The sequence below is a fragment of the Balaenoptera musculus genome, chromosome 14, assembly GCF_009873245.2.
Source record: "Balaenoptera musculus isolate JJ_BM4_2016_0621 chromosome 14, mBalMus1.pri.v3, whole genome shotgun sequence".
NCBI classification, from domain to species: domain Eukaryota; kingdom Metazoa; phylum Chordata; class Mammalia; order Artiodactyla; family Balaenopteridae; genus Balaenoptera; species Balaenoptera musculus.
Genome location: NC_045798.1, coordinates 47864376 through 47923261, shown reverse-complemented (window position 1 = coordinate 47923261; position 58886 = coordinate 47864376). Strand labels below are relative to the sequence as shown.

General features: G+C 39.5%; 1 protein-coding gene across 1 annotated transcript; it reads right to left on the bottom strand.

The window, feature by feature from the left end:
• Positions 1–16648: 16648 nt before the first annotated feature.
• Positions 16649–42316, bottom strand: MEP1B (meprin A subunit beta). Its single transcript, XM_036823391.1, has 15 exons — positions 42254–42316; positions 40228–40246; positions 39325–39369; positions 39196–39239; positions 36174–36252; positions 30792–30909; positions 29905–30083; positions 27910–28128; positions 27052–27204; positions 25502–25717; positions 23101–23544; positions 21419–21598; positions 20529–20655; positions 19696–19900; positions 16649–16809 (listed from the first exon to the last, which is right to left on the bottom strand). Exons 1-15 carry the CDS (start codon positions 42314–42316, stop codon positions 16795–16797), a joined length of 2106 nt encoding a protein of 701 aa, XP_036679286.1. The 3' UTR covers positions 16649–16794.
• Between the last annotated feature and the right edge of the window lie 16570 nt (positions 42317–58886).

Genomic DNA, 58886 nt, shown 5'->3' with positions numbered 1-58886 from the left:
ATTTAAGCTTATAGGCAACATCCCTTTAGGGATTAACTTGTAATAGAATACAAAGGTTCTTCCCTATTATATTTGGGGTCTTCTGTGGTTTCATATGAATTTTAGGATTTTCTATTTTTATAAAAAATGGGATTGGAATTTTGATAGGGATTGCATTGAATCTATAGACGGCTTTGGGCAATGTGGACGTTTTAACAATATTAAATCTTCTGATCCATGAATACATGACATCTTTCCATTTACTTGTGTCTTCCTCAGTTTCTTTTATCAGTCTTATACTTTTCAGTGTACAAATCTTTCACCTCTTTGGTTAAATTTATTCCCAAATGTTTTATTGTTTGTTTTGTTTTGTTTTATTGGGGTATAGTTGCTTTACAATGTTGCGTTAGTTTCTGCTGTACAACAAAGTGAATCTATTATAAACGGGGCTGTTTTCTTTGTTTCTCTTTCAGATATTTCACTGTTAGTGCATAGAACTCAATTGATTTCTGTATGTTAATTTTATATCCTGCAAGTTTACTGAATTTGTTTATTAGTTCCTTGGTGGTGTCTTTAGGATATTCTTTAAATAGCATCATATCAACTGCAAACATAGACAATTTTACATCTTCCTTTCCAATTTGAATGCCCTTTATTTCTTTCTCTTGCCTGATTGCTCTGGCTGTGACTTCCGGTACTATGTTGAGTAGGAGTGGCTAGAGTGGGTACCCTTGTCTTTTTGCTGATATTAAAGAAAAAGCTTTCAACCTTTCACCATTGAGTATGACCTTAGCTGTGGACTTGTCATATATGGTCTTTATTATGTTGAGGTTACTGTTAACAATAACTTAAGTTTACTGCCCAGGCTAGGGAAACGTATGCTATCCTGTTTTCCTCCAGTCTTTCATATACTTTTTAATGTTTAAGCCTCTAAACAGTTTCAAATTCATTGCAGTATATAAACTAAGTATAAATCTAAATTAATTTTCCCTATCCTGCTATCCAGTTACCACAATAATCTTAGTAATGACTTAGGAAGAATTTATAGTGAGTTTATATTGTATTATAGTCAGGGAAGCAGGAATTCTCAAGTCCACCTCTGTCAGCCATATCCATCCAAGGCTTCCCTCAGGCTCCCCAAAAATTTGCTATAAGAAATAGCAAAGAAGAAAGTATCACTTTGATAGAACTGAGCTAGTGTCTAATACTCCCAGTGTATCCCTGTGATGAAACTGGGCTGGAGCATGCAACTGGGACCTCTCAACTAATGCCTGCACCAAAAGCCTGAGATAATGCCAGATGCAAGGTACAGCAGCATAGCGATCTGTACCCTTAGATGTGTATGTAGAGAAGAGGGAGACCTGGCAGGCCCTGAGTCCAGTTAGCCAAGTACATGGAAGATACTCAGCCCTGGAAACAAGGAGGCAGAGAGGCAAGCTGAGGGCAGAATTACCCTCTGGTTGCCGTATAGCTCCTGTTCTGTCATACATTAATTTTATAATATATGAGCAATGGAATAGAATCCTTTGGGCAATTCTTCTTCTTTTAACTCAGTAGTATAATGTTTTGGTTTTCATTACTTTCTAAAATGTTTCAAATATGATCAATTTTATGTAAATATGTACACATTTATAAATTCATATTGAGTCCTTTTAGTGCTCTTGGTGACAGATTGTCAAGTTCTATTTTCTATTCTGTTATAACTTCCCTTGATAATGCATCAGTGATGCATAAACCTATGTATTATATTTAGTTAGGATTATTGTCTCCTTTATTTAAAATTCTCAACTGGGAATATTATGTATCTGTCCATTTATTCTTGTCCTCTTTTATTTTTCATGTTAAGCTTTTTATGATTTTCTTAAATGTTGTGTGTCCTGAGTTAACTCTCAGTAATTCAATATTTGCACAAAGAAAAAAAAAAAGAATCTTTCATTATCATTGTATATTTTAGCATTATGGCACACACATACAGTAACAAATCTTCAATATTTACGTTATATATACAATTAGGGGAACTTATTACCTCTGGCAATTTTTTCTAGATTCTTTTGAATTTTGCAATAACTGACTAATAATTACAAAATTAAAATGTTTATTTCTTTATTCCCATTATTTACAATTAGTGTGTCCTTTTTAACTATCATCAGAATTTTTAGATGGTAACTAAGGCTTTTTTTTTTGTCTAATAAGACTATCTCTAGTGCTAGACTAAGCAATGTTTTTATTTCTACAAATCTTAACATATGCAATTTTTAAAACCAAATGGAAAGAAACATGATTAAGTATAAGAAATTCAAATGCTAAATAGAGTGGCAGTCTTTCATTCCTTTTAATGAATGAGAAAAAGATCTCTAAAGAATAACTATGTGGGATGTATCTCATAGTCACCAATTTTGGGGGGCCATTAACTACTTTCATTTTCCTTGAAGTCTTCCAGAATAATGCAGCCAGAATAATGCAGGAGGAAGGCAGGACATGGTGGGAAGGGGGTTCTGATACCAGGGTTGATTGTGTCTTGCAGAAGAATATGTAGCAGGATATCACCCCCCAACTCCCTCCCCAGTACCTGTGTTTTTTGTCTTTTTTCTTTTTTTTAAGTGTATAATTTGATATATTTTTAAGGGTTTTTTTTTTTAAGTATAATTGACCTATAATGTTATATTAGTGGTTTGTCAAATAAAGAAGAGGATAATTAATGAGTCTAATTGCACGGTCATCTGGTTAAGGAATCAAACCTGGCCTGTGGCATAACTGTATAAAACACAATCTTATCCTTTTTTTAAATTTTTAAAAATTTTTGTTAAATTTTTTGGTCATTCCAACATCAGTTACCTATAGCGGGCACAAAATAGAGTGGGCATCCAATCCACAGTGATTTCCCAGCATCCGTTCCATCCCGTTCCTTTGCCACAAGTGTGTGCACTGAACCAGACTGGGCTGAACAGGGCACCTTACCCCTGGCCGCAAGAAACTGGCACATAAGCTAAGCCATGGCAGTCAAAACCCTTCCCCAGGATACTGCAGAATGGGGCTGGAGGCAGAAAGCACCACATCCTGTCTGCTGCGGCACAGCCGTTAGGCCCTGAGTCTGGCAGCACAAGCACCCCGTCCCCTACCACAGAGGAGCTGGTTTGGTAGAACAAAGCCAGCACACACAAAGAGGTGGAATTGGGACGGCTGAGAACGAGACTCGACTCGGTAGCACACATGTTCCTGATTCCGTTCATTCCTGGGGCCAGCTCGCACCCAGCCTTCCCAAGGTCAGAATTTGCAAGCCAATACAGTTCCCATTTGCTTAAGCAAACTTATCACTTCTTCACTTATAAGCCAAGGAGTCCTGAATTATACAACCAAAAGTCAAAGTTCAACTCAGCTGTTTCTAGAATTTATCTTTCTTACTTCTCTGGAATTCCACTGGGATGTCTGTGACTAAACAGCAGTTGTGCTTCCTTAAAGACAGCTACACTTTCTTTCTCATTTCTCATAGACTCTGCCAGGGAGCAGTGGTTAAATGCCTGGACTCTTGAGTCAGAAGGTCCTGGTCAAATTGTTACCCAAAAATTGGGTTCACCTCTTGGTGGGTGTCGAGCCAAAAGACGTAACCAAATCAAAGAGCAGGAGAAGGAAGGATTTATTTCTTGCAGCAAGTAGGGAGAACACCAGGGATCTTTCCCAGAGCAGTGCCTCCCCAAACAGCAAAACTGGGGAAATTTCAAGCTAAAGGTATATGCATATTCATGAAGGGGTTTGGGTGGTATATGCATATTCATGAAGGGGCTTGAGCAGAAGAGAATTCAGCATAGAATTGGGGCGAAGTTTACCAGCATCCAAGCTTCAGCTGATTGAAGTCAAGAGGGTCAGAAAAGGTTAAGATCATCATCCCTTAAGTTCCAACCAGTCTGGGGTCTCAGCAGGTCATTACCATCCTCCACCTGGATGGGGGGACCTTAGTTCCTGCAGAACTCAGATATGTATCAGATTGGTATGATATCCCTTGAGGAGGAATCAGGACCTTGTTTTATTGTTGAACTATTGTTTCTTGACTGCTTTTCCCTTGTTCCTGAATTCCCTCACTTCCCTTAAGATCATTAATTACTGAGACCTGTTCAAGGTCAGGCATGAATGTGGCCAGGCTTAGATCACAAAATGCCTTAGGCCAAAAATGGCTTCTCCTATGTCAGGAGAGCCATGCCTGGTTCTCTTTCTCCAGGGACCCCCTACCCTATCTGTTTATAAAATCTCAGCTCGAGGATTTACTAACTGAGAGATCAAAGCCCAGGGGTGACACCTGCAGGAAGTGGTCTGTTTAAATGGGTTCTATTTAATGGGGAGTCTTTTTTGTGGGCTACTTGTCGATTGGCATATCACATAGTTTATGAATGCCACTAGTCAGTGGACTCTGATAGAATTCTCTTGAGAAAACATTCCCATCTGTCACTCAGGGCCATCATTCTTTAGCTTTCCCTTCCTTCCTTGTTCCTTCTTATATTGTTACTATAAATGATCCAAGAAATTATAACCAGAGGCAGCGGCAGCCAAAAGAAGACACAAATTGGAGGCAGATTAAGAGGATTAAGAATAGAAAATAGATAAATTTCTTGGGATTGTTAGAGCTTTCAAGGAGAGAAGTGTATTCAGTTCTTTTCTGATATTAACTACCTTTTTTATAGTTATCTTAATATTAGCTTAGGAGCTTTCAGGCTATGAAAGTTAATTCATGAAATACTGCTGAACTATGGAAGCAGAGAACACCCTTGTGAGTCGGATGAGGGGTCTGGCTAAGGTTTACAGATAAGCAAGGGTTTGTTGTACATTGATGACAGTGCAGTTGCCTTATCAGTTAGTGCATTATCACACCATCCTGACAACCCCACGTGCTCCTTACATGTGATAGTTTTCCAAGGCTCCATCTAAAAGGAAATGTTGCATAATCCTAGCTGCTTTGGAGGATACCAAATCGCTCTCATTAAGGTTTATGAAGACTGAGTCATTCCCCAGAAAGGGGACGCCTTTGATCTAAAGCTACTCATCCAGAAAGGTAGTCCTTAAGGACCTGGGGATAACTTGTTTTTGTTGGTTATACAGTTATCAGAAAATGACGACAAAAACTTAAATCTTTTTATTGTGACCATTAGAGTAAGAACACAAGTCAACCCCAAAAACATGTAATATTTGAAAATACTTGGAAAAGGAAAACAAAAAACAAAAAAACCGGGACTTCCCTGGTGGCGCAATGGTTAAGAATCCGCCTGCCAATTCAGTGGACATGGGTTCAAGTCCTGGTCCTGGAAGATCCCACGTGCCACAGAGCAACTATGCCCCTGCACCACAACTACTGAGCCTGTGCTCTAGATCCCTCGAGCCACAACTACTGAGCCTGCGTGCCACAACTACTGAAGCCTGCACACCTAGAGCCCGTGCTCTGCAACAGGAGAAGCCACCGCAATGAGAAGCCCTCACACCGCAACAAAGAGTAGCCCCCGCTCGCCACAACCAGAGAAAGCCCGTGCACAGCAATGAAGACCCAATGCAGACAAAACTAAATAAATAAATAAATAAATAAATAAATAAATAAATTTATTTTAAAAAACACCCAGATAGCTAACTCAACACATTATCTGAACTATATACACTTGAGGTAGTTATATGAAAGATGTACAAATAAGATTCCTTTTTAAAAAATTCTCCTCACAGTTTAGATGGCCTAATGTAGTGATTGGGAACCTGCAAACAATTTAATCACTTACAAAATTAAAAATATCTAACCTTTTCCCTCTTCCCCCTGCGCCTGCCCGTGTATGACTTTTCCAAGCCTCTGGAAGACCTATTTCTGCGGGGTCCACGTGTGGCTAGACAGGGAGCGGGGAGGGGACCTCAAGATATTCTCGGAACCTGTTCTAGCCTTCTGGAACAGAAGGGCCTACTGAATGGCAGAAACCGGAATCTAGGCCTTACGTCTTCAGGAGGCCAAGAGCAGTTAAAAGCAGAGATGAGGAGAGCCTTAAGTCTGAGGCTTAGTCCTTGGATTGGCAGGTCAAATAATAAATTCCTTGGTAAAGCAAACTCTTCAGTCTGAGCAACTCCTCTGTAGTCTCAGTCACACTGTTAGATTTCTACCTCACATTCCCACACGGATGATTCTGCTCCCACTTCCGATGTCAGGAGTGGGCGTGCGGGCAGGAGGGGCAGGCGTTCCCCACACCGCCAAGGAATTCTCCTTCACCAGCTGGCTGTCCTACAACTCAACTCCGTTCTGACACTATCTACCCGGAAATAGCATCAGACGCCACAAATTAAGGACTTAGTCCTTCCTCAGATGTCAGTTGCAAATCCAGGTCGCCACCCACGCTTCTGATCCAATGACCCCCTCCTTGGGTTGGATTAATTTGCAAGAGGAGCTCACAGAACTCAGAGAAACATTTTTCTTACTAGATTACTGTCTTATTATAAAAGGATATAACTCAGGAATAGCTAGATGAAAGAGATGTGTAGGACAAGGTATGGGGGAAGGGGGTGGATCTTCCATGCTCCCTAAGCAGCCCACTCTCCCCATCCTGCCATGTGTTCACCAACCCGGTTGTCCAAACCACAGTCTTTTGGGGTTCAGTGGAAGCTTCATTATATAGGCATAATTGATTAAGTCATTGGCCATTGGTGATTGATTCCACCTCCAGTCCCACCTTTCCCTGGAAATCAGGGGGTGGGATGAAAGTTCCAACCCTTTAATCTTGGTCAGTTCCCCTGGCAACCAGCCCCCATCCTTAGGTGAGTTCCAAAAGTCACCTCACTAACATAAGACACCTTTACAGTTCTCATGGCTTAGGAAATTCCAAGGTTTTTAGGAGCACTGTGGCAGGAACAGGAAGACCAAATATATATTTCTTACTAGAAATCACATGATCACACATACTTACCAGAAAAATTTCTTTTCTGTTTGTTCCACAAGTAGAGGTTTGGTTTAGTTTGGCTTTGCTTGATAATTTTCTCCTTAAAGATTTCACGTATGTTCTGTATAGGTAGTACTTAAAGGGCAGATCAGATGTATCATCTCCCACCCCTGAGGTATGGCTGGCTTCTCAGTGGAGTGTGTTAAAAAAGAGACAGCAGGCCGCAGATGGAGTCACTTGTGCTAAACTTGCATCAGCAAACCAAGACTCAATACCTAACTTAATTGCAGTTTCAACCCCTCCGCTCCCCTGCCCGCCCCACCCGGCCAGAAAGGTAACCTTTAACCAGTCAACCTGGAATCACCTGGTTAGCATTGGTGAGGTCACCTGCCCCTTCCGTTCCCTTTAGGAAGCTGACCTTGCCTAAAACAATGCATTCTTTGCTAATAATTTTCTTCTTCTGCCCCTTTCACCTTTAAAACCCTTCCCTTTTCTACAGCTTGGTGGAATTCCTTTCAATTTGCCAGATGGGATGCTGTCCAATTCATGAATCGTTTAATAAAGCCAATCTGAGCTTTAAATTTACTCTGTTGAATTTCTATTGTCGAACAGGTGGCACACCCTGCCTACAGCACCACACGTACATAGCAGAGTTGGAAAAAGCACAAGCTGAAGGCCAGATTGACCTAATTCTAAACATAATATTTTTCACCTGCCAAATAAGGATAATATCACAAAGGACTGTTGTGAGAATTAAATATATACAATGCCTCGCAAAGTCTAGAATTGAGTACGGGGCCCTTGGAAAATATTAGTTCCCTTCTCCTGACCAGGAAGAAGGTTAGTTCTCTTCTTCTTCTGATCTTGCTAATCTCCAAAATCTCAAAAGAGATTTATGAACTGTCCACCTCCAGGAGCCTGTTTCCACCTGCTAGGTTGGTTTGAAACTGGTGTTTAACTGGCCAGTGATTGTTTCCATAACAGCGTTTCCCAGCCATCTAAGAGCTCTGATGAAAATTTCCTATAATCGGTAACTCTAATGATGGCAAGCACTTTGTCTCTGATGTAAACTACATCTGAGCACTGGAGTCAATGTTCTAGAAGGTTTCTAGTCTAATGGCTTTAGCAGTCAGACACGACTTCAGTGGTGAACTTTGGATATATGGTAAAATTCTAGACGCCGAAGTATAATTGTTTGTACTTTCTGCAGTCCATGTTCTTATTTAAATATGATATTAAAGATAAACTCAATAAACTTTTTATAAAATAAAAAATTTTTTTTTTAATTTTTAATAATTTTTTTAAGAAAGACAGATTTCCTAGAAGAAAGCAATGCCACAAGCTCATCATGCCAAAGGAGAACATTTGATATAAGTTTATAATTTTCACAGAAATTTCTTGTCCTCAATATAGTCTTTCAGGGGTCAAGGTTGGAGTCTCACTTTTAAAGATCTCAGGTTCTAACTGGTATGTGCCGCAGAGGGCTCTAGAACCCTGATGGGAACGAAGTTTCTATGAGCACAAGCTTGACACATGTGTATGCGTGTGTATGTAAGTGTGTGTTGGGTGGAAACATTTAATAGGAATGTTCTAAAACAAATAATAGGACAGTAGAAAAAACAAAATAAAAATTTATATACAGATGTATGGGCTTTAAAAACTAAAAAAAAAAATTTTAATAAATAAAGATAATCTGAATGGAACCATTCTTTCCAGGCCCTAAGCAGTGGTGTCCATAGAAATAGAGGGATTTTAATGTCATTTTGAGCCCTAAGATTAAATGATGTTCACTCTCTCCTAGGTATTTAAAAGAACTGATTAACTCATCAAAATCCCCAGGTACCAAAAGGCCCAAAAGAGTGAATGAAAGAGCAAATGTGAGTGTTTAACAACATGGGCATGATTTTGCCTATGAAATAAGGTGTAATTAAATTCTATGCAAAATGTGAAATTCTTAATTTGAAATAGCACAGTATTAAATGTCTTAATAAAGAATCTCTGGGGACTTCCCTGGTGGTCCAGCGATTAAGACTCCGTGCTTCCAAGGCAGGGGGTGTGGGTTCCATCCCTGGTCGGGGAGCTAAGATCCCACATGCCATGCTGCATGGCTGAAAAAAAAAAAAAAAGTCTGTCTCTCTCTCTCTCTGTGCAAAATTAAAATAATGTGAAACATCTTAAATTTAAAATTCTTTAAGAATCTCATAATTTTAAAGCTAGTGGCCCACAAGAATTGAAAACTGTGATTATGCTCTAACCATAGGGCAGTGCCACTTTAGCTGGTTTCCAGAAATACCCATCATCCCTTGCCAGTCAAAACTGGTGGAAACAAATGGCATCACAAACTTGCAATCAAAGGCCTCACAAGTCTGACTTGACAACCGTGCTGAATGGTGGGCGTGGAACCACAGAATGATGCTTGCACAGGAAAAGGTCTTTAGATGATCAAATCCAATTCCCTCATTTTATAGGATTACAACATTCCATTAAAGGGACCTACTCTCTGCTTTTTTTTTTTTTTTTTTTTTTGGCTGTGCCTGGTGGCATGTGGGATCTTAGTTCCCCCACCAGGGATCAAACCTGTGCCCCCTGCAGTGGAAGCATGGAGTCTTAACCACTGGACTGCCAGGGAAGTCCCCCTACTCCCTGCCTTGAAACAATGATGAAAATTTTTGAACTCCCCCCACTGGAGAAGTACTTAGTTATTTAATACCTCAGACTATGTATCTTCAATAATCACAGGATACAGGGACGATGGAAAAAGTAGGTAAAGAAAAATATCCTGGTGTGAGAATCATGGCAGGTACTGGATCACAACAGACTGAGATGGCTCCCTTTCCCCTCTTTAAAGAAAACTGGGTGTGGGATGGGAGTTTCTGTATAATTGAAAAAGAAGAAACATTTATGTAGACTGTTATATGCTCCAGTTATAACCTTTGGAAACCACTGTAAAAATAAAAATCCATATACTATTAAAAAGCTTAAAGCCTGAGACTAACAGGTAACTCAAATTTGAACCCGATATGGCTACATGATATTAATAAATGGCATTTTGCTAAAGTGTGTACATACCTACTCACTCCCTTGTCCTCATGATATCTTCATATACTACATGAGTAATATGACTATATTCATATATAAGAAATTGGAGAGGTTTTCATCTATTGCTCCTAGAATTGAAAATACAAACTTCTCTAAAATTTATCTCATTCTCAAGTAGGGAATTCCTGATTATGGAATAATAACAGCTTGCCCATAACTTGGTAGTGTTAATCATCCAAGAACCAAACAACGGGAGACAAATAACGTTTGCAGCACAAATGGTCATGACCCTGCATAGAAAAAAACAATGATGAGATCAACTTTTGAGGGGCCGAATTCTCTTATCCAGGGTTTTAATTGTAAACTGCCATGAACATGTGTTGTGAGGAGAGGCACATATACAATTATTTTAAAAAACTACTTTTAACTAAAAAAAAAAATCACTGAGAATAATCCATTATCATCCAAGATTCTCCCTCCTGCTTTCTTTTTTTTTTTTTTCTTTAAATTTATTTATTTATATTTATTTTTGGCTGTGTTGGGTCTTTGTTTCTACGCGAGGGCTCTTCTCCAGTTGCGGCAAGCGGGGGCCACTCTTCATCGCGGTGCGCGGGCCTCTCACTCTCGCGGCCTCTCTTGTTGCGGAGCACAGGCTCCAGACGCGCAGGCTCAGTAGTTGTGGCTCACGGGCCTAGTTGCTCTGCGGCATGTGGGATCTTCCCAGACCAGGGCTCGAACCCGTGTCCCCTGCATTGGCAGGCAGATTCTCAACCACTGCGCCACCAAGGAAGCCCTCCCTCCTGCTTTCTTACCCTCCCTTTCATCATCCCTTTGTATTTCCTCTTCTAACAATAGCAGTTCTTTCCTACATAGTGGTTGTGATGTGCCAGGCGCTGTTCTAAGCACTTTACATATATTATGTTGTTTATCCTCACAACAACATTATGAGCTAAATAATATTACTACTCAGTATAGAGATGAGGAAATTAAGGCATAGAGAGATTAAATAACTGTCCCAGGTCACACAGCAAGTGTGTAGTGAGATTTTTTTCTTTTTATAGTTTTTTTTTTAATTAATTAATTTATTTTTGGCTGCATTGGGTCTTTGTTGCTGCGCGCGGGCTTTCTCTAGTTGCAGCGAGCGGGGGCTACTCTTCATTGCGGTGCGCGGGCTTCTCATTGCGGTGGCTTCTCTTGTTGTGCAGCACGAGCTCCAGGCACGCAGGCTCAGTAGTTGTGGCTCGCAGGCTCTAGAGCTCAGGCTCAGTAGTTGTGGCGCACAGCTTAGTTGCTCCGCGGCATGTCCGATCCTTCCCCGACCAGGGTTCGAACCTGTGTCCCCTGCATTGGCAGGTGGATTCTTAACCACTGCGAAACCAGGGAAGCCCCATGTTGTGAGATTTGAACCTAAGCAGTCTGGCTTCAGAGTGTACACTCTTAACCACCAGCGTGTGGGCAACAATTTCTCTTTTGTCGCTACAGTGACTTCCTACAACTTCCTTTGATTAATGGTATATTCATACAATGGAATATTATTCATCTGTGAAAAGGAATGATGTACTGATGTATGATACAATGTAGATGAACCTTGAAAATCTTATGCTAAATGAAAGAAACCAGACATAAAAGGTTACATATTATGTGATTCTAGTTATACAAAATGTCCAGAATAGGTGAATCCATAAAGACAGAAAGAAAATTAGTGGTTGCCAGGGGCTTCAAGGTGGGGAGAGGAGTAACTGCTTAAATGGATACAGAATGTTCTTTAGGGTGATGAAAATAATCTAGCACTGGATAGTGCTGGTGATTATATAACATTGTGATGTACTAAATGCCACTTTAAAATGGTTAAAATGGTGAATTTTATAGTTTAAAAAATTTTAACACAATAAAAAAATTGGAAAATAAAAAGTAATGATGGATAGAACTGCTGGTATCTTAGCACAAATCAAGGCAGTGGTACCAAACTGAACTAATAGTCATTGTAATCTTCACTGTTACACACTTGCAGTAAATAAATAAATGAGAAAATAATTGTAAAGCCAATTTTACTTAAGAATATCCTTAATGAAGCAGTAACCGTTATTAACTGTACAAAATCTCAAACCTTGAGCATACATCTTTTTTATATTCTGCGTGATAAAATGGAACGTACTAATAAAGCACTTCTGCCGCATAATGAAGTACAATGATTATCTTAAGGGAAAGCACCTGTAAGATTTTTGAGTTAGATGAATTAGCCACTTTTTTCATAGAATACCATTTTTACTTTAAAAAACACTTAAAGGGTAAATAATGGTCATTCAGACTTAGTTATTTGGCAGATTTTTTTTCAAAATTGAATGAAGACTATGATTTTATATACATATGTAATGTAATATATAACATATATATAGTTTAATACATTATATATGATTTTTAGTGTCCCTTTGCACAGCTTTTATAGTGGTTCTCTAGGTATTACATTAGATATATAATTATAAGTTAAAAACTGTTACATTATATATAAATTATTTATAATTATATATATATATAATGTAATACAATTCAATAGAGGAACTATAGCCTTTTCAACAATGCCTAGAGCAATCGAACATCCATAGCCAAAAAATTAACTTCAACCTAAGCCTCACACCTTTTATAAAAATTAACTCAAAATGTATCACTGAGTTAAATATAAAACAAAAAATATATATAAAACATCTTTTTAAACAGGAGAAAATATTCAGGATCCAGGGCTAGACAAAGAGTTCTGAGACTTGGGAATACCAAAAACACAGTCCACTAAACGGAAAAACTGATAAATTGGACTTTATCAAAATTAAAAACTTTTGCTCTGCAAAATATCCTTTTAGGAAAATGAAAAGACACGCTGCAGAGTGGGAAAATATGTTTCCAAACCATACATTCAACAAAGGGACAGATCTAGAATATATTAAAAAGTCTCAAAACACAATGGTATAAGAGCAAAAAAATCCATTTAGAGCATGAGTAAAAGATGTAAAGAGGGCTTCCCTGGTGGCGCAGTGGTTAAGAATCTGCCTGCCAATGCAGGGGACACGGGTTCGAGCCCTGGTCTGGGAAGATCCCCCTTGCCGCGGAGCGACTAAGCCCGTGAGCCACAACTACTGAGCCTGCGCATCTGGAGCCTGTGCTCCGCAACAAGAGAGGCCGCGATAGTGAGAGGCCCGCGCACCGCGATGAAGAGTGGCCCCCGCTCGCCGCAACTGGAGAAAGCCCTCGCACAGAAACGAAGACCCAACACAGCCAAAAATAAATAAATAAATAATAAATAAATAAATTTATTTAAAAAAAAAAGATGTAAAGAGATAGTCCGCGGAAGATGATATAGAGATGGCAAATAAGTGCATGAAAAGATGTTCAGTATCATGCGTCACTAAGGAAGTGCAGACTAAAACCACAATGAGATATCACTACACACTTAATCAGAATGGCTAAAATAAAAAAATAGTGACAAGGGACTTGCCTGGCGGTCCAGTGGTGCTTTCACTGCTGAGGCCTGGGTTCAATCCCTGGTCAGGGAACTAAAATCTAAGATCCCACAAGCCATGCAGCACGGCCAAAAAAAAAAAAATAGTGACAAGTGAAAGAAGCCGATCTGAAAAGGTGACTTACTGTATGATTCCAACTAAATGATGTTCTGGAAAAGGCAAAACCATGGAGACAGTAAAAAGATTAGTGGTGTGGGGAGGGGCGGGTAGAGAGAGGGATGAATAGGTAGAGCACAGAGGATTTTTTAGGGCAGTGAAACTATTCTACAGGACACTGTTGTAGTGGATACATGTCATTATTCACCTGTCAAAACCCACAGAATGTAGAACACCAAGAGTGAATCCTAATGTAAACTATGGACTTTCAGTGATAATAACGTATCAATGTAGAGTCATCAATTATAACAAATTTATCTGGTGGGGATACTGATGGTGGGAGAAGCTTGTGTGTATGTGGGCACAAGGGGTATAGGGGATATCTCTCTAAGTTCTGCTCAGTTTTGCTGTGACTCTAAAACTACTCTAAATAATAGAGTCTATCAGGGAAAAAAAAAGTGATAACACCCAAGTTGGTAAGGATCAGAGAAACTGCATCACCACTGCTGGTGGGAATGTAAAATGGTATAGGCACAATGCAAATCAGTAGCAGTTTCTTAAAAAACTAAACATGCAACTACCATATGACCCAGCAATGCTCTCCTGGGCATGTATCCCAGAAAACTGCAGAGTTATATCTATATGAAAACCAGTACATGAATATTTAGAGCAGCTTTATTTGTAATAACCAAAATCTGGAAACAACCCAAATGTCCTGCAACAAGTGGATGATTAGACAAACTGTGGTACATCCATAGCATGAAATTCTATTCAGCCATCAGAAAGGAACAAATTATTGTACACACAACAACCTGGATGAATTACAGAGAATTATGCTGAGTTAAAAAAAAAATCAATCCTGAAAAGTTCTATACTGCATGGTTCCATTAATATAACATTTTTAAATGACAAAACTATAAAAATAGAGAACAGATTAATGATTGCCAAGGGCTTTTTTTTTTTTCCCCCCCGCCGCCCCACTCGCTTGGCATGCGGGATCTTAGTTCCCCAACCAGGGATCCAACCCGCACCCCCTGCAGTGGAAGCATGGTCTTAACCACTGGACCGCCAGGGAAGTCCCACATTGCCATGGTTTAAACAGGAGGTGGGAACAAGAGGGAAAGGGACTTGGTTATATGAAGGCAATTTGATTGATTTTTGTGGTAATGAAACTGTTCTGTAGTTTGTATCAATATCAACATCCTGGTTGTGACACTGCACTAAAGTTTTGCAAGTTGTCACCATAGAGGGAAACTAAGTGAAGGGTACACAGGGATCTCTGTATTATTTCTCACAACTGCATGTAAATCTACAATGATCTCAGAATAAGACTTGAATTTTAAAAATTCAATGAAGTCATGTACCTGTCATTACAGGGAGGATAGTACTTATTACCAATGATAAACTTTAAGCTTTCAAGCAAAAATTAGCATTTTGGAAAATTTGTTTTTGACAGCATGAGCATCAACTTCTAAGACTTAAAGACTTTTTTAATGAGACGAGTGGTGACATTAATGTTATGTTTTGATACTGTGTGATGAAATGTACCAAAAGTTGTAAAAGCTACATAAGTCAGTGAACCAATATTTTCTAAATAATCAATGCACGATATGACAAAATCATGCATAGATGAAAGATCCATTCAAAATATGAGATAGGGCTTGCCTGGTGGCGCAGTGGTTGAGAATCTGCCTGCCAATGCAGGGGACACGGGTTCGAGCCCTGGTCTGGGAAGATCCCACATGCCGCGGAGCAACTGGGCCCGTGAGCCACAACTACTGAGCCTGCGCGTCTGGAGCCTGTGCTCCGCAACAAGAGAGGCCACGATAGTGAGTGGCCCGCGCACCGCGATGAAGAGTGGCCCCCGCTTGCCACAACTAGAAGAAAGCCCTCGCACAGTAACGAAGACCCAACACAGCCATAAATAAATAAATTAATTAATTTAAAAAAAAAATATGAGATAGACCAATAGATTTACTGGATGGAGTACCAAAATTCATTGATATGTTTTCAGATTCCAATTGTATCTAACCTTTAATAAATTACCATTTGTCCACTTTTAACAAAGGATATTCAAAAAGAATATCTGCAATGACTTGGAAAGCTATTCAAATATGCCTCCTTTTTCCAACTATATATCTGTGTAAGTTTAGATTTTCTTTATATTCTTCTACAAAAATAATATATTGCAACAGACTGAATGCAGACACTTATGTAAGAATTCAGCTGTTTTCTATTAAGCCAGATATTAGAGATTTGCAAAAAATGTAAAACAACATCCACTCTTTTTGCTAAATTTTCTTTTGTTTTGGAAAATATAGTTATTTTTCAAGAAAATAGTATTTATGTTAACACGTATGGGCTTGTTATTTTTCAAGGATTAATAAAGACATCGTTTTCAATTTTCCTGGTTTGAATGTCTAGTGTGGTAAGAAGTGATAAATGGAATGTTCATATGCAAAAGCTCTTTGGGGCCCTCAATAATTTCTAAAAGTATAAAGGCTCCTGAAACCCAAAACTTTGAGAACTGTTCTAGGAGTTTAAAGTGTTCTTATTGATTGTAGTTGTATGTTCAAACAGATTCTAAACCAGACTCACATACTATGGGGCTTAAGTCAGAAAACAAGAGAAGGAATTCCCTGGTGGTCCAGTGGTTAGGACTCTGCGCTCTCACTGCTGAGGGCCTGGTTTTGATCCCTGGTCGGGAAACTAAAATCCCACAAGCCGCAAACATGGTCAATAATAATAATAATAATAAAGAAAACAAGAGAGTGGCCAGTTTTAGAGCGGCGAGGGGCACATGTCCCCAGGGAGAAAGGAGCTGCCCTTTACCCCTCCCTACACTGGGACAGGACAGCCTGGAAATGCTGAGATTCCACACGGAAGATCATTCCCATTGGGTGTTTCCAGTGGGTTTCTAGGGAATCACCTGTGAGGCCAACACACTTGGCCCCCAAAGAGAAGGCAGTCACTTGGAAAGTTACCCCCAGTTCTTGCTCTCCATCTTATAGATAATATTATGCTTCCAGAACAGCCTGAATTGCTTCTCCACTTTTATCTATTTTTATTTTTTATTTTTTTACTCCCCTCCTTTAAAAACAAAAACACAAGCAACATTTCACCAATGAGACCTTTACCAAAATAATGATTTGTAGTATATCCAGCTATGTACAGAGAAGATCCATTTATAGAAGGTGAAGTGGTTGTAATATATTGTAGGTGAAACCATCATGAAGAATTTTTCATTTCATTTGCTGGCTGTATTGCTGAGTTAATCTTCAAAGTGCATATTGCTAGAAGGGGGAAGAACAATCGATCACTTAATTTCTAAATTTAAAAACTGCCATTGAAATGAATCCAATGAAACAGTCTGATGTTTAAACGAAGTGCCATGAGCAGTCTCCTGGCATCCCTCCCAACTGGCAAGGGGGCCCCCAGGCTCTGTCTCCAGGAACATGCTCTGGCCTATCCCACTTTATTCAGATGCTAAAACATTAGGGTGAGCACACACTTCAGTCTCAGGAAAAAGGTCATTCTGATTTAAGATTGAAACTAGAGCTGGAGTTTCTGCTATCAGTAAATTTACTGTAGAAATGCCTAGACTAAGGAAAATGTAAGTTGACTCCTTGCTCTTGGGCATGCGTTTAAATGACCCAGAGGCAAAACAGTTCTGTTTTTATAATATGGTGGCTGTGTGTGTGGGAGTGTGTTTCCACTTAATGGCCCTACCATGTCCCTGATACTCTAATAGTTCTCTCCTTTATTGAATTAACTTCCTTCTTTCTCTTCTCTTTGTTGTATCATTTTCTTTAATTCCAATGTTAGGTCGATAAATTGGCCTTTATTTATTTATTTATTTTTAAGATTGATTGATTGATTGATTGATTGATTGCTATGTTGGGTCTTCGTTTCTGTGCTAGGGCTTTCTCTAGTTGCGGCAAGCGGGGGACACTCTTCATCGCGGTGCGCGGGCCTCTCACTATCGCGGCCTCTCTTGTTGCGGAGCACAGGCTCCAGACGCGCAGGCTCAGTAGTTGTGGCTCACAGGCCTAGTTGCTGCGCGGCATGTGGGATCTTCCCAGACCAGGGCTCGAACCCGTGTCCCCTGCATTAGCAGGCAGATTCTCAACCACTGCGCCACCAGGGAAGCCCTAAATTGGCCTTTATAATAGCACTTACATCTACCAGTTTCCAGAGGAATATCCTGGCAGTCCCATCCACCAGCTAACTGGTTCTCTCCTCCCTAACCACTCTCCCACCATTCCTACTCCAGCCCCCAAGTACATCCCTACTAGCCCAGAGCACTATGCCGGTGGGCACAGCTTCCACCAGGTTGACCTACTGGGTCATTGGCTGATCTGTCCCTTTTATTTTGAGCCATAAAGTAAGCTGGAAACACCTGGTTTTTTATTAAAAAAAAAAAAACCCTATATATATTTTAAGTCATTTTCTAATAAGCTTGTGAAGTAATTGATCCACTGCCTAGGACTGGCTTTAAACATCTTGCTGAGGCTGAGGAAGCATGGCCGCAGTGTATGAGAGTAAAACTGCTTGCTCTCTGTTCATTATCATTGTCCATCTTTTGAATAACTTCACAAATTTACTGTCTTTAACAAACAAGTGTCTTTAAACAAATAAGTCTGTCTACTTAAAAAAACTGAAAATTTAAAAAACAGCATGTCTTGAATAATCATTTTTTTAAGAAAATATCCTCATGGGCTTCCCTGGTGGCGCAGTGGTTGGGAGTCCGCCTGCCAATGCAGGGGACATGGGTTCGAGCCCTGGTCTGGGAAGATCCCACATGTCGCGGAGCAACTAGGCCCGTGAGCCACAATTGCTGAGCCTGCGCGTCTGGAGCCTGTGCTCCACAACAGGAGAGGCCGCGATAGTGAGAGGCACGCGCACCGCGATGAAGAGTGGCCCCCGCTCACCGCAACTGGAGAAAGCCCTTGCACAGAAACGAAGACTCAACACAGCCAAAAATGAATAATAATAATAAAAAAAAGGAAGAAAATATCCTCATGCTTAAGGTAATTGCAGTATTTTCGGTTTCAGAAATGTGTTAATTGGGCGTGTTTTGTCTTCAGTTTTGCTAGTAATTTTCAGAGACTCTGTTTTGAATGAAATAGAACTGGAAGAATTTTTAAGTTTCACTTTTAAATGATGTTCAGATTCTATTCCGTTAGAAGTGCTCTTTTGTGAGTGAGAATAGGAATCTGCATATGAAACTGTGCTCCCTATGACTGGGGTATGTAGTGGGTGCTGGGGTTCTCTGTTAGTCCTGCCCTTCAGAATGAAAGCTTTCCTGCAGGACATGCCCTACCCCAAAGGGTGCTGCTTTGCTTAATTTTCTGCTCCCTCCCCGGGGACAGCCCCAATCCAATGGCTGTTGATGTGGGGAGTACAATGGCCTGGCCCCCTTGCCTCAATTCAGGGCACTCTAAGGGCCATCCCAGCTCCAGAGCTCCCTGCAGAGGATGCTGAGGCCTCAGCTGCAACCACAGCACAATCCAGCCTTGCCCTCTGCCTGGTCCACCTTCCCTCACTCCATCACTGGTGTTCCCAAGAGCACGCACAGTAAACGTCCTGCGTGCAAATATCCATCTCAAATAGTCAGCTTCCCCAGGGTAATTTCAAGAGTGTATTGCCATTCTAGAGACCTTCTGAGGCAAGACTTTAAAACTTCTACTTGAAAATCTTGCCTTAGACTTAGTTACCACACATGAAGCCAGAATCATTTGGAAACTTCTTTAATGCAAAAGCCCCAAATGTGCCTAGCACCCCCTTCCTACAAGCCTGAGCTCAACCTTTAGAACGATGACACTTACAGGTCACCTCTCCCCTTAACCAGGAAGGTTGAAATGTGTAGGCAAAATCAGTTGTGCCTTTCAGGAGGGTCACAGACTCCCACCCCAGAAAATTGCACAACCATACAAAATTCTGGATACAGTTCCAGAAGGATAATAAAATCCGCCCCCCCCCCAAAACCCTCCATGGATCCCAACTTAAGACCCGTTGCTTTATAGTGAACATAACAAGAACTCATAGTCTCAAAGCTGTTGTCCCCAGCATAGGGAGTAGAGAAATTTTTTTTTTTTAGGATATATAAGAAGTCCTTATTTGTCTTTATGTAATTCCATCAATAGGTTTTGAATAACCAAATATGAGAGTCAACTTACATTTTCCAGAGTCATATTTGCTGTCCTTGAACCTGTCTCTTTATGATACTTTTTCCTGGTACAGTAGACACTGACGAGGGTGATGATCAGCATCAGGGCAAACACAGCAACAGTGGAAGACGCGGCAATCACAATGGTGTCTCGAGTTGAGCCTCTCTTTTCACACCTTTCTCCCATGTACCACCAGTCTTCCCCTGACGGACACCTACATGTGAGGAATGTGACTCAGAGTTATGAGTTGATATTTTAATCTGAAAATCTTCACCAGTGAAGGTGTGAGTGAGTCAACACTCAGGTCACTGGCAGATGGAACTATTTGTCACCGATTCTGGGCTAGAAGGGTTGGTTAGACTAGCACAGGCAGGGCCAACGGAAAGGAACAATGGAATTACTCCTAATCTGGGACTTAACACAGCAGCTCCCAGCTGGGCAAGGAAGGTAGCATAGGTAGTGGAGAAAATTTAGTTCTCAGTGTCCCAGTTCCTCCACATCCCAGCTACGACCGTGGCCAAGCTCTTCTTAGAGTTTAGGTATCTCCATCTAGGAAACGGGGACAGTCACAGTAACCACACCAGCCCGTTGTGAGGACCTAATAAGATATGTAACTCATGAGGACTGTTTCAGGCAATTAGAATAACGTGCTATCTTTGCATAAATAATTCTGTCGTTCTGCTGGCAACCCAAAGTCCCAAATGGAGAGCAAAAGATAAATATCTTACGAACGGTTTTGAGATGAGAATCAACTGATTTCATTCATATGAAATATCATATGAATCCTACATTGTGGGAATGAAAAAATATGTAACAAAAGAATGGGTAGATTGCATCCTTACCGGCACTCAGCTTTGCCATTGTGGAGAATGCAAACGCCATCATTCTCACATTTAAAGCTTGTGCAAAGGTCATTGATGTCCAAGGTCGGGATTGGCTCATTTTGTGTAGTATTAAGCTGGGATATGTCTAAGGAGGGTGAGAGGAGAGCATGGAGGGAAATCAGTTTGGGGTTTAACAAGCATTTGATCTTTAAGTTTCAAAATAAAATGTTCAGGCTTCAGGTTTGTGAGAAATCCAGGTACTCTTGAAGCACCGTTCAGTAATGTTTATAGGCAGAGAAAAAATAAATAGGCAGGCTGAAATCTAGACACAAAGGGAAGCTGATCCAGCCTGTGGGGCTACAACTGAACACGTGCTTGCCTGGGCCTTGGCATGGAAACCAACAGTATTCCTGGAAAATGTAATTATTGGCTGTCATGGCTGAGAAATTTTAGAAGACAATAGATTAATGCTATTACTGACAAGATATATGTGTGTGTGCACACATCTCTATATATGTATGTATACATATCTGAAAGAGACAATAAAGCCAGATCATTTCCACTCTAATTTTATGTGTTTCTGGGATAGTTTTACTTCTGGAATCCTAGAGTTAAATTCTAGGGTATAATGGCTATACTTCAGCTTATTTCTAAAGAAGTGTTCTGGACTAAAGCTTTCCACTATTGCCCCATGCCGTGTTAATTAAGTTCTTTATCCTGGAACTGTCCCTGTTTCCATTTAAATTATTTTCATATTGTTAATGATTCATACTAAAAAAAATCTCACTCATGCCCATTCCCTCCCACGTCTCTAATATATCTAAAAACGGAATCCAGAAGAACACAGTAAATAATCAACGACCACAAAAAAAAAAGCAGCTTAGATAAAACTATTTTTACTGACATACCTTCCACTGTCAGGAGGATATAAACATCATCTCCTTTTATAAAATCTCTGCTTTTCAGCCTCTCATGGGTCATAAAGACACTGTTTCCATAGCCACTACCTCTTTGAAACTGAGTTCCATTAGGGAAAAAAGCTTGTGTTCCCACTTTGGAAGGCCTGTCCCAAAAATAGGTTCCATTACCTGAAAAAGCAATTTATATTAAAGGATTGTGTTTAGCATCATCATAGCTTTTGGTGTAGGAAAGCACCGGCAATGTGAAGCACAATTAGGATAGAGCTCAAAATAACTCAGTGATGCTATTGACCTGTAATGTATTCCCTGGCAAGTCACTGGAGTTTGTTCATTTATACTGTCCTAAAGAAACGAGATGACATGGCAGGGAGGACCACATTCTGGAATATGAGTGGAGAGGTATCAAAAGTTTCCTACATGGGGTGTCACACTTCTACTGAATGAGCAGTGTAGAAACTCCGCTGCCCATTAGAATCGTTCTTTAATGGCCTTCTGAGTTACAGGTAGTCCTTTTAGCTGAGTTAAATCAATGTGTTACTGAGAGAGTTTTTAATATTGGCACTGAACAATTCATCTCAGTAACTGAATTATTCACCTAACAGAGTAAAGTCCTTCAGGAGTAGAAGACAGTGAGAAGCACTGCTTCTGGGAAAAGGTGGCAACCCACCCAAACTTGAGCCATTTTCAACATGATTCAGGGAGAAATGTTTTGGAAAAAGGTAAAGAAATTCTGAACATCAAATCCCCACACCTCTTTGTGAATACAATTTTTTTCCTATCAGATTATATATATATTTTTTTCCCCAAGTCACTCAGGTCCATTCTTTTCATATACAGAATTCAGATTTGGCAATAATATTCACATTGCCACAATTCCATTTTTCACTTTATCATGTTCCCAGAGGGCGAAGGATTATTACAATTAGAAATGTGATCATTGCTTTCTGGGTGCTGCTTCTTTTTCAGACTAGAAAGAGGGGGGATGGTGTCACCATTGGCAAGTCCTCCAGAATTCTTTAATAAGAAGTTGCAATCCATTCCCATACCTTTCCCAACACTACGGAGCACCTACTCAACATCTTCGTTCTGATCAAAAACCACCCCCATTACAAAAGCTGAACTGTTTTTGAGAATTCAGAGGCAAGACCAGGACAGCATGGGTTAGGAGAACTCAACATCTGAGAGCCTCTCCGTACCAGGCCCTTCCACAAACTTCCCTACTTGATCTGTAGAGATACTTTTAACAAATGTGTGGGGTTTTTATTACTGTCCCAGTTTCACTTCTGAGGACACTGGTATTTCAAGAGATTATCTGCTCAAGGTTACATAGCTAATGAGAAGCAAACCTTGGATTGAACCCAGGTGCATCGGACTCTAAAACTAAAACACTCCTCGTACAACCCTGGGAATTCAGGTATTGTCATCAGTTTCCAAAAATATAGCCAATATCTTCTCAATTTGTTGGCATCTTTGCTGACATTTCTGACAGTCTCCTGCCTGGGAGACTCTGTCCACAGCAGCTGAAGCCCTTCCCCTAAATATCTTCTGATCCTTAGATTTGGGGCTCAAAATTCCCTAGCTACCTGGCTATGCAGTCTCTCCTTCCCAAATCATCCATCCCTCCTAGAGCAGTGATTGTGTACTAGCAATAAAAAAGATGAGTCACAAACCGGTGGTCATAAATGGGTCTGTAGTTATACTCCGCTGGTTGGACATACGCTGTCGAATGTCAGGATTTTGATCCAAGATGGTCATCGTGACTTGTTGCCAAGGACATGGCCACTCTAATTGATCATCATTGGCTCCAGAGATCAAGTGGAAATACATTCCTATATTAGGCAAACTACTTAGATTCAAGCAAATCTGAAAGGCATAGCCTTTAGAAGAATAAAATGAAGGACTGAAGACAGATCCACTGGGGCTGCCAATGAGCTGTGTGAAATTCCTTATATGCCAGACATGATGAGGGCACTGTGTTTCTGAAAGATTGATGTCATCAATAGACAGGCCACCCCGTGAGGCACCAGCGCCTCTGACCCCTCCAAATACCACTCTAAATTTGTTGCTCACTTTCAGTGTTACGTGGTAAAGTTGCCAGCTCCCAATGGGTATATCTGCAAAAGAGACATTATTATTCCAAAGAGGACAAAGGACTATGAATCATGTGCAAATCGACATTAGAGTTCTAACCTTCATGGACAAAGGATCTTTCTAGACCTACTGCTTCCTGTTGGTATGAGGTATGGCTTTCTTACGCCTCCAGCCCAGGCCCAGTTACTTCAAGGCATTTCTGTGGGGATGGCGCAGCTCTGTGGAATATTTGGATGCTTATCTAGCTGATTCTTAGATAGATCACCCTTTCCCAGAGATAGGTGAGCAAACGATAGCATCTAACTCATGAGAATTCCATGCCCAACTTACAAGTTACCTCCCATTCAGTTAGTTAAACAGACAAGCAAGCCCAATACTCTACACTTGCACCCCAGATTCCTGTGATACTCAGCTGAAGCCTCCTTTAATCTATTTATACTTTGACTGGAATACTTCCTTCACATGCAAAATTTTTAGTCAACTCTTTGGCAGTATTAAGCATGAATTCACCAAACCCTAGAAAGCCCACATCTTACAACTGACTCGATGTTACATATCTAATATTTGGTACCATCTCCTTTCTTTCCAGACTACACGTCCCCGCCACTATTACTCCTACCCCTAGCTAGCAGCACATTGTATGACATCTTGTCTTATTTTCTGATGTCACATACCCAAATAAGAAGCAGTCCATTTAAAAGTTTTCAGAAGCCTCCCAGGTAGAGAATAGCTCAGGAATTCATGTCAAACCAGTAGTTAACTCAATGCCTTCAAACTTAAATATATTGGCACTTAATGAGAAACATGTTGCTTGAAAATAAGTTAGAAAGATCCAAATTACAGAAAATGCTATTCTCCGTGGAAGGACCCCAGATTGAACAAAAACCTTTCATGAGAGCCTCCACTTCATTTTTACCAGTACTTTCAGTTTAAATTCTGGACTCCTAAGCAGGTTTCTTAAGTACATTTTGTGCTATTATCTGTCAATAATAACACCCACAGATTGCTAATGCAAGGGATTATATATGTATAATCAAATATGTGTGTAATAATCTTATTTATAATCTTTTATATATGCATTAGATACATAAAATGTACATGTATAATGTGTGTATATATGTGTGTGTGTATATATATATATATTGGCATGACATATGACATAATGTGGATCAGTTTTATAATAGGTTTTAGTCAATTCATTCAAACCAAGAGGTCATTGTGTGGAGCAGACAGTAATGCAGCCGCCAGGGCACAGCCCCTCCCTTCCTCAGGGGACCTTCTGAACCATCTGCTTTAATATGTGGTCAACGTGACCCACCTCCCAGACACACGATTAGAAGGAAGCATGGCCGCCTAATCAGTGATGCCCTCTCTCTACTCAGAATTGCTCCAGAAGATGCATTTAACTCAAGTCATAACAATTAGAATCCTTCGCTGGAATTTATTTTTCTAGGCTAGAAATTACAGGAAGAGTCCCTTCTCTAGTCTGATGGCACATTTGGTAAAATGTAAGCTGGGAAGTGTAACAGCCAAAGCACCAGTTTTACGGACAAAGCCCATCTGAGATAACAGGAAAGGTCCCCAACCATGTAAAGGGACAGGTCCCATCCTGCCTGAGGCCAATTCCTCTCTTCTCCATCCTACAATATAGTTATGTTGAGCCAGTAACTCTTCACATTTTGCCTAAGCTAGTTTCCATTATATTTTTTATTAGTTGCCAAGAACGGACTTCCCCAACGACAGAGACTGATCTACAGTTTCTTAAGTGTCACATATTCTGTAGCACAGAAAGGACTCTTATTTAACTTCCCAACCACCGCATAAAGCAAGTAGGATCAAGTGCTACATTGAAAAGTACTAAGTCCAAAAAAAAAAAGTACTAAGTCCATAGCCCCTACCCTGTTGTAAGTGGTTTTGCATTAAGTAAAGGGTTAAGACTGACTCACTCTGAACCCAAGAATAAGAATGTTGATAGTGTACCTTTTATTTCTTCCACAAGGGTCAGAGTCCTGTTCACATTGGCTGCAGAATACTCCCTGATATAGATGTTCAGTTGGTCATATTCACTTCCACTGTTATATAAAAAAAATTGCAAGCACTGAAATCCTCGTTTAGGGTATAGTATTCTACTTCCCAGCATTGCTGTGGCCCCCTCATTTACAGAGCTACTGTTGAAATGCATGAAGAAACCAGAACCTGTTAAAGAGGACAAATGCAGAACTGAGAAAACAGATACCGAATACAGGAATGCGTGTCTCGCGGGCACTCTATTTCCACCTAGTTCCCACTGTATGCAGGACACTGTTTTGAGCATTTAAATGCAGTTCTTGGAGCAGGCAGTCTATGAAAAAAAAGCAACATTAGATCACTTCTCTCTTACTACATATGTTAGTTTTCAAAAATGGGAAAAAGTGTTACCTGTTTGGTTTAGCCTCTCTCTCTCTCCCTCTTTCTCTCTCTCTCCACCCGCCCCTTCCCTTCCTCCCTCCTACTGATCTATGTAGAACCACTATCCACTATTCAAATCTACATTTAAAAAATATTTTTTTAATTGAAATATGTTTGACATGTACCATTGTGTAAATTTAAGGTACACAACATGTTCATTTGACACATTTATATATTGGCATCTGATTGTCATTGTATCAATAATTAGCACTTCTCTCACAATACATAATATCATTTCTTTTTGGTGGTGGGAATAATTAAGTCTAGTCTCAGCAGGTTTGATGATTATAATACAATATTGTTGCCTATATTCACTATGCTGTGCATTAGATCTCTAGGGCTTTTTACTACTCGTTACAAGTTTGTACCTTTAAACAACATCTGTCCTGTCCCCACCAATCCCCCAAAAAAGAAAAAGGAAAAGCACCTCCATGCGCTTAGGGATCTCAACCCCTTCCCAGATCATCTGAGCTGTCAAGCAATGGCCCTGGGTTCTGAAGGCTAGTTTTACATATTTGCTGCCAGAAATGAGCAAATAAATAAAAATGTGGTGCTTGTAGCCAAATAAATGACTATTTGATTCAAAACAAAATTTTAATGGAAAAGAATACTCATCTGAGTAAAATTAAATAAATTGTACTTTCTACCTTCATTTAAAGTATTTTTGTAACAGGAACGTGTAATCACAACCAGCTGAAATTCTGAAACTGATTAATTCACAGCCTGGTGCTGTTCACTGGACGTTCTCTTGGATTCTTGAGGCTTCAAGAAAACAACCCCACTGCTCCAGAGAAAAGAGTCCTTTCAGGGAGGGGCAGCCCCTCTTGCTGTGGGCACATACTATGGGTAGAGGCTTCACAGAGCCCAGTGCTGACTCATGGGGAAAAAAAGCAAACTCGGACAGTAAAAAGCAAAGAAATTAACCATATCCTTATAAGGCACAGAACCAATTCCTGAGTAGTGCTAGTGGGCTATCATTAATAATTCTAATAAAAATAAGAACTCAAATCCCAGTATTTCACAGCAAAGAAAGAGGCTAGAACCACTGAGAGTAAAATCTGGAAGTATCTCACTCCTGTTACCTTTGCACCGGCCCATGTTGGAGTGATCACTCTCTGGCCCCTCGGGAACCTGGGAGACCCGTTGCCAGTCAGCACTATCTTCTGAACTTTGAATCATACCACACACATTTTCCAGTTCAAAATCGCACGACTCCATAAAGCTCAAGGAAGAGGCTACCAAAGCAAAAAAACAATTATTGACGCTCATATATAACATGATAATCTAAGTAATAAAAACTGAGATTATCCAGAAGCACTAGGAAGTCTAGGATGACATTAAAGGGGACTCATCACTGATTCTGGGTGATGGTGGCTTCAGGATCTCTTGATATCTGCAAAACCAAGAAAATCGACCAACTGTGTAGTTCTGTATAAGCTGCCTGCCCCACGTCTTGTTTATCAGGTTAACTAATTATAGAAACCTGAGTCTACACTCCCCTAGTTATTCAGAGTAATAAACCTCAACCCGGATTATTTGATCCCATTTATATTATGACTGTACACCTCATTTGGGCTGAAAAGAGTTTTGAATATCAAGTTGGTCCACATTTGCATTAGTAACAGCTTCAAAAACTTGAATGGGGCATGCTCATGCTGCTACAGGACTCAGTTTGTTTTTATATCTAAAGCCCAGAACTTGTGAGAAGAAAAATGATGCTTCCATGTTGTAGTCTGGTATCTGGGAGCTATTTTGTTTTGTTTTGTTTTGTTTTCTTTCTTTCAGAATATCAAACTTCAACTATCCAACTATTATTTTCAAACAATTATCTAACTATAATTTCAGAAAACCCAGCAGTGCTCGGCAAAATGGCACAGAACAGAATGTTTTCCTACAGAGCAGAGAGGAAGAGAAGTCATTTCAAAGAACCTGTCACATACAGCAGTTATACAGTTGATTCAACTTTAAGAGATCAGAGTCACTGAAATCCATTCGTTGGCCAATCACATCCATGAAGTCTGGGATCCTTGTCACAATTGTTGGTTCCGATCCATTCTGGAATGCAGTTTTACTGTAGTGCATCACTGAGCTGTAATCATAGGGAACGTTCAGGGAGTCTGCTTTTTGGTCATCATAGGATTTAAAATTTTTCTCTTTGCCTAAATGATAGATAAAAATCTTTAATTACTTGATGTTCACAAAATTTAGTTTATCTTACTCCAAAGACTGTTAACTTAGAAATAAAGACTATAATAAACAGTGCAACCTTGGCTACAACTGACACTCTATGGTATTTCAAGAGTGTTTCATATATTCCTATCTTAGAATAGACTATTCAAACTTAGAATTGTGATACCAGCTGTCATGCTGAACTTATCTAAGGTTTCATTTCAGCTCAAAGTTGGACTTTAGCATTTGGCCTAAGGTTCTAAGAACTGCTAATGGAAAGAAGGACTCTAAAAGGTGTTGTTGAAACACTCAGGGTCATTGGCAATGAGGAGAGGTAGGGTATCCTCAGCGGATGGAGATGAAAATAAGAGGACTTTGGGAGGTGTGATGGGGTAGGACCTGGGAATGATAACGTGGTCATCAGAAAAGATTGACATCGTCAGTGATTTCTTAGTTATCTTAGTTATTCTTAGTTTCTGGAATACGTGTAGATGTATGTAAATAAGTACATTTAGAGAAGATTCCTGACCACTTAGCATCATACCAATGGGCCACTGATTGCAATGTGAAATCGAAAGATTTTACAGACACAACAAGGTAGATTTGATCAACAAAGAATAAAGATGTGTTATCAAATCGAGGCAGAAGTTTCTAACAGAAATAAGACATTGGAAATCTTAAAGAGTGAGGCCATGGATTAAAGCTCAACACTTCTCTTGTTCTAGAAATCTTTCAGTTGGCTTCAGTGCCTTCCCCCAGACTCTGGGTAGGGGTGAGGCCAGGGGCAGGTAATGTGATGTTAGAATTGTGATGTCAGGGGCCCTCAGCTCAGAGCAGCCCTCACTGGCCTCACTTGATAGCGATGCCATCCTTCCCCTCCCCCTCCCCCCCCACACCCCCGCCATACCCTATGGAGGCAGGACGGATGGGGAAACTAAGTGTCACCGCGGAAAACGTGAGTTGTAGTCGGACATGGTTATTAAAACCTTTCTGACTTTGAGCACAAAGTCACAAAAAGTTCAGGCTGTTCAACTACTGCAGTGTTTCCCAACATGGGCTCCAAAGAACAATAAATCCGGGAGATCAGCTCTGTGCTTTGTGAACACCTACAGGGGTGGGATAGGGAGGGAGGGAGGGAAACGCAGGAGGGAGGAGATATGGGGATATATGTATATGTATAGCTGATTCACTTTGTTATACAGCAGAAACTAACACACCATTGTAAAGCAATTATACTCCAATAAAGATGTTTAAAAAAATAAAAAAATTTTTTAAAAAAAGAACAATAAATCCAAATACTCCACAAAAAGAAAAAAAAAAAAAAAAAGCATGATCAAGTCATTTTGGGAAATGCTCCTCTTGGAGATTTACAATTCGTGTTTGTCTAGCAAAGACACTGAACAGTACAGCAGTGTAAATAACTCTAAGTTTAATTTCTTTTAACCTAGGATTTCCCAAATTAATTTGACCACAGATTCCTTTCCACACAACCCCCCTGAACAGATTGTGCAATGGCACTACATAAAATAATCTTTGGGAAACACTGGTTTCTAAGATCACATCCAGCTCAAACTGGGGTTCTGGAATACTGTTCCCCCAAAACCTTCAGGCACTTCAACTCCTATTGAATTAGAGCCAAATCAAGTAAGATCAAAACATCAGAGTTTTCCCATTATTAATAGACAGCACCAATGGCAGAAGAGGGCACATGTTTAGAAATGCAGTATTTAACTTAAAAACAATGTAAGAAAACAAGATTAATGTACCTGAAATAATTCTGTCCCAAATTATGCTGACATAGTCATCCCGATCAGACCGAGACTGTTCATGCCAGAATCCCAGTGCGTGGAGAAACTCATGTTGAACTGTTGCTATTTTGTCACAGCCCTTTCCGATGGAGAGTTCTTGCCTCCCAATGCGACTATTTCCCACTGAAGACCAGCAGCTTACAGGAGAGTTTACAGGAGAAGGGGAGAGTGTTTTATATTGATGCAGGTGGAGGTCCTAGGGCAAAATCCCTAATGCCTAATCCACTTAGGTACCCACCTAGATCCTTCACTTATGTCTGGACACCATGTATTTCTCTCAAAACCCCAGTGAGGTATGAAAAGCCTTCCAGACCAGATGATCTTTGGAGAACTTGGGCTGACACCAAATGCTTAAAAAGTCAGCCTCCAGGCAGCCTAGTCCTGATCTTTTCTGGAAATTTCAAAATTTTTCAGATGGTCCTTGAATAAGGGTTTTATAGGTATAGCAACCATTCAGAATTGCTGACCTTGAGTCAAATAACTATCATCTTCTTAACTGAAGTAGTAAGAGTTCTTAGGTTAAAATAAATTTAAATATACATGTGCGCATGCATACAGATGGGTTTTACTTGAAGGCAGAAATAAGGAGTATAGAAACTACAAACAGGCTGAAGTTCACAGAGTCATAGGGTGGATGGCATGCGATCCCACCTTCCTTGTCTTAACATTGGCAGTCTGGTTGCATATATGAAAATAATCTTTTATGGCTAGAGAAAACAGATCCAGCAAACAGCAACGGAACCCCCGACCCCCCAAGGTTAGGGTCGAGGGCAACTGCTGTGATGTAATGCCCCAGCCACAACAGTTCTCATCAGAACACTTAGAAGACCAACTCTTCAACTTACCCATTGCCCTTGAACACTGATATATAGTTGGGTTCTCCAGACCAAGGCTTGAAGTCAATGCATGTTTTTAGGCGATAGCGTTCAAATGCATTGAGGATAACTCCCTTGGCATTCATTTCTGAAGGAAGAAAACAAACAAAAGTAAACTTATTAAAATTACCACCATTGAACAGTTCACCATGGAAACAGGCCATGCAATATATTGTTTATCATGAGTTAGTCCCTCCATGAATATTTAGTGTTTTATTTTTTAAAAACTTAGTATACAGTACCAATCAAGTATCACATGCAATTAACTGGTTGTTCTTCAGGTAGCCTTTTTTCACCCCATATATATTTCCCTGGAGTCATTAGAGGTGCAAATAGCAAAAAGGGCATTTCCTTACCTCAGAGAACATATACATTGGTTCGCAGGCAACCAAAATGAACAATCACTGTCACATGCTTCATCTAAGAAGCTATAATATGTATTTAAAGCCTCACAGCAGAGTTTTTAATCTGAGGACCTTGAGATGAGAGGGACCATGAATATGCTGAAATAGTAGACAAAGAATTATGTCTATATCTATATTTATATCTGTCTCTGCAAAGTGCATTTTCTGGGGAGAGCATTCATAAGATTCGCAAGTGAGTTCCGGGTCCAAAACACGAATAAGAACCATTGCTTTCAAGTTGAGTGATGCTAACAGGTTAGATAGAATGGAGCTCAAAGAAGGCAGAGGTGTGAAAGCAACAAAGACGTTCAGGAAAAGAAGCTCAGAGGGCAACCCGGAGGAAGGAGCTGTATCAGGTGCATGTGGAGAGACAGTCACAGCTGGGGTCAAGTACGGTGAAGTGAAGGATGGTGTCTGCCGGGAGGTGGGAGACAGTATGGCAGAGAAGATGGTGTGTGGACTTTGGAACCAGACACAGCTAAGTTCTCCCCTATCCTCACCACTGACTTTTGATGCATAATCTTTGCCAATTTAATTTACCCTTAGAGCTTTGGTATTATCATCAGATCAGCTAAGTGGGGGATTAAAATCAACTTCACAGGGATATTGTGAGGATAGCAGAGAAAGTAGAGGTGAAGTTCCAAGTACAATAGTCTCCCTTTATCTGCAGTTTCAGTTACCTGCAGTTAACTGAGGTCCAAAAATATTAAATGGAAAACTCCAGAAATAAGCAATGCATAATTTTTAAGTTGCACGCCACTCTGAGAGCTTGACGAAATCTTGTGCCGTGCCACTCCATCCCACCAGGGATTCCCCAACCCTGGACATCCATCATCTGCTCCCAACACCCAATCATCAACATCATCATGAGTCAGTGACCCAGCATCACCCGAAGCAGATGATCCTCCTTCTGACGTGTCATCAGAAGGTCAATAGTAGCCTAACGTTACATCACAATGCCTACGTCATTCACCTCATTTCATCGCATGATGCAGGCATTTTATCATCTCACATCATCACAAGAAGAAGGGTGAGTACAGTACAATAAAATATTTTGAGAGAGACCACATTCACATAACTTTTATTACAGTGTATTATAATTGTTCTCTTTTCTTATTAGTTACTATCTCTTCCTGTGCCTAATTTATAAATTAAACTTTATCATAGGTATGTAGTATAGGAAAAAACATGCTATATATAGGGTTTGGTACTACCCACAGCTTCAGGCATCCACTGGGGGTCTTGGAACATATCCCCCAAGCATAAGGGGGCACTACTGTAAAGTGAGCATTTATCAAATGTTTATTTCCTTCCTACCTTCTTACACGTCCATTGCACAAACATTTAAAGACATTATTCAAAATGCCTCTGTCTAGGTGAAAGTAAAGAACAAGATACATGTGGGACCTAAAATCCATGAATCTATAAGAGGCACTCAGAATTCAACCTTTTACAATATCACACAAATAATACATATTCATTGTAAGTAAGTTAGAAAATATAAACAAAAAGAAAGAAATTATAAAATCTTACCCAGAAATAACCACATTTATCATACTTTTTTCTTATGAATATGTACATACATAATATACATATTTTTATAAAAAGTAAAGTCACAGCCTACATAATATTTTATAAACTATTTTTTCACTAAATAATATATCTTAAAATCTTGCTTCATCAGTATTGTTTTTACCATTTTAATGGCCACATTAGATGACTGTAAGATACATAACTAACTTCCTACCGTCAAATATTTAAATTGTTTCCAAATTTTCTGTATTGTAAGTATCACATTTGGGTCACTATTTCAGATCTAACACTTCCTTAAGATAAGGCATGATGATACCGACCACCACATGACTGTTTTTGAACTGAACGTAAAAGGAGCTTGCTTGCCTTCGCTTTTTATCAGAGCTTAATGAGGATAGTTTCTATCCTGCGTTGAATTGTTTGGAGACTCAAATAAGGTAAGAAGGTAGGAAGGAAATAAACATATATACACATATATATGTGTATATATGTATGTATATACATACGTATATATGTGTATATACGTATGTATATGTATTATATACATACATATATATGATTTTGAAACAAAAGTATTTTTAAATTTTTAATCAAAAGATTAAAATTAAAAATAAATATTTAAATAAGGAGAGGTTGGTAAAAAGGTACAAACTTTCAACTGTAAAATAAATAAGATCTGAGAATCTAATGTAAAACATGGTGACTAGGCTTCCCTGGTGGCGCAGTGGTTGAGAATCTGCCTGTCGATGCAGGGGACACGGGTTCGAGCCCTGGTCTGGGAAGATCCCACATGCTGCGGAGCAACTGGGCCCTTGAGCCACAACTACTGAGCCTGCGCGTCTGGAGCCTGTGCTCCGCAACAAGAGAGGCTGCGATAGTGAGAGGCCCGCGCACCGCGATGAAGAGTGGCCCCCGCTCGCCACAACTAGAGAAAGCCCCCGCACAGAAACAAAGACCCAAAACAGCCAAAAATAAATAAATAAATAAATAAATTTATTAAAAAAAAACATGGTGACTATAGTTGATAGTACTGTATTGCATAACTGAAATTTGCTAAGAGAGTAGAACATAAATGTTCTCACACACACAAAAAAGGAGAAATATGTGAGGTGATGGATGTGTTAGTTAACTCGATGTGGGAATCCTTTCACAATGTATACATATGTCAAATCACCACAATTACAATTTAAATATCTTATAATTTTATGTCAATTATACCTCAGTAAAGCTGAAATATTTTTAATTTTAATAAAACGTTTCAGATTTTCCCCAGTTCCAAAAGCCAATGAACGTCATTCTCTCCTGATGTTACACAAGCTCTTTATAGCTTCTAATCCTATTAATTACTGTTGCTTTGGCTTTTTCTGCCCTACTCTTGGTTTTTCATCTGTTTAATGGCCAATCTTCCCTTCTCAAAAATCTCTATCAGATCTCCCATCTATATCAATTCCAAAAAGTTGCTCTCCCAGGCTGAATTCCATTCTGTGCCATCTTCTTACTCAATACAATCTTCCTGGGTCATCCAATAAGATCCATTATCTATGAAGTACTTGTTATATGCAATGCACTATGTGAGAATCTCATCCATATCCATAGCTTCAACCATCTCCTATACCCTTAATAACTCCCTGTTAGATTTCTCTATCTTGAATGACCAGATCAGACACCAAGCCATTATATGATATCTCCACCACAGTGAGCCTGATGCATTTCAAATTCTGCATGCCAAAAACCAATTCCCACCACATTTCTCTATCCTACCCTCTCCAAGACATATTCCCTATTCTTGTTAAAGGTGTTACCATCCACCCGGTTGTCTAAGACATAACCTTGGACAGTAGCACTTCTTTCCCTAGACTCACCTTCTTCTTGATCTCTTGGAGCCAATCACCAAATCTAATTGTCTCCTAAGCCTCTCTTAGACTTATCCACTCTTGTCTATCCTTGCTGAGAGAGTCTTGGTTCAGAAACTCTTTAATCTTTCCCTGAATTTCTTCAAGTCTAACTGATCTTCCCACTCTCTTTCTGTCCCACTGATAATACATCCTCTGCACTGCAACCAGAGTGATAACAATCTCACTCCTGCATTAAAACCTTTAGTGGTTTCACATTACCACTGGTATATACACCAAGTTCTTTAACATGGGAAAGACTCAAGTCCTTCCCAATCTGAAGTCTGCCTACCTGTTCAACTTCATTATCTCCCCGCTCTCAACCTACTTCCCACCAGGGGTTTTCTTCCTCTCCCCATGCCTTTGCACATAGTGATCCATCTGCCTAGAGCACGCTTCCCTTACTGTCAGAGGCTGCACTAGCCCCCATAGTTCCCTTCTGTGAATTAGAAAGAGCCACCTCACTGTACACCAGAAACTAACACAATATTGTAAATCAAATATACTTGAAAGAAAGAAAGGGAGGGGCACCTCATCCGGGCAGATGTTGCAAGTGCTGGCTTGGCAGGTGGATGAATAGTACTTCATGCAAAGAAATGAATGCTCTTGATGAACATAATGCAAACTTAATTTCAGTCCCACTTGTGCCCCCTTCCCAGGCACCTATGTGTGGTGTACAACTTGCACAAGCTTCATGGCAGCCCTACTGCATAGGGTCACCTGCTCCCTAATGCGTATGCCTTTATATCTAGGTTGAGTTAAATGTCCTCCAGTGTGCTCCCATAACATTTTGAACATATCACTAATCATTACATTTATTGCATTCTATTATAATTAGCTTTTGGTTTATCTGAATCTCTACTGAAATGTATGATATTTAAGGAAAAATTTCCCAAATGGCAGTTCCTAAACTGATGCTGGTCAAGGATATCATTTTTACTAAATGGGGACCATGTTTAGAGTTTTCCATTACAATAAATTTATAATATAGAATAGCTGTCCTTTCTTTTGGATTAGGTTCTTCTGACTTTTTAGTATTAAAACATTATTTTATAAAAAAAAAAAAGATGATAAAAGATGATAGTGGGTTTTTGTTGTTTAAATTCCTCACTTGTCCAAATAAAATATTAGTAAAATAATGACAGCTCCTAAAGTTTTGTTTGGTTGGTTGTTTCATGTTTCAAACTCATATGTAAAGTCTGAACATATATGAAACCACTGCTTTAAAATAAAGACTAGCTCCCTAATCTTTATGTCCCAAGCATCCAATACAGAGTAGGCTCTCCATAAATATTGGTTGAATTCATCCCTTTATTGGTCAAAACTCAGCAAATATTTCAGACAAAATCATTTAGGTTCTGTTCGTTTTTCATTTTGCTTATTTTTTTTAAAGTGTACTTAACCACACAAAACAACAAAGAAAAAAACCCTTAAAGGCCATGTGAGTCTTTCCTTGGAAATACTGTCATCATATTCTGTCAGGAACATACATTAGTTGTGGGCACTCCAAAGTGCATACTAACCCAAGCTATCATCTAGAACATATGGAATAGTATGAGGCCATCTATATCTTTCTCCAACGATGGAATTTCTTTCTTGTACCTGTCAAAAATAAGTGGGAAAGGATTCGTTGAATGTATCAGTCAAAAATTTATGAAACAATCAATAGTTAATCTAGAAATAAAGGAAGTTTTAAGCTTTCCCAGCCAGCCTAAACAAATTGCCAGTGTGTGTGCGTGCATGTACACGTGTGTACGCCTACTTTTATCATATTATAACAAAGGTTTTAGGAGGACATCACTAATTTCTGGTTTTTTTAGTAAGGAGAATGACAAGCATTAATATTTCCTTTAATCTTATCATTTCACTTCAATTATTCATATTTTTACATATCCTTGTAATAGCGCAAGTTCGTGGGCCTGACGCATAGTGAGGCCAAACAAACGGAAACATCAGAGTTTGGAGCAGAGAAAGGTTTATTGCAGGGCCATGCAAGGAGATGGGTGGCTCAGGCCCAAAAAAACCTCGAGCTCCCCAAAGGGTTTCGGCAAAGCATTTTTAAAGGCCAGGTGAGGGAGGGTGGTTGCAGGGTATGTGATCAGCTTATGCACAATTCTCTGATTGGCTGATGGGAAATCACTAATTTCTATCATTAATTTTGTTGATAAAGTTGAAGAAGGCACCATGCAAAATCATGTAAATAATGATTGTTGGGAAACTGGACAATAAATATGGTAGATTCATAGACTAGTTTCCTATACTAGAGATTAAAAATATACAGGAAGGAAGTGATAGCAAAACCTCAATCATCTTGATCTCATAATAGCAGAAAAAAAATCACACATGAGCTAGGCCAAAGTTTTCAAACAATTTTAAAGTATTTGAAATTTTTTTTTCCTGGTCCATTCATCCTTTATCAAGTATTTTTTTTAACATCTTTATTGGAGTATAATTGCTTTAAAATAGTGTGTTAGTTTCTGCTTTAACAAAGCAGAATCAGCTATACATATAACAAAGTGAATCAGCTATACATATACATATATCCCCATATCTCCTCCCTCTTGCGTCTCCCTCCCAATTTTTATAATAGAAAGCTAATAATGTTTCATTAATGTATTCATCCAGCCAACAAAATGAACACTGTTCAAGAGTACAGAGATCCATTGGTAACCAAACGACCAATGTCTCTACCTTCCTAGAGCTCTTATCTAGTGGAGGAGATAAACAGCATGTAAGAAAACAGTCTAGGGACTTCCCTGGTGGCACAGTGGATAAGACTGCACACTCCCAATGCAGGGGGACCAGGTTCGATCCCTGGTCAGGGAACTAGATCCCACCTGCATGCCACAACTAAAAGTTCGCATGCCACAACTAAGAGTCCACACGCTGCAACTAACAAGCCAGTGAGCCGCAACTAAGGAGCCCATGTGCCGCAACTAAGGAGCTGGCGAGCTGCAACTAAGGAGCCCACTTGCCGCAACTAAGACCCCATGCAACCAAATAAATAAATATTTTTTAAAAAGCTTAAACAGGATATATTTAATAGTAGCAGAGGAAATGAAAAAGGGAGATGCGGACAAGAATAAAGGGATTAGGGGAGTGCATTAGATAAAGAGGTCAGGACAGGACTCTTTGAAAGGATGACATTGAAGGTGAAATGAGAGTGATAAGAAAGAGCCAGTATTGAAAGGGGCTCTGGAAAGATCATTCCAGACAGAGGAAACAGTAGTTACTCTGCTCTGAGGTAGGAATATGCTCGGTATATTTTGCATGTTTGAGGCCAGTGGCCTAAGGAGATGAGATCAAAGAAGAGAGGAGATGGGAGGAGAGGTAGGCAGGAGTTAAATCATGCAAAGTCCTAAAGGCTGTGGGTAAATCTGGATATTATTCTAAATACGATAGGAAGCCATTGAGTTTCAAGCCAGGAAGTGAAATGGTGGTATTGCTTATTTAAAAGTTCACTTTGCTGTGGGGGATAGGGGACAGGGGCAGGGTGGAAATGATTCTAGGAGGGCAGCATTTGAAGTAGATAAATTAGGAGAAAAGTGGATTCTTTGGAGTATATATACGTTGGAGATAGAAATGATAGAACCTGCTGATGGAGTGGATGGTGGGGTAAGGGAAATGGAAGAAGCAAAGGTGACTCCTGGGTTTTTTACCTATTCAGTGGAGTGGGGAGAGGGAGTGGTGATGACTTTACGAAGAGGGAAAACTGGGGAGGAACAGCTTGTATGGGAAGTCAGAGTTTAGTTGAGGACACATTATGTTTGAGGTATCTTGTAAACATTCCAATGGAACTGATGGATGAGCATTGGGATAGACAAGTCAGGAGCTCAGGGGAAGGAACGGACCAGAGTTATACATTGGGAGTCATCAGCATAGAGATGACATTTAAAGCCCTGGTACAGGGTAGGATCAAGAAGGAGAGAAGAGCAGACCAAGGACTAAACCTCAGACACTGCAGCTCCGTTTCTTGAGTTGAAGTTCACAGTGGGGGTTGAGGGATGTTTAAGCTCCCATAAACTACATGTAAGGTACCTGTGTTCATCTGTGTGCCATGATGCCTAGGTAAGAACCAGTACTCTTTATGAATAGTTTGGGAAGATCTTTATGTGGCAACACTATTCTCAGCTGTCAGAGTAGAAGTCACAAAACCTTTCTCTTATGGTAAAAACCTGATTCATTGAATTTACAAATTCAGTTTAATTTTGCTTCAACTGGCTTTAATCAGTGAGGTTCTATTTAAAAATGAAAATATCATATTGTTCCCATAATGAAAATCAGTCAGATCAATAAGACCAAAGCATACAAGGTGAGTGACGGTGGTTTTAACCACACAGAAATCTGAGTAATGAATGATGAAGATACTATTATATGAATCCCTTAGAGTATAAAGTATTCATTGACTAAATGTGTCAACTATGATTCTACACCCTTAGAGATAGCTGGGCTTAACAAAGCCCATGCTGTCCCATCATTCTCAGATACTCTATTTTAGCTTGCAGTGGTTAATTGAAGGTCTTTCCTTGCATTGTTTCAACTCACCCCATCAAGTCTGATGTCTCCCTCAAAAAGATCCAGTCCCAAATCTAAGAGGGAAGATAAAAATTTGTGTTAGCAAATTGGATTCAAACTTCCCACTTAATAAAGAATTTTTTTTAAAAATCCACAAACCTTCATTGATATCAAGTATATCCCGGTCAATTCCACCATCTACATCTTTAACAAAAAGAACAAAAACACATTGAACATTGTGTTTATGAAAGAAGAAAATCTTTATCAATTACCAATTAGAAGTAAGCAAGGTTCTTTTGCCTCAGATAAGAGAGTACCAGGCTCTGATTCAACATACATTGATTGATTGATTGATTGATTGATCGATTGATTGAGATCTCCCATGAGCCAGGCTTGGGGCTATGGGGCTTTTGCATATATACTCTTGTTTTACCCATGTCCCTTGTATGCCAAATAACTTCAGGAATAAGAAATTGGTCATTCCATATAATATTAAGCTTAATTTGAAAGACTAGATTAGATGACTAGATTAAATAGGAAGCAAATGTTTAAATTTGGTCAAACCAGTCCAATCTACCCATATATTTATATTCCTTGCTAATAGTGTACCTTGGAAATCTCAAGCAAAATTCCTAATTTATATTTGAATTATTCCTAAGTTGCAAAGGGGTAGATAATATGGCCAAGTCTCTAAGTGTACGACTGAATAGGACAGACATCAGGTCCATTTGACTTGACACAAAATAACAAAAATAATAATAGTAGGCATTTTATGGGATGCCGATGTGTCAGTCACTGTGTTTGGACTTTCTTATACCACCACTTATTTTTTTTTTTTTTGCTGAGTAGGTGGAACCCTGGAGCAGAAACTATAAAACGTTCCTCAATAAATCAAAAGAAGCTGGCGCTTGATCAAAGTTCAGTGCAATTATGCAATAATGCAAATGCAATTATGCACTGTGTTTAGCATTAAATGTGTCCTAAGTTCTTCTGTTCTGTTGTTCTATTATTCACATAACCTTTTTTTACTATAACATAGGGCAAAACTCAAAATAGACTCACCAAAGATTTCTGGGGTTGGCTGGGAAACAAACACATAAAAAAGATATATTATTATGATGCCCGTGACATAAATGGTCTTATTGATTCCAATTTATGTCTAACCATTTGTGGGGTTTTCTTTTTTCCTTAATATTATGGATTACTTTCTGGCATATACCCAGGAGAGCTAAATCAGAGTCTAAGATAACTTTTTGACCCAAGGGTCTTCTCATTTCATATAAAAAATGAAACAGCCTGTTGTATGGATTTGAAGGTGAAAGAAACAAGAAACCAACTTCACAGGTTGAAAAGAAGGCAGAACATAAGAGTCCTGCCCTCAATTAAGTGTTCACTTTAAACATGATTTAAAGTGAACATGATTCTAAAGAATTCATGGAGCTATGTTTGAAAAACCTAATAATTTATTCCCAATATTGAAATATTATTATAATTTTTAACTATGCTTTAAAAAGAAAATTTTATTGAAGACCTCATTAACCATGGTTTACTTTCACATTTCTCTCAAGACTCCATCTTCAAAGTCAATACCAAATACTCCAGAAAAAAAATCTATGGCTATACTTTGCAATTGGAAAAAAAAAAACTTCTGAAAATAGATTCGCTGCAGGTGACCAAATGAAACCCAGACCACATACCCAATGGAAAAAACTAAGTAAACCTGAGATTTCTTAGTGAAGTCTAGTTTAAAAAGCTCATGGGACTGGTAGACAGTAGGTCTGGGTTTTATTCCTGCTTCCACCAACTAACAGCAAGTCAGTTCACCTTCCTGATACTCAGAATATCTGTATAATATGGTCAGTGTCTGCTTTGCCTGGGTATTATGATGGTTATATGATGTAATGTGAAAGAACTTGGTAAACTTTGTCATACAAATGTAATGTACAATTTTATTTAAATACTTACCTGTAGATACTAGAATCAAGATACTAGAATCAGTTGGAGTGTTTGGCAAGCATGGGAATAACTGGTTGGATGATGACCATCCTTTTTGATATTAATTAGTGCCTTGATTGCCTCACACTTGGCCACACACAGGCACACACTCACAGAGTAATGCCAACACACCTCCTGAAAAAAGTCATCAAGTATTTGTTCATAATTACAGTTTTAATAAGTCTTCAATAGTATCTCCTGTTCTCACTGCTGTAGTTCTGTTCACAGAATATCAGCTCAACATAATAATTGTTATTTAAAAATCACAACTAAAGGTTCCCCCCCCCAGGCACTTGAAACTTCATTTAAAACCTTGATTATGGTTACCAGGCGATAAGGGGGGGAGGGATAAATTGGGAGATTGGGATTGACATACACACATATACACATATCTATATAAGATAGATAACTAATAAGAACCTGCTGTACAGCACAGGGGACTCTACTCAATACTCTGTAATGGCCTATATGGGAAAAGAATCTTAAAAAAAAATAAATAAAGAGTGGCTCTATATATATGTATAACTGATTCACTTTGCTGTACACCTGAAACTAACACAACATTGTAAATCAACTACACTCCAATACAAATTAAAAATAAATAAATAAAACAAACCTCAAGTTGGTTTGTGGTACCAACTACCTGTCACTGTAGAAAGACTGGTCTAACCTGATGAAGAAGCAGAAAAGAAATCCCATGCTACAAAACGTAAGTATTTGCTGTGCCCGTGACATTCATCATTCACTCCGTCGTGTCTCACATTACTGTAACAGCAATATGTGTCACATTCCGCAGTAAAAATGGAATGATTTTCAAATTTCACATTTTCCATCTTATGAAAAGAAAACTTGTTACACAACAATGAAACTGAAGATAAAACATAACTTTATGTCAGTGTCCCTGACTTTTCTTCTGGTGGGTCTTCTCACTTCCAGTACCCTGCCTGTCCCTGCTCGCCAAAAAGAAATGTTTATTTCATTGACACTTTGAAATTCCTTAAAAAACAAAAAACGAACGAACAGGTTTTTCTTTAATAATCGGTATCAACTACCCCCAATTTTTCTAATTGTTTTCTATACATTGTTTTCTTACCAAGCCAAAAACCTGGAGGAGGGCAGCAAAGAAAAGAAATGAAGGCAGATACCAAGAATCCATGCTGTCACTTCCAGCTGAAAGTTGCAAACTATGAAATTCAGAGTAGCATTTACTTTTTAAAAGGCAAACATCATAACGTATAGCCTTTGATCTTAATGATCCATCTGGCAGGTCAGCCCACTGCAGTAGTAATACCTCCAATCAAAAAGTTAAAGTCCAGTATCCTTAACACTGTTCTGCAGAGTTCATTGGTTGTTTTTTTTGTGTGCGGGGTTTTTTTTTTTTTTTTTTCTCCTGTGTCAACATTCAATAGCCAAGTGCCTGGCTGAGACCTGTTAATAAGTTCTCTAATGTATAATACTGGTCCCCAAGATTATTAAGTGCCATTTGAGGGAAAAAAATCCAATTAATTTCTAAACTCAATCTTTCAAATGGAAACATTTGTGAAGCTCTTTCTGCCCTTGTAGCCCTGAGCTGCTTTAATATATCCATGTATGTCCATGGCTGTTTATTGTTCATTCATTTAATAAAAATGTATTGAATTACAATACAAAATCCATTAATGTCCTAGAAACTTGGCATATTTGATATTCACATATAAAGTAGCAATAACAAAACAGCAACATACGTCTCTCCTGAAAATTCCCATCAAGCAAAGTCAAATGGGAGTTGTTAGAGGAAAAGACTAGGAAGGGTCACTGGTTTTCTGAAAAACTAGTGTCCCCAATCCATCTCTCAATTCTTTCTCACTTTTTCCTCCTGGGGTAATTTCTCTTTAGAGACAACCTACTCTCTCATTTCCCACACTTTCACTCTCAACTTAAGTGTGATGCAGGGTGATATTTTTGAAATATGAATTTTTCCCCTCAGTATTTCCTTCCCCACTCAAGATTGGTCTTTGCTCCACTCCGTGCTAATAAAAAGGATATGAAAAGACATGTAGGGGCTTCCCTGGTGGTGCAGTGGTTAAGAACCCGCCTGCCAATGCAGGGGACATGGGTTCGAGCCCTGGTCTGGGAAGATCCCACATGCCACAGAGCAACTAAGCCCGTGTGCCACAACTACTGAGCCCGTGTGCCACAACTACTGAAGCCTGCACGCCTAGAGCCCATGCTCCTCAACAAGAGAAGCCACTGCAATGAGAAGCCTGCGCACCACAACGAAGGGTAGCCCTCGCTCACCACAACTAGAGAAAGCCCATGTGCAGCAACAAAGACCCAACACAGCCAAAAAATAATTAAGTAATTAATTAATTTTCTAAAAAAAGACTAAAAAAGAGATCCAAGGAAACAGCAATACTCTACAAAAGAAAGCATGTCTTCAGCAGAGGAGAATAACTCCTAAGAAGCCAAGACTGGCCCAGAAGTATTAAAGAAAGCTACCAGGTCTGAGGGGCCACATGGATAGGAATAAGCCCAGAGATTAATCCACGTGCATATGGTCACCTAATTTATGACAAAGGAGGCAAGAACATACAATAGAGAAAAGACAGCCTCTTCAGTAAGTGGTGCTGGAGAAATCTGGACAGCTACATGTAAGAGAACGAAATCAGAACACTACCTATCACCATACACAGAAATAAATTCAAAATGGATTAAAGACCTAAGTGTAAGACCAGACACTATAAAACTCTTAGAGGAAAACATAGGAAAAACACTCTTTGACATAAACCACAGCAAGATCTTTTTTGACCCACCTCCTAGAGTAACAGAAATAAAAACAAAGATAAACAAATGGGACTTAATTAAACTTAAAAGCTTTTGCACAGCAAAGGAAACCATAAACAAGACAAAAAGACAACCCTCAGAATGGGAGAAAATATTTGCAAATGAAACAACAGACAAAGGATTAATCTCCAAAATATACAAACAGCTCATGGAGCTCAATATCAAAAAAACAAACAATCCAATTAAAAAATGGATGGAAGACCTAAATAGACATTTCACCAAGAAAGATATACAGATGGCCAAGAGGCACATGAAAAGATGCTGAACATCACTAATTATTAGAGAAATACAAATCAAAACTACAATGAGATATCACCTCAAACTGGTCAGAATGGCCATTATCAAAAACTCTAGAAACAATAAATGCTGGAAAGGGTGTGGTGAAAAGGGAACCCTCCTGCACTGTTGGTGGGAATGTAAGTTTATACAACCACTATAGAAAACAGTATGGAGGTTCCCTAAAAAACTAAAAATAGAACTACCATATGATCCAGCAATCCCACTACTGGGCATATACCCTGAGAAAAGCATAATTCAAAAACAGACATGTACCACAGTGTTCATTGCAGCACTATCTACAATAGCCAGTATGTGGAATCAACCTAAACATCCATCGACAGATGAATGGATCAAGAAGATGTGCCACATATATACAATGGAATACTACTCAGCCATAAAAAGAAATGAAATTGAGTTATTTGTAGTGAGGTGGATGGACCTAGAGTCTGTCATAAAGAGTGAAGTAAGGCAGAAAGAGAAAAACAAATACTGTATGCTAACGCATATATATGGAATCTAAAAAAAAATGGTACTGATGAACCTAGTGGCAGGGCAGGAATAAAGATGTAGACATAGAGAATGGACTTGAGGACACAGGTTGGGAGGGGGAAGCTAGGGCGAAGTGAGAGTAGCATCGACGTATATACACTACCGAATGTAAAATAGCTAGTGGGAAGCAGCAGCATAGCACAGGGAGATCAGATCGGTGCTTTGCGATGACCTAGAGGGGTGGGATAGGGAGGGTGGGAGGGAGGCTCAAGAGGGAGGGGATATGGGGACGTGTATGCATACGGCTGATTCACTTTGTTGTACAACAGAAACTAACACAGTACTGTGAAGCAATTATACTCCAATAAAGATCTATTAAAAAAAAAAAAGAATGTCTCCACAGCGGACTGCGCAGAATGACAACAAGGGACCAGACAGAGGGATGGATGTTTCAGTGGATGCTTTTGAGGACACATGACATCAGGAGCAGATGGGACCTCAGCTGTTAAGTTTAGGCACAAGCCTAGGGGTAAAAGATGGAAATCCTGAACTGGCTGCAATTAAATATCTCCCACTTATGTGGATAGGGACCCAAAATAATAGTTATGGTTACAAAAAAATAAAGGTATTTATTATATACGTCTCTTTTTGTGAGCTGAGATGTGAAACTGAGACTCCTGACTGCATTCTGTGTGTCGGGACAAGCAGCTCACATTCGAAGTTAGCAAATTGGAAGCAGGGAGATAAGAAGCAAGAGTTCCTACAGGACTGTTGGAGTCTGTTTTGGACCCTAATTACAGCATATGGACAGAGCCTTGTTACGAATCTCACGGAGAGTCATGGAGGCATGGCTGAAATCCAACTATAATGTGTTTTGACTACAGTTAATGGATACCTTTTACATTTCCTTCTTTCTGGGGTTGTCAATGATGCTCTTTAAGGCAGAAGCTACACTTGGCTTGTCTAACACACCTCCAGTTTCCCTCACTTGTACCCCACACCTAGGAAACTTTTTCAAGCTCATCATGGAATCTGAAGTTGGATCCCAGGAAAATGTCTGCCTTTGGTTGCCGGTCCTCCTCTGGTCTTCCTTTCTCCCAGGTAATATGGAAGGAACAGGCATTCGTGAACAGGAAACCCAGTGCTTGAGATTCTAGGCCTTATGGATTGCTCTGAAAGCCTCTTAAACTATCGGGAAAGTATATTTCTCTTAGGAATGTGATTCTCAAGATCCCCATGGAATATGAGTACATTCTAGACCTGAGGGTAGCAGACCATGAGTGTAAAAAACTTCTTAACAGGAAACAGTACAGAGAGATTGCAACAAAGATCCGAAAGACTTTGTATCTTTCTTCCTGTAGTGCCTGTTTCCTTCACCTGACTCTCCTTCCCCCCGTCAAAAAAATAGTTTTTCAGGAACAGAGTTATAGATACAGAGAATAAACAGGTGGTTGCCAGAGGAGATGGGGTGGGGGGAAGAAATAAATAGGTGAGAGAGATTAAGGGGTGTGGACTTCCAGCTGCAAAATAAATGAGTCATAGGTATGAAGTGTACAGTTCGGGGAATATAGTCAATAACTATGTAATATGTTTATCTGGTGACAGATGGTAACCAGACGTGTAGTGGTGATCATTCTGAAATGTATAGAAATATTGAATCACTATGTTGTGCAACAGGAACTAACATAGTGCTGTAGGTCAAGTACACTTCAAAAACAAACAAACTGGGCTTCCCTGGTGGCGCAGTGGTTGAGAATCTGCCTGCCAATGCAGGGGACACGGGTTCGAGCCCTGGTCTGGGAGGATCCCACATGCCACGGAGCAACTGGGTCCGTGAGCCACAATTACTGAGCCTGCGCGTCTGGAGCCTGTGCTCCGCAACAAGAGAGGCCGCAATGGTGAGAGGCCCGCGCACCGCGATGAAGAGTGGTCCCCACTTGCCACAACAAGAGAAAGCCCTCGCATAGAAACGAAGACCCAACACAGTCATAAATAAATAATTAATTAATTAAAAGAACGTGAATTTCTTTAAAAAAAAAAAAAAGTTGTTACAGCTCAATTTAAAAAAAAACAAACAAACTCATAGATAAAGAGATCGGATTTGTGGTACCCAGAGGCAGAGGGTAGGAGGAGGGGGAATTGAATGAAGGCAGTCAAAAGGCACAGGCTTCCAGGTATGAGATAAATAAGATCTGCTTTCACCTTCTGAGAGGGTCCACATTCTGTCCGTGGAATGTGTATCTCTCTAAATAAACTTGTTTTCACTTAAAAAAAAAAAGATAAATAATATTAGGGGGCTTCCCTGGTGGCACAGTGATTAAGAATCTGCCTGCCAATGCAGGGGACACAGGTTTGAGCCCTGGTCCGGGAAGATACCACATGCCGCGGAGCAACTAAGTCCATGCACCACAACTACTGAGCCTGCGAACCACAACTACCGAACCCATGTGCCACAACTACTGAGCCCATGTGCCACAACTACTGAAGCCCGCACGCCTAGAGCCCATGCTCCGCAACAAGAGAAGCTACTGCAATGAGAAGCCTGCTAGCTGCAACTAGAGAAAGCCCATGCACAAAAACGAAGACCGACCCAATGCAGCCAAAAATTAAATAAATAAATAAATTTATTAAAAATAATAATAATAAATAAATAAGTACTAGGGATGTAAGGTACAACATGGTAAATATAATGAACATTGCTATGAGTTCTATATGAAAGTTAGGAGAGTAAACCCTAAGAGTTCTCATCACAAGGAAAACTATTTTTTTCTGCTTCTTTAATTTTGTATCTCCATGAGATGATGGGTGTTTACCATACACTGTGATAATTATTTCACAGTGTATGTAACTCAAATCATTATGTATGTAGGCAAATCACCTTAAGCTTACACAGTGCTGTATGTCAATTATTTCGCAATAAAACTGGATGAAAAAAAAGTTTTGTAAGTTATTTCATTAATTTCCCAATGCTAACTTTTTATGAAATCTTATAAGCACTTCTATAACATACTGAGGAGGTACATAAATTTAAATTTAATTAAATGGATCTAGGAAAAAGGAAAAGAATGGGGGGGGTGTGGTGACTAGAGAAGTCCCTGGGCAGCTAGGGGGACACAAATTCAATAGGGGTCCAGCCAAGTGAAGGGCAGAAGAGCTCCTAAGACATCTGCACCCCCTGGCGCTGAACAGACTAAATCATGTTCTTCACACAGATCTTCTAAGCCCCTCCCCACATTACCGTCTCTTACCCCATTTTTCAAAATTGTGGTAAGTTACTGTATTAGTCAGCGTTCTCCAGGGAAACAGAACCGATAGGATGTATATATAGATAGAGAAAGAAATTTATTTTAAGGAATTGGCTCACGTCATTGTGGAGGCTTGCCAGTCCAAACTCTGCAGAGTGGGCCGGCAGGTTGGAGACCCAGAGAAAAGCTGATGCTGCAGCTTGTGTTCAAAGGCAGTCTGCTGGCAGGATCTCCTCTTCTTCTGGGGACCTCTGTCTTTTGTCTCTTCAACCCTTCAACTGATTAGATGAGGCTCACCCACAGTACGAAGAGTAATCTGCTACTCAAAGGCTACTGATTTAAATGTTAATATCATCTAAAAATACTTTCACAGGGACATTTAGGCTTGTGTTTGACCAAGTATCTGGACACTGTGGCCTAGCCAGGTTGACACAGGAAATGAACCATCCTGTGATGGTTACCTTTTTGCTGCTCTTCTTTTATTGCCAGACTCTTCATGATCACCTGTTTATGGGATGGCTACTGGTCATGCTAGAGGTGACTACTGTTGCCACTAAATACAAGTGGCTTGATTGTCAGCTACACCCCTGGCTGAAGACAAAGATGTTATGTATCATAGTTCACAAGGACCATGAATGACAATATAGTCACATCTTTGATCAAAGGACTGGGAGTAACCTTTGAGACGTCAAGAAGCCAGCTGGCTGAGGGAGTGAGGAACAATTCTATTTCTACACAGAATGATCCTTCTTCAAATCTCTGCACTGGTTTCATAGAAGAAGCTCTTCTGCTAAGAGGCAGCCCACAAAGAAACAGAGTGGGGGAAATCTCCACAGCACGATCAGATAAACAGCGTCCTGCCATCACTACAAAAGGATCAACAGGTGGCTCAGAAAGTTCTGCAACCCTAATCTAGTTCAGCTGGCCTGGTGCCATTAAGAATTCACCCCAAGCTCCAACTGGTCCAGAGCGGGCATCCACTGATACCCATTCATCTACTTCATGAGATTGCCCAAGAGGTTTAATGCCCTCAAACTCCAGTCCAGTTTACTCCTCCTGTAGCTCAGGCTTGCAAACACCTGGAAGAAGGGATGAATCATTCCTTCTTCATGCTTTGGTTGCACTTATGTATGGCACTCATTACCCAAAAGTATAGTTATTATTTACAAATCTTCCTCTCCCAAGTAACTAACTGAAATCAGCCTCATTGAAATTTGTAACTCCAGTACTTGGCACTTAATAGGTGCTTGGTAAACATTTGCTGGGAGAAATGGGAATAAACTATGGAAAATCAGTATCTAGAAAATGCTCTAATTTCTATAAGCCTACCCCAATGCCACTAGGCGCATAGCATTTTTTTATGGGCACAGAGGCCAACAAAACCACATGTTTTTGTCCTGAGTGTTTTTGTCCAATAAGAACTAACATTTCCCACTGGGAAGAAATGTAAGGCTTTGTTGTGATCTATTGTTACGGGTTTCCTGTGTACACACCAACGCTTCATGGTTTGGTTGAGCCAAATCAGACTTACGTGCAAAATGACATAAGAGTACTTCCCAAGAGTGGGGTTGTGTATGCCCGATACTAACACAGTTTAAAAGGCACTCATCAATATGAATGTATTCAGTGTAGGCTCACTCCATTCATTCTCAAGAAAATTTCAGCCAAATACCCAATAACCACAGCTTGTCAGTTGTTCTTTAAGTAAATATGGTGTTTTTTCATGGAATGAGAAAAGCAGCTAAATCAGTTCACATCTCAAGCAATCACATAAGTGCTTTTCCTCAAAAACATGTAAGTTGAGAACATGGATCATTGGCTATTTGGGTCAGCTAAGATGACACTGTTATAGGCCCTGAGATACAATCACTAAAGTGCCACTAATCTGGTTTAACAACTAGCAGGTGGCACGTTCCATGTGCCCAACACAATGTGCGTCATCCAGCCTGTTTTCCCCTGTGTTGGCTTTTTTGTTTCGTTTTGTTTTACAGTGTCCTGCAGAAGTAAGCCACCCAGATGTGTGCTGAAATGACAACTACTTTACAAAGAATACGTAAATGACACTACCTGCTGTGCAACAACAGAAAGAGAGCATGAGGTAAACAAGGTCCCACACAGTGCGCAAGACCAGACTGGTGCACTGGGGGATGAACTTGACTCTGCTACGTTGGATTGTTCAAGTGTCTGGTGTCAATGGCACTGCTTAAGCCTTTGCTGCTTCTGGCAGGAGAAATCTTGCTGGGCAGAAGCAAAGGAAATTTGAGAGACTAGTCTTCTTTCTTCCTTCCATTTTCTGGGCTCCAGCTTTTAACTCGCAATAACATTAAGCCTGGGTCACTTTAACCACAAAAATTACTGAGGAAGAAAAGCTTGAGTGTATGATTCACTTCATTGTCGTCGACTGTGAATGGAACGGATCTCTGAAGCACTCAGCCGGTGTGTCTGGCCCCTGGTCCTTCTTGACACGTGGGCATTCCTCTGCAGCTGTCCCCTAACTTTTTCTCTTGAAACCCATTTTCATTCTGAAAGATGATTGAGGACCCCCAAAGAAATTTTATTGTTCTGAGCTACCTATCAATATGACCTTATTAAAAACTAAAACTGAGGGAATTCCCCAGTGGTCCAGTGGATAGGAATCCGGGCTGTCACTGCTGAGGGCCCTGGTTCAACCCCTGATCAGGGAATTAAAATCCATAAGCCACACGGCATGACCAAAAGGAAAAAAAAAAAAAATTAAAACTGAGAAAAAATTTTAACTGAATGTAATTCATTTTAAAATAACAATTTAAAACCTAGTGTCTGTTCACATAAATAATATACTTTAATGAAAAATAAGTACATATTAAAAGACAAAAATGAATTAGTGAGAAGAGTGGCATCGTTTTCTGTTTCTGCAAATCTCTTAATGTCTGGCTTAATAGAAGACAGTTGGATTCTCAGATGCACTTCTGTGTTCAATTCCTTGTAACGTATTGTTATGATTAAAGTATATGAAGAAAATTTGGCCTCAAACAGAAATGTCAGTTGAAAAAGGAAGGAGTGTTTTAATAGCTTTTTTGGGATAATTGTGGCGGATCTTCTCAAATACTACACCCAAACTTGACAAGCTGTAGTTTCTTAAACCACATCAATGAACTTTTCGTACTCTGTTATATTAAAATCTGTTGGTCCATCTTGCATTTTGAATGGATCCTCTACTTATGCATTGTAACATCATTCATCTTTTAGAAAATCTAGATCTTCCAAACGTTAACACATTTAATTGTACATTATTAGATAAGTCTCTTTGTTAACATCACCATCAATCTCATCAGAAATGTTTATAAGTATTTGGGAAACTGTCAAATTCGTGATGGCAGATACAAGTTTTCCACAATTCTAACTTTCTCTTGAAAGCTCCATTTTTATCATTGACAATAAATACTGCTAGTTGGTTTCCTGGACATTTTAGGCTCATTCCATTCATTTGCCAAAAAATTTCTGTCAAATACCTAATAACCATAGTTTTGTCTGTCAGTTGTTCTTTAAGTAAATATGGTGTTCCAGGAAAAAAACAACTAGTTCAGCTCACATCTCAAGCAATCACACCAATAATTTTCCTCAAGGCAAAGATCGTATTTTGGAATGTAGCAAAAGTGCTCTGTGTGAACTTTCCACTTTGTCACACATAATGTTAAAAAGATGTGCACTCAAAGGTCTAGGTTAAAAAGATGTGCACTCAAAGGTCTAGATTAACAAAATTACTTTTTATAGCTTCATCAGGACATTTTAAAGGTAGACTGTTCTGTTGTTGTTTTTACTGCAAGTGCCTGGCAGTAAAGAATACAATGACTACTGTGCCAGTGCCTTTGCGTCAAGGTGCATTGTCAACACAGCCAAAAAAAAGAAAAGCCAAAATGTCAATATTTTATGAAAATAGTTTGACCTGTGGAGCCCTAAAAGGGTCTCAGGGACACTCAGGGGCCTGTGGACCACACTTTGAGAACCGTTGCCTTATAGTGAGGGGAAAGATAGCATGAGACTCAAAAAGACTGGGGTTTAAACCCTTAGCTAAGAACTTCAGCTACTTATTAGCTACCTGAGCATGGGAAAGAAACTCTCTGAGTCTAAACTTTCTTATGTGTAAAATAGAAATAATAAAATAAATGGGCATGATTAGCATGTTTTAAAAATTATATGTATAAAGTTAGTGCCTAGAATATAGACCAAACTAGGGTATGAACCAGAGATGTGTGTAAAAGGGAGTTCATGAACAAAGGAAAATATGGAAAACTACACTGTTCTTTACTTAACATATTCATGAATTCATTCCAAAATATTTACAGAGAGCCACAGCCAGACACTGTGCTAGGTGATGGGGATATAGAAACAAATGACATGAACCCTGCTCTTAAATAGTTTACGGGGGCATTTAAATCACGTAAGATTCAATCTGATGAGTGTTATAAAAAAAGGTATACACCAAGTGCCAGGGTCAAGCAGTAAAATACCTGCTTATAATCTATGGCTGGATTTAGGAAGCCAGTTTCAAAGGAGAGATGGGCTCTTGGGGCAATCCGAGTGGAGAAGACTACAGAAAGCCTGGTTTTGACAGGGTTTACTGCTCACCAAAGTGCCAGGTGGGCTAAGAAGGAGTGGGGGAGCCCCACCATTCTGAAGTACAAACTATGCCCACAGATGGGGAGGAGAGTCACAGCGACAGTGCCATGAGCACCGGATTTTCAGGTCCCCACCATGGTGGTGGGAAGCAGCAGCAGCTGATACTCATACATACATCATGGGAACCTTCGGCTATAGATAAATAATGTTCAGCTGTTCTATGACTGAGGCCTTTGCTTCAACAGGTGCTGCTATGGGTTCTGGGCCCTCGAGTTGCTGACTTTGTGTGGCCAGAAGGAGAAGATGTTCATGGAGGAGGTGAGATGTGATTCATTGCAGGTTTGGGTAAGAATAAAAGGGAAAGAAAAACATTTGCTTCAAGTGTCATAATTTAAGCCGCTGGTCACTGTTTCCATGGAGCTGGCTCCCCGGATGAGAGTTCTGAAGAGTTATGTCTGGGCCTGGGACACAAAAGAATGACACCTCACCTCACAGATGAAGTCATCATTGTTTTCAGACAAAGCAGACAGGACATACAGGCTACTGTTCCATCTTCATCTGAGAGAGGAAAAAGAGAGATAATGAATTACCATGGTAATGTGTCATCTTACATGTGAGCTTAAGGAATTTACTACCAGCAGTAGACATTTCAAGGCTGAGGACTATGAGACAAGAATAACCAGGGACTTCCCTGGTGGTCCAGTGGGTAAGACAGAGGGCTCCCAATGGAGGGGTCCCAGGTTCGATCCCTGGTCGGGGAACTAGATCCCACATGCCGCAGCTAAAGATCCCACGTGCTGTGCAACTAAGACCTGGTGCAGCCAAAATAAATAAATACATATTAAAAAAAAAAAAAGAATAACCAGCATATCTCACAAACTGGCCCTAAAACCGGTCCTGCATGGTGAAGTGACTTGAATAGATTTAACTACCCTAGAAACTTCTGAGGATGACTCTATCATAGGTTATCTTTTGCACTAATGTAGATATTTTCCAGTATGACTTTATGAACAATGGAAAGAGAGATAAGTTCACAGTCATACCTTTACATCATGGTATCCTTATTAAATGTATGGTTAAATGTTTGGATGGGCAGTTGGATGGACGGATGGGAAAGTGGGTTAGTGGTGGTTTGGTGTGAAATGTGAACTTGAGAGCTAAAGATGAAATACATTTTGGAAGAAATTAAAATCTTCTAAGGAAGGGTGCTTCAGGAGAGCTGTGTGGGGTCATTTGCCCAGAGAATGGAGAGCACAATTCAGAGTCATAGCTCTGGCCTTGATCTGGACATTGGAAATCACTGTGAACATCTCAAATACTCCAGGGCACTTACTTTCTGTCTAACTGCTGTGGTATCAGGAGAGTTAGGGGTAATTCTTCTGGGAGCTTTGAGATCAGAGACAGCCTCAGAATCTCTCAGGTTTGAGAGTTATTTGGTGTCTGTAATCCTCCCACATAACAATTCATGATCATGGGGCATCCTTCAACCTCCATTGAGCTTAACTTGAGATCCATAGCCATGGATAGAATTCAGGGGTTCTGTGAATTAAATAGAGGAAATATTATAATTACATCTTAATATCTTTTACCTCTATTTAAAATATATCTTTTCCCTCCATCACAAAAATAGGCAACAAACCCTAGTGGTACCTGTGACTTTGTCATCAATAAAAATAACAAATATTTTCATATCAGATCACAGTATGTTGATATCTCAAAATATTCTTTATACTCATTGCTGATTTGAATTATGGTAGTTATTTGGCCCACAGCTAGATCTTGTCATTTAATACATTAGTAGACACATGTATTACTATGTCACAAACGTATTTGTTTTGCTAACTGTATTTTAATATAATTGGTTTCCTTTGTAATTCTATGTATTTTATTTGTGCATTTAAAACTTTATTCTGCTCCAAAGGAGACATACAGATGGCCAAGAGACACATGAAAAGATGCTCAACATCACTAATTATTAGAGAAATGCAAATCAAAACTACAATGAGATATCACCTCACACTGGTCAGAATGGCCATCATCAAAAAGTCTACCAAATGTAAAATAGATAGCTAGTGGGAAGCAGTCGCATAGCACAGGGAGATCAGCTCGGTGCTTTGTGACCACCTAGAGGGGTGGGATAGGGAGGGTGGAAGGGAGATGCAAGAGGGAGGAGATATGGGGATATATGTATATGTATAGCTGAGTTACTTTGTTATAAAGCAGAAACTAACACACCACTGTAAAGCAATTATACTCCAATAAAGATGTTAAAGAAAAAATGTCTACAAACTATAAATGGGAGAGGGTGTGGAGAAAAGGGACCCCTCCTACACTGTTGGTAAGAATGTAAATTGGTACAGCCACTATGGAGAACAGTATGGAGGTTCCTTAAAAAACTAAAAATAGAGCTACTTTATAATCCAGCAATCCCACTCCTGGGCATATATCCAGAGAAAAACATGGTTCAAAAGGATACATGCACCCCAATATTCATTACAGCACTGTTTACAGTAGCCAAGACATGGAAGCAACCTAAATGTCCATTGACAGATGAATGGATAAAGAAGATGTGGTACATATACACAATGGAATACTACTCAGCCATTAAAAAGAATGAAATAATGCCCTTTGCAGCAACATGGATGAACCTGGAGATTATCATACTAAGTAAAGTGAGTCAGACAGAGAAAGACAAATATCATATGATATCACTTATATGTGGAATCTTTAAAAAGTGATACAAACGATCTTATTTATAAAACAGAAATAGACTCACAGACTTAGAAAACAAACTTATGGTTACCAAAGGGGAAAGGTGAGGGGGAGGGATAAACTGGGAGTTTGGGATTGACATACACACTACACTATATTTAAAATAGATAACCAACAAGGACCTACCGTATAGCACAGGGAACTCTGCTCCATATTCTGTAATAACCTAAGTGGGAAAAGAATTTGAAAAAGAATAGATATATGTATATGTATAACTGAATCACTTTGCTGTACACCTGAAACTAACACAATGTTGTAAATCAGCTATAATCCAATATAAAATAAATTTTTTTTCTAAAAAGACAATAAAAAATTAAAAGTTACAAACAAATATTTTCAAAAGCAGAATTACACTCATTATTTTATGGGGGAAAATTATATTTGCATAATGTGGTATGTTAGTATTTTTAGTACATTTTAGTATATTTGAAGAGACGTGAAGTGAGGTCCCAATTAAGAGAGCAGACACAGGGCTTCAAAAGTCTGAAAACTGCACTGGACCATACAACCCAGCAATCCCACTACTGGGCATATACCCTGAGAAAACCATAATTCAAAGAGTGTCATGTACTACAATGTTCACTGCAGCTCTATTTACAATAGCCAGGACATGGAAGCAACCTACGTGTCCATCGATAGATGAATGGATAAAGAAGATGTGGCGCATATATACAATGGAATATTACTCAGCCATAAAACGGAACGAAATTGAGTTATTTGTAGTGAGGTGGTTGGACCTAGAGTCTGTCATACAGAGTGAAGTAAGTCAGAAAGAGAAAAACAAATACTGTTTGCTAACACATATATATGGAATCCAAAAAAAAAAGGTTATGAAGAACCTAGGGGCAGGACAGGAATAAAGACACAGACGTCAAGAATGGACTTGAGCACATGGGGAGAGGGAAGGGTAAGCTGGGATGAAGTGAGAGAGTAGCATGGACATATATACACTACCAAATGTAAAATAGATAGCTAGTGGGAAGCAGCCACCTAGCACAGGGAGATCAGCTCAGTGCTTTGTGACCACCTAGAGGTGTGGGATAGGGAGGGTGGGAAGGAGACGCTAGAGGGAGGGGATATGGGGATATATGTATATGTATAGCTGATTCACTTTGTTATAAAGCAGAAACTAACACACCATTGTAAAGCAATTATACTACAATAAAGATGTTTTAAAAAAAAAACAAAAAAACTGCACCAGCCTGAAGTTGTAACTTGTCCTCTTGACTCCCATGAGGTTCAGACTTTATGCCCTGGGAAGATTCCCAACCATGGCATCCTTTTCACCTTCCTCTCACCAGCTTCTCCATCCTCTCATCACCCTCTCTCAGCCCTCGCTTTCAGCTTCACCCCTCTGCCCCTGGCACTCCACCTTCTGAGTCCCAGTCTTAACATTCCTTCAGTGACAAAGGTGGGCTTATCTGGAGGTCTCTGAGGAAACCAGACACAGCATTTCTGGTGGAGAGAGGAAAAGCCAAGAAAAATGACACAGTAGAATTCCAACTCACAGAAGACCAGGTGCCCTCCCTTAGAGGTTCACAGATCTGGGCAGAGGAAAGTCCAGCTAACATCCCACCCAAGCAGAATACACATTCTTTTCAATTGCACATGGAACATTCTCCAGGATAGATCACATACTAGGCCACAAAACAAGTCTCAATAATTTAAGAGGATTGAAATCATATCAAGTATCTTTCCTGACCACAGCAGTATGAGGCTAGAAATTAACAACAAGAAACAAACTGCAAAATACACAAACATGTGGAGGCTAAACAATATGATACTAAACAACTAATGAGTCACTGGAAAAATCAAAGAGGAAATTAAAAAGTACCTGGACACTGGGACTTCCCTGGTGGCACAGTGGTTAAGAATCTGCCTGCGAATGCAAGGGACACAGGTTCAATGTCTGGTCTGGGAAGATCCCACATGCCACAGAGCAACTAAGCCCATGCACCACAAAAACTGAGCCTGTGCCCTAGAGCCCACGAGCCACAACTACTGAGCCCGTGCTCCCCAACAAGAGAAGCCACCGCAATGAGAAGCCCATGCACTGCAATGAAGAGTAGACCCCGCTCTCTGCAACTAGTGATAGCCCGTGTGCAGCAGCAAAGACCCAGTGCAGCCAAAAATAAATAAAAAATAATAATAATTAAAAAAAAATTTTAAAGATATGTGGAGACAAATGAAAACGAAAAGACAATGAACCAAAATCTATGGGATACAGCAAAAGCAGTTCTAAGAGGAAGTTTATAGCAATACAATCCTACCTCAGGAAACAAGAAAAATCCCGAATAGACCATTTAACCTTACACCCAAAGGAACTAGGAAAAGAAGAACAAACAAAACCTAAAGTTCGAAGGAAAGAAATAATAAAGATCAGAATGGAAACAAATGAAATAGAAACTAGAAAAAAAAGAAAAGAAAGAAAGTAAGAAAGAAGACCCAAAAAAATGAAATCAGAAATGAAAGAGAGGTTACAACTGACAGTACAGAAATACAAAGGATCATAAGAGATTACTACCAGCAATTATACACCAATAGAATAGACAACCTAGAAGAAATGAATAAATTCCTGGAAATGTACAATCTCCTAAGACAGAAACAGGAAGAAATAGAAAATATGAAACAAACTGCCATTAATGAAATCAAATTAGTAATAAAAAACTCTCAAGAAACAAATGTCCAGGACCAGATGGCTTCAAGGGTGAATTCTACCAAATATTTACAGAAGAGTTAAGATCTAACCTTCTCAAATTATTCCAAAAACTTGAAGAGGAATGAAAGCTTCTGAACTTATTCTACAAGGTCAGCAATGACCCTGATATCAAAATGAAAGACATCACAAAAAAGGAAAATTAAAGTTCAATATCACTGATGAACATGATGCAAAAATCCTCAATAAAATATACCAAAACCAAATGCAACAACACATTGGATCATACACCATGGTCAAATCTGCAAAACAATCAATGTGATACACCACATTAACAAACTGAAGAACAAAAATCATATGACCATCTCAATAGATGCAGAAAAAGCTTTTGACAAAATTCAACGTCCATTTACGATTAAAAAAATACTCTTAACAAAGTGGGTATAAAGGAAACATTTCTCAATATAATAAAGGCCATATATGGCAAGCCTACAGCTAACATCATAATCAATGGTGAAAAGCTAAACGCTTTTCCTCTTAGATCAAGAACAAGACAAGGATGCCCACTCTCACCACTTTTATTCAACATAGTATTGGAAGTCACAGCCATGAAAATCAGACAAGAAAAATAAATAAAAGAAATCTAAATTGGAAAGAAGTAAAATTGTCACTGTTTGCAGATGACATCATACTATATATAGAAAATCCTAAAGATGCTACCAAAAAATCATTAGAACAAATAAATGAATTCAGTAAAGTTGCAGGATATAAAATTAATATTCTGAAATCTGTTGTGTTTCTATGCACTAATAATGAACTATCAGAAAAAGAAATTAAGAAAACAATCCCATTTATAATTGCAT

Bases quoted from the DNA above. Each gene is read 5' to 3' on its own strand.
- MEP1B (XM_036823391.1), bottom strand. From the start codon at position 42,316: ATGGATTCTTGGTATCTGCCTTCATTTCTTTTCTTTGCTGCCCTCCTC. The intron at 30,084-30,791 runs GTAAGTTGAAGA...CTCTCCTGTAAG, and splicing joins TCAGTGTTCAAGGGCAATGG to CTGCTGGTCTTCAGTGGGAA. The intron at 25,718-27,051 runs GTAACAGGAGTG...CCTCTTTAACAG, and splicing joins CAACATGGGCCGGTGCAAAG to GTTCTGGTTTCTTCATGCAT.